This window comes from Hypomesus nipponensis, chromosome 16, assembly GCF_054491055.1.
Source record: "Hypomesus nipponensis isolate SF chromosome 16, ASM5449105v1, whole genome shotgun sequence".
Lineage (NCBI taxonomy): Eukaryota > Metazoa > Chordata > Actinopteri > Osmeriformes > Osmeridae > Hypomesus > Hypomesus nipponensis.
Window position 1 is genome coordinate 10,025,997 of NC_140376.1, and position 55,317 is coordinate 10,081,313.

General features: G+C 40.3%; 3 protein-coding genes across 9 annotated transcripts; 1 reads left to right on the plus strand and 2 right to left on the minus strand.

Annotated features, from left to right (window-relative positions):
- The first annotated feature begins 4,180 nt into the window (after positions 1-4,180).
- On the plus strand, positions 4,181-12,634 carry LOC146254842 (vitellogenin-like). Its single transcript, XM_084675498.1, has 34 exons — positions 4,181-4,237; positions 4,379-4,399; positions 4,578-4,729; positions 4,822-5,073; positions 5,154-5,315; positions 5,402-5,550; positions 5,639-5,789; positions 5,886-6,043; positions 6,123-6,288; positions 6,368-6,493; positions 6,575-6,793; positions 6,879-7,096; positions 7,185-7,282; positions 7,382-7,506; positions 7,616-7,717; positions 7,802-7,921; positions 8,020-8,206; positions 8,286-8,379; positions 8,473-8,658; positions 8,740-8,881; positions 8,971-9,178; positions 9,267-9,760; positions 9,862-9,900; positions 10,000-10,062; positions 10,170-10,376; positions 10,476-10,618; positions 10,701-10,839; positions 10,942-11,065; positions 11,140-11,323; positions 11,406-11,500; positions 11,633-11,727; positions 11,841-12,006; positions 12,138-12,299; positions 12,404-12,634. The coding sequence occupies exons 1-34, from the start codon at positions 4,198-4,200 to the stop codon at positions 12,505-12,507; spliced, it is 5,091 nt and encodes a 1,696-aa protein (XP_084531624.1). The 5' UTR covers positions 4,181-4,197; the 3' UTR covers positions 12,508-12,634.
- On the minus strand, positions 11,610-27,408 carry LOC146254843 (afadin- and alpha-actinin-binding protein-like). 6 transcript variants are annotated; one of them, XM_084675502.1, is made up of 16 exons: positions 27,291-27,392; positions 27,103-27,188; positions 25,654-25,797; positions 25,138-25,215; positions 24,884-25,047; positions 24,066-24,269; positions 23,794-23,904; positions 23,320-23,455; positions 23,125-23,200; positions 22,772-22,952; positions 22,406-22,550; positions 20,697-20,827; positions 15,498-15,671; positions 15,138-15,255; positions 14,784-14,934; positions 11,610-14,535 (listed from the first exon to the last, which is right to left on the minus strand). In XM_084675502.1, the coding sequence occupies exons 5-16, from the start codon at positions 25,010-25,012 to the stop codon at positions 14,400-14,402; spliced, it is 1,692 nt and encodes a 563-aa protein (XP_084531628.1). In that variant the 5' UTR covers positions 25,013-25,047; positions 25,138-25,215; positions 25,654-25,797; positions 27,103-27,188; positions 27,291-27,392; the 3' UTR covers positions 11,610-14,399. The 6 variants fall into 6 exon arrangements, with proteins under 6 accessions (XP_084531628.1, XP_084531629.1, XP_084531626.1 ...); XM_084675503.1 differs by having other exon boundaries at positions 25,138-25,234; XM_084675500.1 differs by lacking the exon at positions 25,138-25,215.
- Positions 27,409-27,889: 481 nt separating this feature from the next.
- LOC146254844 (atrial natriuretic peptide receptor 2-like) lies at positions 27,890-49,322 on the minus strand. 2 transcript variants are annotated; one of them, XM_084675926.1, is made up of 24 exons: positions 49,278-49,322; positions 48,507-48,597; positions 47,849-47,981; positions 46,976-47,099; positions 46,665-46,769; positions 46,399-46,501; positions 45,950-46,095; positions 45,743-45,815; positions 45,467-45,611; positions 45,267-45,353; positions 45,005-45,148; positions 44,778-44,899; positions 44,461-44,605; positions 44,265-44,313; positions 44,067-44,174; positions 43,299-43,418; positions 42,971-43,064; positions 42,741-42,828; positions 42,484-42,623; positions 42,234-42,386; positions 41,993-42,091; positions 30,482-30,573; positions 29,369-29,501; positions 27,890-28,343 (listed from the first exon to the last, which is right to left on the minus strand). In XM_084675926.1, exons 1-23 carry the CDS (start codon positions 49,320-49,322, stop codon positions 29,391-29,393), a joined length of 2,517 nt encoding a protein of 838 aa, XP_084532052.1. In that variant the 3' UTR covers positions 27,890-28,343; positions 29,369-29,390. The 2 variants fall into 2 exon arrangements, with proteins under 2 accessions (XP_084532052.1, XP_084532051.1); XM_084675925.1 differs by lacking the exon at positions 27,890-28,343 and having other exon boundaries at positions 28,867-29,501.
- Positions 49,323-55,317: the final 5,995 nt, after the last annotated feature.

Consider the following 55,317-nt stretch of genomic DNA (forward strand, 5'->3'; position numbering starts at 1 on the left):
GAACTCCTCCTAGGCCGCTGCTCCGATTTTCATAAAAATCTTAACAGATCATCTTCAGACCATGCCGACTAAAAGTAATCAAAAATTCTGAACAGTTTGACCTAGAAGCACAAGATCTGACTCTTCCAATTCTTTTCGGCACACCGAGTCGTAAAATATTATGCCTTCCCACGTCGGCCATTTACGTCGGCCACTTCAAACGTTGTCTCAAAATTACATATTTACTGAACGCGTCGGCTCATCGTAATTTTTTTTGGTATATGTCTTTGGCACAATGCCGTGAAGGTAATCAGAAGTTTCGGGGTAACCAAAAAGTATAATGCAATTTTTAAAAAGCTAATATTTTATTAAACGTTAACTTTGCTTCTTTAGCCATTGAATTTCCATATTGAATGCTGCTTGGCCCCTTCATTGCTGCTTGCAGCTATATTTATTATCATTTTTATTTTATTTAAGCTTATCATAGATGTAATCTATGTTCTTTTTACTTACAGGCCTATGTTATGTTATGCTAGGTTGCTTGCATGGTCTTGTCCCCAAGTCATGAGACGTGACAAGAAAGGAATAGACTATACCAGGGGTCTCCAACCCTGCTCCTGAAGCTACCTGCCTGTAGGTTTTAGCGCCAACACTAAACTAGCATGCCTGCGATTCTAGGCAGGGCATGAAGAGAAGGTCGACATTTTCCAACATTTTTGTGTTTAGCGCCCTCTGCTGGCATAAGAAAAGGTATTGCGTTTGTGTGTTCACACCCATTGTCGCGCCGTTTATGTGGGTTTGGGGGGCGGGCGGCAGGGGTAAACATCTAAAAAAAACATCTGAAAATTGTTCCCTCTTATTTCTCTGGTGTCCTACTGAATTGTATGAGGACCAGAGTCCTCATGACTACCTGGCCTGACAACACCAAGCTGTCCAAAGCCACTGTCCATAGCCCACATTGTTGACCTTGTCCAGCTGGTTGGACAGCTCGTCTGAATTCAGCCTGAAGAAAGGACACAGCCCACCTATGTTTATTGAGCTGCTGGTCTTACATTTACAATTACTCATTTAGCAGACACTTTTATCCAGAGTGACTTACAGTAAGTACAGGGACATTCTACCCAAGGCAAGTAGGGTGAAGTGCCTTGCCCAAGGACACAACGTCATTTCACATGGCCGGGAATCAAACTGGCAAAATTCTGATTAATTACCCGATTCCCTAACTGCTTAGCCATCTGACTTTTTCTGAACATGCAAAAATACAAAAAAGGTAATTCACTCTGATCTCACCCAGCAAAAGAAGAAGACAACCCCTAGTCGTCCAACTACTCTCTAGCGTATTCCTAGGTTTCAACCCATCAAAACCATTTGATTGATATTTGATGTCAGCAATGTTAGAGCAGAGGAATGTGCCCACATTGTGTACAAGCAAGTATGCTTTACCTTTACATCTCATGTGCTAGAGATACTGTAAGTGGAGTTATTAGTGGGCGCAGGTATCAATGTAATGTTGAGTTATTAAATGAATCCAAAGTCACATTTATATTGTATGAATTATAATTGCTTTCTTTTAATAAAGTTAGTTTGCAATTCACTATCTCAATTGTGTTTATGTCATTTTATTCATGAAATTGATAATATCTTCATTTATCTTACAAGCTAATGGATTATACTGTGCCCTCTAATCAATTTGGTTGTCTATTCTGTGGCCGCGGGGTTCTCCATTGCATTATCACTATGGGGATAAGATGGGTTGTCCATGATGGCCATCGGCATCTCTCAGCCTCCTCCTCAGAGCTGTCCAGTATGATCCCCAGCAGAGAACTTGCCTCTGGTGAAGACAGTAAATTGTCAGTCTTTACATTAACAGAGTGACTAAGTTCAGTTCTGTATTTTTATCAATCTGAAGATTCGGAGAGAAAACCTCTGACAATAAATGACAGCATAACACCAGGCTTGGGTCTCAATCATGTCTCCTAGCTTCAATGGCCAGAGGACCATGTTTTATAGGGCCAAATTAAATCAACATAGATTTTGACAGTCACAGAGAAAGATTCACAGCTCCCAATCCATGGCCACTCTCGGGGCAGAGAGAGATCATAGTTGGAGCTTTCCTCGTAGTCATCACAAGGGACATTTAACCAGTCCTTTCTCCTGACCCTGAACATCTATTCAACTTGACACATACACAATCTACTCTTATCAATAGCAAACTCACATGAGAACATTTTAACGAGTATCCAATGACTAGTTCTATTGATTTGTGAAAGTTCTATTGATTAGTGAATAACGTAAGTACACAGTAAATCCCATAAATGCATGTATAGTGAGCCAGACACAGTGATGCAATGCGTTTCCAAGTTAGGACTGTGATTAGAATGCTTAATAACACCCATTGGAATGTCCTAGGAATTAATCACTGCATCTTTTGTTGTTTCAAACCGCATCATTTCAACATATTTGTCAAATAATACAACATAATGCCTGCTTTTTCTCACCCATATGAAAAACATAAGCCTACTTATGTAATATGAGTTGGTTTTGTATTGTGTTGGATGGTTTTAGTTTAATGACTGCCTGTAGTTCTACAAAGTATTGGGTGGTAAAGTCACATCATACATTTTTGTGATTACAATACATGAATAAACACTAAGACAATGATTACGTTTTTGTGTCATTTCATAAAATAGATATATTTTGAATAAATGCATTTGAAAACATCCATTTTAAAAATCCATGATGATGTAAAATCATAAAAACTAGGATATTACTAATGGGATCAGTGTAATAACTCCTACACTGTTTCCTTGAAAAGGTTTTTTGTAAAAAATAATAATATATATTAACAAAAAACAGTTGATGACTGTAAACAGAATTTACCGAGGCGTTTCTGTTTCTATACAGCTCTGGAATAAATTGAGAAACCACTGCACCTTTTTTTTTTTTTTAAGATGAGAAGGACAATTTTGAGTAAGGAACAGAAGGGTAAAATTTGCAGTGGCCAAATGCAGAAAATCTGTTCCTCACTCAAAATTGTCCGTCTCAACTTTTCTTTATGAAAGAAAAAGGTGCAGTGGTCACAATTTATTTTCCAGAGATGTACATTTAGGTTTAGTTTGTGGGTCAAGTGAACAGCCATCTATCGAATAGTGCCATATCATGACATATACTATTAAAACACCAGGCCGAGGCCATGTCTAGAATCTTATTTGTGAAAGATTGTTTGGGCAGCTGAAAGCAAATGTACACTTCTGTTATAAGTAACTTAACTTGGGCATGACACACAAGGTTGCCTAATCCCGCACATATTTAGAGCCAGACTTTTATGTGAGCACCAGATTTATATATACATTATATCTGCACTAATTATGAGTGCATTCTTTTCTTTCTATTATATGTAAAAACAGGAATTGGCTTTCAAGTTTATAATGTAAACTGTAAGTGAATGCACTATACTGCAACTATTTCTACTTCATACAGTAGTTCTGTGAACTAAGACACACTTCTCCAGGTCAAGCCAACCATTATTGATTCTTTGGTGGTTCATCTTATCTATTATGTGGCAGTATTTCCCATTCTCTGTAACTTACCAAGGTTTGAATGACCATTAAATGACTGACAATGTTCCTGAGCACAAGCTTTTTGAGTTGTTGCTTAGACAAATGAAATTAAACAGTGCTAAAGGTAAACCAGTCAGCTGGTTTACGTAATTTATCTTTTGTTTTCACAATGTTTGGGAGTAGTTTCACTGCATGTACTTATTCATATACACAACATTTTGCATTTAAATTCTATTTTACAGTAGCTTGATGGGTGTAAAACATAAAAAAGCTCTCATGTAATGTTATAAGTAACCATAGTCAAACAACCCAGAATCTTTTGATTTTACCTCTTTTTAAATTCTGTTATATGATGAATTCATATTATATGTCATATGGGACCTAATTTTAGACATGACAATATACAAATAGTTGCATTAAATTACTTTTCAAAGCAATTCAGATGAACCAGCGAACATTGATCTTTGGCATGCTAAGTTGCTTTAGGGCAGGTTGACCTAACCTGCAGGGATGGAGCCAGGCAAGTCATCAAACCAATCAGCCGCCTACATACCGAGTGTGAAATCTGACATAAGTTAATAATTCAACATTGTCAACAAAGATTTTGTTTGAAATGGCTTTCTGAGGAGTTGTCCATCTCATCTCACCTCATCCCACCATGAGAACGGTCGTGCTTGCCCTGACTCTAGCCCTTGTGGGTAAGTACATTAGTTTTTTCCTGTTCGCGGTATATCGAAGATTTTTCCTGTTTTTCATGTTTTACGCAATGCATATACTATTTTAACACTAACAATTTCAAGAGAATTGCTAATAACTGTTACAAAAATTGAATCTTTTAGCGAGTCAAGATCTTAACTTTGGTGAGTTCCACATTTTCACACTTTTTCAATACAACATCACACAAATTGTACCATTTAGGTCAGCAATAGTTTATTGCTAAACAAAATATTTGCATGCAAAATATAATAATATTACATACAGTATTTACACATTAGCAGATTAAAGGCACTATAATTATGTCTTAAATTGTTTCTACAGCACCTGAGTTTGCTGCCAAAAATACCTATGTGTACAAGTATGAGGCAGTACACCTGAGCGGTCTGCCTGAGGAAGGGCTGGCAAGCGCAGGATCAAAACTCATCAGCAAAGTTTTAATTGGCGCAGTTGCCCAAGATATCTATGTTCTGAAGGTATGCACATTGTATCCTAAATCTAGTTGAACATTTGTATTTCAATAGCAAAAGCACAATGTTCTTAATACTGAGTTTGCTTTTCCTTGTAGCTTGTGGACCCAGAGATCTTTGAGTACAGTGGTGTCTGGCCCAAAGATCGTTTTGTTCCAGCTGCAAAGCTCACTTCAGCTCTGGCTGCTCAGCTCCAGAAACCCATCAAGTTTGAGTATGCCAATGGAGTTGTGGGAAAAATATTCTCCCCATCTGATGTATCTACAAAGGTGTTGAATATCCACAGAGGCATCTTGAACATCCTTCAGCTGAACATCAAGAAGACACAGAACGTCTATGAGCTGCAAGAGGTCTGACTTCTACCTTCTAAGGGAAAATACAAATCCTTGCACATGATGTTCCTTTCTCATTTTCCATTTACGTTCTGCAGGCTGGAGTTCAAGGAGTGTGCAAGACCCACTATGTCATCAATGAGGACACTAAGGCTGAGCGCATCCATTTGACAAAGACCAAGGATCTGAATAACTGCCAGGAGAGACTCATGAAGGACTTTGGTTTGACTTACACTGAAAAATGTGTAACTTGTCAGCAGGTAGGATTTCCCCCCCAAAAAATCCTTATAAAAAGCCTGTAGACATTTCCCACATTGTAGTGCAATGTTGCTTTCTACCTTTTCAGGCTGGAAAGAACCTGAGGGGAGCTGCAGCCTACAACTACATCATGAAGCCAACTGCCAATGGTGCTCTGATCATGGAAGCCACTGTTACTGAGGTCCATCAGTTCTCTCCATTCAACGAGATGACCGGAGCTGCCCAGATGGAGGCAAAGTAAATAGACTCGATGAAGACATTTTCAGATATTTATCATTTTATAATGCTACAAATGTTTAATGTATATTATTTGTTCATTTTAAAGACAAGTCTGGACATTTGTTGAGATTCAGAAGACTCCACTTAAGCCTGCTGAAGAAGAATATAGCCACCGTGGATGGCTGCAGTATGAGTTTGCTTCTGAGCTTCTTCAGACACCCATTCATCTTCTTAAGATACACAACCCACAGGCACAGGTAAAGTGAATACATTTACTGTGTTAAGTTTCAAATGTCATTTGACATTTACTGATAATGTGATTGATTATTGACAATGTTTCTCATTCTCTACAGGCTGTGGAGGTTCTGAATCATTTGGTCAAATACAACATTGCTGAGGTTCATGAAGATGCTCCTTTGAAGTTTGTGGAGCTAATCCAGCTGTTACGTGCAGCCCGCCTGGAGAATATTGAAGCCATCTGGTCTCAGTTCAAGGCCCAACCAGCTTTCAGGTAGGTTCTCAGAAAATGCAGTTGCTTGGACCACACTTTGACTTCTGGTGAAACAGAAAATATCAACACTTATTTTCAGACACTGGATCCTGAATGCTATTCCATCTATCGGATCTCCTGTTGCAATCCGGTTTATCAAGGAGAAGTTTATCGCTGGTGACATTTCCGTTGCTGAGGCAGCTCAAGCTCTTGTGGCTGGTGTACACATGGTGACAGCTAATATGGAGAGTGTCAAGCTTGTTCAGGTAGGTACATCTTCATGTGAACATGATGTCAATTTGATAAATACAACATCATGTAAATGAATCACTTTCCCTCAACCAGGAACTGGCTTTTCACCACAAAATTCAAGCACAACCAGCTCTGCGTGAGATTGCAATGCTTGGTTATGGTACCATGGTTTTCAAATACTGTAACGCAAAACCCAATTGCCCTTCTGAACTTGTAAAGGTAAAGCAAATATTTCTACACTCATCACTTGAAAGTTATTGCACATAATGAGCCACCTAATGTGTCTTTCAACCTTTACAGCCCATTCAAGATCTTGCCACTGAAGCTGCTTCTCAGGACAAAATTGATGAACTTTCCCTGCTTCTGAAAGTCCTTGGTAATGCTGGTCATCCTGCTAGTCTTAAGCCAATCACCAAGCTCCTGCCCATGCTCGGAACTGCAGCATCTGCTCTGCCTTTGAGAGTCCAGGTTGATGCTATCTTGGCCTTGAGAAATATTGCAAAAAGGGAGCCCAAATTGGTGAGCTTAATGAGTATATCAGAAGGTTTGCGGTATGTTTCCATCTATGTAGTTTCTAAAGCTAACATTTGTCCTTTTGAATTAGATTCAGGAAGTGGCTGTGCAGCTCTTCACGGACAGGGCTCTCCACCCAGAACTACGCATGGTTGCTTGCGTTGTGCTGTTTGAGACTAGGCCTTCGATGGGTCTTGTGACTACCCTTGCAAACATCCTGAAGACAGAGGAAAATCTGCAGGTGGCCAGCTTCACCTACTCTCACATGAAGTCCCTGACCAGGAGCACCGCCCCTGACTTTGCTCCAGTGTAAGACCTTTTTTCCCCACAATTTTTCACAACATATATCTCTGTCTTTCTTCACGGCTGATTAAACGGTTTGATTATGCATTTGTAGTGCCGCAGCATGCAATGTTGCAATGAAGATTCTCAGCTCCAGGTTGAACAGGCTGAGCAGTCGCTTCAGCAGAGCTATTCATCTGGATGCCTATCACCGTAAGGACATTTACTCATGCAAGACCTATGATTGTATTTGCCAGTGAACTTAATTAAGAAATTATAAATGGAACTACTCTGGCCTTTCTCCTATTTAAGATCCTCTGATGATTGGTGCTGCTGCCAGTGCTTTCTACATCAATGATGCTGCCACCTTATTGCCCAGAGCTGTGGTAGCCAAGTCACGCATTTACATTGCTGGAGTAGCTGCTGATGTTCTGGAGGTAAAATATATATCATGATCATGTATACAACATATATATACTTTTTTTTTTCAATTTACAATTGTTTTTTGTTTTCTGTATTTCATACTAAGAAATCACTTTCTCTTAGGCTGGAGTGGCAACTGAAGGACTCCAGGAGGCTCTTCTGAAAATGCCCCAGGCTGATGAAAATGCTGACAGGATCACAAAGATGAGACGCGTCATTAAGTCTGTATGTTTCAAGATTCTTAACAAATATTTCTCCTGATGAAACACAGCTTTGCGAGATAGGTTTGATTATTTCTTCTTTCCACAGTTGATGGATTGGAGATCCTTGCCATTGAACAAACCTTTGGCCTCCATACATGTGAAATTCTTTGGACAGGAAATTGCCTTTGCCAACCTTGACAGGACCATCATTGATCAGGCCATTGAGGTATGGCAAAGGACAATTAAGACTTACAGCATTCATTAGGCTGAGATAAAGAATTATATCAATTTACATCCCTGAAATATTTCATCTATTTTCTACAGCTGGCTTCCAGTCCCTCTGCTAAATCACTGGGAGCACATGCTCTAAAAGCACTGCTGTCTGGAACCTCCTTCCAGTACGCTAAGCCCGTGCTGGCTGCAGAGGTGCGTCACATCTTCCCCACAGCTGCTGGTCTGCCCATGGAACTTGGTCTCTATACTGCTGCTGTGGCTGCTGCAGATATCAATGGTATGTACTACAAACACTCTAGAGAGCTCATAATTTTTTTCTCTTTTATGAGCATTTTGTTTATATGTTTTGTCAATAGTTAAAGCCACCTTCACACCAGCATTGCCAGAGCCAATCCACGTTGCTCACTTGTTACAAACAGACATTCAGCTTCATGCTGAGGTCAAACCAAGGTAGGGCTAAAATGTGTATTGATTACAAATATATTGTCTGACTTCACTGATGTCACACTGACAGGTTTATTAAATAACTGTTTTTTCTTGAAGCCTTTCTCTGCATACCTTTGCTGTGATGGGGTTGAACACTGGTTTGATGCAGGCTGCTGTGATGACAAGAGCAAAGGTCTACTCAATTTTACCTGCTAAACTAGCAGCTAGACTTGACATCGCAAATGGCAACTTTAAGATTGAGGCCTTGCCTGTACCTGCTCCTGCTCACATTGTAGCAGCACGGTAAGTCCAACCTCTTCCTTGATCAAATGTTTGAAAAAACTTACATTTAGTTATTTAGCAACTTTGGTCTTCCTTCAACAGAGTTGAGACCTTTGCTATTGCAAGAAATGTGGAGGATCTCCCTACTGAAAGAATTACCCCTATGATTCCTGCTAAAGCCTTAGCATCGATTTCCAGGGAGAAGTTGTCGTCTAAGATTTCCTCCTCTCTTGCTGATAGTTGGGTGAGTTTGTTTGCAGTATTTCATTTTTTTTTTATCAATAGTCATTTAAATGCAATAGTAATGTTGTACAATTTTGTTTTCTTTTACAGTCAAGATCTTCTGAAATCAATAATTCTGATCTGTCCTCCAACATCAAATCTTACATTAAAGTATTAAAGAGGACTCTTTGTGCTAAAACCACTGCCTTTGGTCTCAAAGCATGTCTTGAGGTTGCCTCTCAGAATGTGGCCTTCATCAAAAACTCTCCACTTTATAAACTGATTGGAAAGCATTCAGCCCTTGCAACCATTGTGCCAGGCAAGAATTTTGACAAAACATGACATGCAAAAACTCTTTATGCGTTGTTTTTGTTAAATTTATAATTTTTTAAAATGTATTTTGGCAGCTTCTGGACCCGCCATTGAGAAACTGGAGATGGAGGTACAAATTGGCTTGAAGGCAGCTGAGAAGATCATTAAAGTGATCACTCTGAACGAAGATGATGAATCTCCCAATGCAAAAAATGTCCTGTTGAAACTGAAGAAAGTCTTGCTTGGCAAGAATGGTACCAGATCTTCCTCCAGCTCCAGTAGTTCTCGTTCCAGCAGCTCTCGGTCTTCCTCTTCCTCCTCATCCTCTTCTTCCTCCAGCTCATCCAGCTCATCCTCCCAGGCCAAAAGAAAGATCCTTGATATAAATGCTGTCGCACTTAACAAGAGAGTTCACAACAGCAGCAGCAGCAGCAGCAGCAGCAGCAGCAGCAGCAGCAGCAGCAGCAGCAGCAGCAGGAGAAAAAGCAAACTAAGCTCAAGCAGCCGTTCCTCAAGCTCCAGTTCCTCCAGTTCTTCCAGTTCCTCTAGTTCCTCCAGCTCCAGCTCTTCCAGCGGTCGCCAGACCAGAGTAATTATGCTAGAAGTATTTTCTTTGTGAAAAAAAAGCTTGTTTGATTAAAATTGACTATCAAGAATATGACAATGTGCAAATGACCCGTTTCCTAACAGGTAAAGATTCCAACATTCAATACGAACCATCAGAAACGGGTGAGTTATGCTTTCACTGTAACATATACTTCAAATTGGTTTATAATTAAAATGCAAAAAGACACAGAAAATCATTGTAATTTCTGTTAACTCTTTCAGTCTCAACTCATTTCTCAATCCAGCAGAAGCAGTGCTTCCAGCTTTGAGGCAATCAACCAACAGGTAACAATTATCTACAGTATATAAGAAACATCCTCACCAGGATGTTTCTCATGGAAAAAGGATAAATCCGGGAGGAATTGTATCACCATGTCCGTTTGTGTTTTCAGAATAAGTTCCTTGGAAATGCTGTTTCTCCTACTATGGCCATCCTCATCCGTGCTGTAAGAGTTGACCGTAAAATGCAGGGATACCAGGTTGCTGCTTACATGGACCAAGCTACATCCAGAGCACAGATCATCATCGCTGCTCTGGCTGAGGGTGACAACTGGATGATGTGTGCTGATGGTATTCTGCTCAGCCAACATAAAGTCACAGTAAGAACCAATCTCTCATGGGCAATCCTTTAGTTACGGTCTGACACAATGTTTTGGTATGTCTTTTTGGTAGTAAACTGTACAAACCTCTCTCACTAGGCCAAGATTGCCTGGGGTCTTGAATGCAAAGAATATGAAACCTTTATCACTGCGGAGACAGGTCTTGTTGCCCAGAGAGAAGCAGGTCGTTTGAGGGTTTCTTGGAACAAACTTCCCAGTGTTCTTAGACGTTATGCTAAAAGGTAGGATGTTCTCGTTATTTCTCCATAACATGGTGCTAGCCAGATAATTTACAAGTGTAACCAGCTTTTTTATTTTTTACAGTGTATCTGCACATATTCCTGATGCAGCCTCCCTAGCAGGAATGGTGCAGACTAAAGCCAAAAATAGTAACAAACAGATTTCTCTGACTATGGTTGCAACATCCAAAAAGACTCTTGATATCATTCTGAAATTCGCAAAGGTGAGTGGAAAATGATTCAATTTAAAATAAATACAATTTTGTGGTTGTTTTTCAAACTCAAAATCACTTTTATCTTCTCACAAAATTATTTCTAAATTACAGATGACACTGTACAAACAGGCTGTGGTCCTTCCCATGTCTTTACCTTTCGATAACAGTGGGCTTGATCCCTTAGACGACAACATTGTTAATAGAGTCCATTACTTGTTCGCCCAGGCCAATGCAGGTGATATGAAACACTTTAATGAATGAAAATATCAAAATATCAAAATACATATCCTAACCAATTTCTTTCTATAGCTAAATGTAGCATGGATGGAAACACACTGACTACATTCAACAACAAGAGGTACCAGAGTGAAATGCCACTCTCCTGCTACCAAGTTGTGGCTCAGGATTGCACACAAGAGCTCAAATTTATGGTTCTACTGAAGAAAGATCACGCCCATGAAAAGAACCACCTCAATGTGAAAGTAGCTAACATGTGAGTTCCATCTAAGAACTGGATGTAAAAATTAAAAAATGTATAACATAATATTAAGTTTCACCATTTGTGTCTATTTCAGTGATATTGACCTGTCTATCAAGGACAACAATGTAATGGTGAAGGTTAATGGAATGGAAATTCCAACCAAAAACCTCCCATACCAACATCCAACCGGTTAGTTGTGCTACTTAAGCTGTAAAATCTTACTCTTGATTCATTTACTACAGCTATGATCTCATGAGAGTACAATCCACAACCATACACCACAAAACTAACAAGGACACAAAATGACCACTTTTTATTAAGGTTCCATCCAGATCAAACAAAATGGTGATGGGGTTTCTCTCTTGGCTTCAAGCCATGGTCTTCATGAAGTGTACTTCGATAATAACTCATGGAGGGTAAGAAACCAATACAACCAACACAAAAGGCAGCATAAAGCAAAGAAACACTTGATTACAATTCTCCTAACATTTAAATAACCTAATAAGAGATGTCCTTATTGTTGTACTAGGTCCAAGTTGTGGACTGGATGAAGGGTCAGACCTGTGGTATCTGTGGTAAAGCTGATGGGGAAGTCAGACAGGAGTTCCGCATGCCCAGTGGACGCCTGAGCAAGAGCCCAGTCAGCTTTGCCCATTCCTGGGTGCTTCCAGCTGAGAGCTGCCGTGACACCACCGGTAAAACAATGTTCCGTATTTTACTAAACTGACGTTTTTTGTGTGAAAAGTTCAGCGTAGGTTATTATTATTCCAAACCATGAAAAGTGTATGTTGTCTATACAGAACTTAACCATACTTTAATATTCTAGAATGTCGTATGAAGCTTGAATCTGTAAAGCTGGAGAAGCAGATCTTTGTCAATGGCCAGGAGTCCAAATGCTACTCTGTGGAGCCTGTGCTGCGCTGTCTGGACGGTTGCGACCCAGTGAAGACCACCCCTGTTACCATTGGCTTCCACTGCCAGCCAAATGGTGAGTCTCGAATGATTGTTTTAATAAACTGCAGGGAATGTAATACATTCAAAGCACAAATCACTATGCAGTTGTTTCTGCAATTCCTTTCTTGTCATTTTTAGATTCTATCCTGAGTCAGCTGACCAGCATCTATGAGAAGAGTGTGGACCTGAGGGAGACTGTGGATGCCCATGTGGCCTGTCGCTGTACTGCTGAGTGTGCTTAGTGCCCTGGCGGAGCAGAAACATAAAAGCTCTTAACAGCAGAGTTGTAATTTAAAGGTGTTGGGATGTATCCTTACCTGTTTCATGCTTGATCAGTTAAGTTGAAATACATTTTGAAAAAACTTGAAAGTCTCTGAAGTTACTATGTTTCTTTTCCTCTATCGACTAAATGCAAAATTAAGGAAAACCACAAAGAAACCATAAACATTCATGAGTTTGAGTAGAACATAATCATTCTACCATGCCTACTCACTTTTAGAAAGTTCTGTCCTTTACCACACAACACCTCAAGTTCATTTTTCACTATTCGGTTTCAACACAATCCAATCTGAAAAAATACATTTTAACATTAATTTCAAGAACTACACTGTATGTTATTGTATTCAGTGTAACAGCAGCATATTCTAAAAGTACATTCTACAACAATGTCATGTTTCAAGAAAGAAAATAATTTACATTACTCTGTCTGACTTTCTCAGCTCTTACACAAGACATTCATCATTAAAAAACTAGACTACACCGCAAGAAGCAGTGCAATACTACATAAAATGACAATAAACACGATTCCTAAACATATAAATGAAATCTAGCAACAAAACATTACAATCCATAATCTTTTTCTCTCTCATTCATTTACACAATCACACAGCAGCAAACAAATGCTGCTCAACCAATACCCCTCTACGGTACCAAAAACCTAATTGACCAGGTCTCAATGAATATTGAGAAGACATCAAATACATTAAGACATAAAAACTGTTTCAGAAATTCTACAGACAAACAATTTTTGTTTGGCATTTCCATATAGGTGTCTCTCAAGATGTCAAACAAAATATCCATGATGCTAATTTGTGGCTTTATATGAATCTGTCTACCCTTCGTTCCTTCATTTTTCCGTTTCAAAACCAAATCGGAAAAAACGAAAAACAAACTTGTTTTAAAACACCCCATTTCTGCTTTGTAGAACATTTGAGCCCTCCTTACCTGTCCATACATAACATGATTCAGCGCTGCAGAGATTCTCACCTCTTCCCCTTTCTCTTCCATGTCACTATATCTAAACTCACATTACCCTTTGTCCACAGGGGGTGTCTGCGGACATCACTTAAGTACCCCTCTCCGCAATCAGTAGGCACCCCTTTAGGCATTGGCCAGCTACCAAGCCAGACATGCTTATTATAAACATGCTTTTTAGCGCTCCCTATCAAGAACTGAATTAGTGAATTTGAAATTGTGTTTTGCAAGTCTTATTATAAAATTAAAGGTATCTTCAGTATGCCTGGTCTATGCATTGTATATCATTGAGTCTAATGCATTTAATGGATTTGTGGATGTCTTTTGCACTAACTGGACATGTTATATAAACAAATACAATCGTTCCAGATGTGCAGTAGTCAACAATGGGATGTGGGACCAGGTGATGGTCGACCATGGGAAGGAGCTTAACCTGTGCCTGTACATGCAGGATATCCCCCGAAAAACTATCAAGATTGCAGCCATCTTGAACTGTGCACTGAATGTGCCTGCACCTCCACATTTCCACCAGAATTCCACAATCAAAATATTACAATAACGAAACAATCAAAAACTTCATTTTCCCGTTTTGGTTTTGAAACACAAAAACAGCTACAGAACTAGTGATTTCTGTTGTTCTTTTTCCCTGTTTTTCCGTTCTGGTTTTAAAACAGAAAACATAAAATAAGTTTGTTTTTCGGTTTTTCCAATTTGGTTTTGAAACTGAAAAATGAAAGAACGAAGGGTACACGGATTGAATCCTGACGTTCTTTCTCCCCGTTTTTCCATTCTGGTTTTAGAACAGAAAAACCAAAAAACAAGTTTGTTTTTCAGATTTGTTTTTGAAACTGAAAAATGAAAGAACGAAGGGTACACAGATTTAAATGGAACAGTTTTTCTCTCCTCTGAGCGTATCTTGTCCTCCATTCAGATTCGTGTGCTGGAAGGTAACATCCCCATTTAAGACAATGCCCAATTCCTGCAGGCTTCCTCTCTTTGGTTGGACTGTGCTTGGACTGGCGATACAATTTCAACAGCATTAGATTAAAGACTTTATGACTTAAGATGTATATATCACATATTTATGATGTTTGACACAACAGTATCTAGGCGAATGAAAGGAAGGCACAGTACTTATTCAGCACTTTTCTTCATATCCGTTTGTTGTTTTGTGTAGTTTTGGATTAGTTTTTTCGGCCAATGAGTATTATTCTGTTCTGTTATGAGAAGTCTGTGACACAGACTGTGACAATGGTAAAAGTACCTGTTTTCTGGAATAAGGCGTAGTGTACTTTGCAGGTCGGCTGTGGATGTCGTTTTCATTTGAGAAGCTCTAGGTGTTGAGGAAGTTGTGTGGGATAGTGACTTATCCAGTTGAACTGTTGACACAGTTTTAACCTCTGGCTCAGTACCTGCTAGAAGATGATGGTCAGGAATATTACACTGAACTGCACAATATTACGTATTGATACACATTCTGAAGCTTCCTACTTTTAGTGACAGTAGACATGTCTAAAGTACATTATTTGTAGATCAATTTCTTTTCAATGTTGTTTATAATGAACAGCTAAGTATTGTTAAATATACTGATGATGGTTTTCATGTGATCAGTACTTACAGACTGACAAGACACTCTGAGACTTTGACATCTGAGATTTCTTTTGGTCAGCAAAGGGAGTCAAGTTCAAAAACTGGTGTTTGAGCCACGAGGCACGATCCCCCTCAAAGGTTTGTCTCTGCAGAACAAATAGGGTAAAATAAGTCTCACTTGCACAAAATAACCCCTTTCCATCTTAATATACCTTGTCAACATTAAACCGAACTGGGATTATAAAACTGAAAGCTTTTCTTTGACGTATCCTGTAAAAAGTCCATTGTCATCTTCAATCAGTTACTCTTTAACAGCAATTCCATGTTATTTGACCTAATAACTGAAACAAACCCGAGGTCAAACATATCAAAGGTAGGCTCAATGCACCTCATGGCCAAGTCTAATTGCTGCCTCCGTGAAGTTCCTCCTCTCAGTCTCAAAGTTCCTCCTCTGTTCTTCGAAGGCCCTCCACTCCTGTTTGAGGCGCTCCTTTTCCTCCAGCATGTAGCAGTCGTTGAGCAGGGCTGATGTCTCCTCGTCACACGGCGTGCTCAACTGTTGCTGCAAGGGTGGACGACGAGCAGAGCAGGAAATATGAGTGACGCACAGCATACCGTATTATTCGGAAATGCAACCGCGGTTTTACCCCGAGTTAAAATGTTTCTTGTGGTGGTGCGGTTTATATTTCGGAGGGCGTTTTTTGTAACAAAACAACAGTAGAAACACTTTTTTTGTGAATGCTATTTAGCGTTAACCCGTTAAAGGGGAGTAGTGTCGCACCTATGTGATAGTTTGAATGCGGGTCTCACAGCGAAACGTTCAGGGGCGTTTGTACACGGGGGCCTACAGGGGCCAGTGCCCCTGTCAGAATGTCCCTGGCCCCCCCTGTGGCCCCCCCGGGTTTTTTTTTTACACGTTTTTCTTCTTCTAGTAGTCATCATGAACCGAGGAAGGGACATTGCAGCCTTTTTTGCCCCAGTAAATAAAGTTAGAGAAACATATCAAGGTATTGAGAGAGCTGAGGAGCTGGAAGAGGGAGAGCCAGAGCATTTAGTATGATTTTAATGTAAAGCAAATTTAAGTATTTAATGTTTAAATACAATTTGTTTCCGTTTTTTAATATACCCTTCCGATTAAACACTGGCCCCCCCTTGGCCCCCCAGGTAAAATTAGTCTAGAACCGCCACTGGTAACGTTGCGTATGGGATTTCGAACATTCCAACTGAATATTTTCCGATGGACAAAAACTATGCCACAAACGCTTTTGTATGGCTTCAAAATTTACTAATGAGAAGGCTAACAAGTAGCACTTGCAGGTAGTAGCATTGCTACAAGTATTATGCTAGTTAACTTAGCCCGGAAGCTTACTAAAGCTAGCTAGCTAGCGTTTCGGAAAAATAACTTGCGCTTTGGGGACCGTCAGAAATATTTTGAAATCACGCGTCTAAAAGTAAATATTAGTTAAACGTCACTTGAAATGCTGTTTTTGGATGCTTTTATATAGGCCTTAGTGGTCCCCTAATACTGTATCTGAAGTCTCTTTCCCGAAATTCAGCCTTGGTGCAGAATTATAGCCACTACGAGTAGTCCCACAATGAGCTTTCCTCAGAACGCGTTTCTGTGTCTGTAGCTTTAAATGCTAATAAGGAGGAGAGAGGCAGCACCATGCGCTAAGGTTTACAGTGGATGTATCGCAATGGTTCATAGACCTGTTGCTGTAAAATGCCTCGAAATTGACCATTCTCATCTGATAACCCAGGTTTTCAGAGCTGCACACTCAGTCATTTCAATGTGGGGAAAGGCGGATATCGCGCGTGCCATAACACCAACAGCAGAACGGTTATCCACATAACAACGAAGTGTACAAAACTGCGTTACAGAATGTATATTCACACACATACTTGATGCTATCTACCTTTACATTAGCGACAGTACCTCAGCTGTTAGCTGCAGAGCTAATGTTACAGCCAGATGTTAAGGGTAGCAAGCTAGGTAACCATATAGTAAGCAACAAACTGATATAGCGTAAGTTGACTTACTTGTCCGAGGTTTGTAGCTGGACCAAGAAGAGTTAGTACTGATCAAGAATTTAGTTTCAGATGGTCAGCAAACTTTGTACTGGCTCAAGTTAAGGAAACAGTGGTGGCTTAAATGTTTGGCGCAGACATGCAAACCTTTGGGAAGTTGTGTTGGCGCATTTCTAGCAAAAATAAAATTAAGATACTGGTTGTGCAGAGGCTCGGATGAAGGAACTAAAAAAAGAATTGTTTTCATTTGTACATCCAAGCACTGAGCAACTGTTATGCTTTGTTCGTTTGCTCGCCATGACGTCTCTCCAGGAAAAACCGATATCGCTCTCGCCCTTGCACGGTCAGAGCTCAGTTTCTCAAGTGCGGGCCAGACTATCTGGACGGGCAAAGCAGAGAGAGGGGAGACCTTGCTCCTTGTGACGTCACAAGGAGGAGATTTTCAAACAGAGCAATTGAGCCTTCATTTTTCTCAAAGGCGGAGAAGGACACCCAGGGCTTGGTTTACATCACCTATCAAAAATTCTAGCCACTGGGGGACCAAAGGCAGGCTAGGGAACTCATATTAATGTTAAAGCTAAAGCGAAGTTTTTCATATGACCTTTAATTCCCGGGCAATAGAAAACATACATTACGCACCAACTTACTTTAGTTTTCGAAGTCTGTTACACAATGGCATGCTGTAAGATCGCCTATACTCGTGCATTGCTTGCAGGGGTACAAACTCGTCACCTTTCGTCAAAAATCGCAGTTCGGTCATTTGTGTGATTTGTGTAGATCTGCAATAAAAAAAAGGGGGGGGGGGGGTAGCCTAATCTGCGAACGCAAGCTGTCATGAATATTTTTTTCAAGCTTGTTGTTTGGCCAACCAATGTCACCATGACACGCACACTTTTTATTTAGAGTCTTCGGGTCTGTAACCTCAGAGCGCCAGACATGACATCCAAAATTTGTGATCACAAAATGCTAATTAGTGGCCACAAAATGCTATTTTGGGGATAACAACGTAGCCTAACTAGCCTGACGTTGCCATACTCATAATTCTAGTCAGAATATGAGTCTGAAACCGCTCCGTTGGGCTGTATGGGGCGTGTTTCAACCGAACTCGTAAAAAAAATGCCTCTTCGCTCAATTGGATATACCTACAACCAATCAGAGCAACATAGTTTGTTGTTTGTTGAAAACAAATTCAACCCAAGCTCTCTTTGGTGACGTGGTTGATTACGTTACTGTTGATCATCTGTCCATCATCGTATAAAGCCCACCCTGACAATTTGATTGGTCCGAACAGCTCCTGTTTGGACATACTTCTTCCGCAACCGAGTTACCCCAGACCCAACTTCCCAATCAAATGTTTTTGTGGGCGGGGCTGAGTTGGGCTGGCAGCCAGGCTATAGCCTAACTATATTGCGGGCAGTTCTGCTATACCTGTGTGGGGCACATAGGCTACCCAGAGCAAGCTAAAGGTGCAGTCATGGACAGAGATGATTTGATTGTATTGTATTTTAGGCTGGTGAATGACCGTGGTAATGTTGATATTCAACAGATATTCGGACGCCCAGTATTGTGTTATTTTAACCCGTGTTAGCACCACTACGACCGGCAGCTTAGCAAATGCTTTCGGCTGCCTAAACAACGCGTATGTTTAGTGACCATCAACATCAAAAGTCAATAGCTTCTCAACAACATGAACTAGGAGCGTCAAAATAATGTTTAACTGTTGAAGATGTATGCATTCATACTGCAAAGCCTTTATTTTGTTTATTTTCATCTCAAGTTATCAACAATTAATTCTTTATTCAAAATAAATCATAAAACTTTAATAGCTTTTTGGTCATGTGACCTTTAATCCTCAAATTCATTTCAGAGTGTTCACTGACTATGCATATATATATATATATATATATATATATATATATATATATATATATATATATATATATATATATAAAAATATATATCCCCGAGGAGCATGCCCCGGACCCCCGAGGGGTTCGGATCCTTGTCACCTTTTTCATCCCCGATGAGTACCACACCCCTGTGGTATCATTGTTCTCGTATCAAGTGTGCAGGGCTCAACATTAACTTTTTGAGGCACTTTGGACAAGTACATTAATGTTTCACTTGTCCATACACAAAAGTCACTTGTCCGGGTAAAGATTTATCATTTTATATATAAAAAAAATTTGTGTTGACGTTTCTAGTTTACTAGCGTCAGCAGTGGTGTAGCAAGCTTAAGCAGCATTTGTATCGGTTAAATGTATGTAGTTAAATATCAGCAAATATTTGACTGTAAAGTAGGCTATACACCAGTGGTGATTTTAGACCCTTTTTAGGGGTCCTAAAAAAAAATAATAATAAAAAAAAAGTATCATTCTTTATTGTCATTTGATGCTGGTAGTTCATGAAGAAAGGGACATCCTTAGTTTTCATTCATTCAATATTTTGCATAATAATACATACATTTATTAATTGTTATCAAGTGAAATTAGGGATTTATATTAGCAAGGGGGTTTAGCACTTTGGCAAGGCACTGTATTCATGTCACATTCTAATTGGGGGCTGAGCACCCCTAGAGGTCTGATCCTAGAATCGCCCCTGCTCAGATGCTCTCACACCAAACCTTGTACTTCTTACGCTGAGAAGCCAACGCCAACCAAGTAGTCCTGCTAACGTTGTAAACAGTAATGGACGAGGTGCAGGCCCACGGAGTGAAGCAACATAGACACACAAACACGTGCAAGCTCGTCTCGCGGCCATTTCTCATATTTTAGATATAGTATAAGTTTAGATAACTTGCAAATACTGAGGATAGCCTACCAAAGTAGAGTTAGCCAATGTCGTAGCGATGCTAGCTAACGTTAGTTTGCTAGCTGTATAACATTTCACTGGGTCTTACAGCGTTGCTTGATTTACTAAATTTACTATGAAATGTTCTACTAGCCATTTGCCTGCTTGAGCAAGTCACAGTTTTTTTAAGCCCTGATAGTGTAATTGCAATGACACAGTAAATAATTCCTCTTTCAAGTAATAAGCCCCCGTTGAAGTGTTTAGCATTAAATTAGCTGCACGGTCTGTAGAGATCTTGGGACAAAGTCACTTATTTTGTGTTTTGCTAATGCAGAATTCGGTCAAATAAATTTGGTAAAATATACGTAATAATTGGAACATAACGTGAAGTAATATAGCATTTTATTTAGTTTGAGGTCCAGTGGGACAAGTAAAGTTCTCATCCACTTGCCCTACAAAAATCCACTTGTCCCAGACAAGCGGACAAGCCTTGATGTCGAGCCCTGAGTGTGGCATATATTCCAGTGCGGTTTATACTCAGATTTACAAATACAAAGCTCCCATTCTGGTGGGGTGTGGTTTATAGAAAATGCAATTTATCCGAAAAATACGGCAGTTAACATTCATTGATGGGAAATGTAGTTATTTTACCAGAAAAATGCCTTTCAATCCCATTTTGACAACATAGAGGGTGAAAATAGGTTGGCAGAGGTAGACTGAGTAGAAATAATTACAGCTTTTGCAACCTATCCAAGTAACCTGCCCATACCTGCAAGAGCTGCTGCTGTGTGCGGATGAAGTCTTTGCACTGCTGAACCTCCAGTTTCAAACTGTGTATCTCCTCCTCGTGAGCCTCTCTGGGGATGGTGTCCATGATGGCTCTATCTCCGACCAAGGACGCTAAACAGCAACCACGGCAAACCCGTAGCATTAATCCTTGCGACAAATACTTTTCGATTTGTGATTGAGTTTGTATTAAATAACCATAACTAAAACCCCCAAATTAAATGTTACCTCACTGAAAAAAGGGAATGGAAACTAAAAACCTGTCCAGGGGGACACTGTGATTTACATTATAGGGACCAGATTTAGATGAATGGAGAACAAGTCAGTGGATAACTACCATATATTCAATATTAATAGTAAAAAGCACTGTTTTACTCTTGCTTGTTGTGGTCATTAAAGGAAATGCCGTATAGTTATTAATGTTATATTAGATGGAAACAAGAAAGATCATTGTGCATAAAAACATTGCACCTACAGAAGGCCAGTCATAAGTAAAGTCTCAGTATGGCTGGCCCTCTGTAGGTACTGTGATGTTATTGTATACAATTACACTGTTATGCATAATACACTGAACAGTATTCAGTCCGTCAAACTCCTGAAGTTTGCGGACGACACCACCCTTATTGCGCTCATCTCTGGTGGAGACGAGTCTGATTATAGGTGGGAAGCGGCCAACCTGGTGACCTGGTGCAGCCAGAACAACCTAGAGTTCAATGCTCTTAAAACAGTGGAGATGGTTGTGGACTTCAGGAAGAACACAGCCCCACTCACCCCCATCACCCTGTGTGACTCCCCAGTCAACATTGTGGAGTCCTTCCGCTTCCTGGGCACTATCCTCTTCCAGGACCTCAAGTGGGAACTGAAAATCGTCTCCCTCATCAAGAAAGCACAACAGAGGATGTACTTCCTTCTGCAGCTGAAGAAATTCAACCTGCCAACAACAATGATGGTGCACTTCTACTCAGCCATCATTGAGTCCATCCTCACCTCCTCCATCACCGTCTGATACGCTGCTGCCACTGCCAAGGACAAGAGCAGGCTGCAGCGTATCATCTGCACTGCCGAAAAGGTGATTGGCTGCAATCTGCCTACCCTCGAGGACCTGCACAACTCGAGGACCCTGAGGCAAGCGAGGAAGTTTGTGGCCAACTCCTCCCACCCTGGACACTCCCTCAGTCACTCCCCTCCGGCAGAAGACTGCGGTCCATCAGGACCAATACCTCACGCCACAAAAACAGTTTCTTCCCTTCCGCTGTTGGCCTCTTCAACAAGGCTAAGGGTCCACATTGACTCTAATGACGTCCTGCTTAAAACACACTGTATTTTGCACTGCATTAAAAAATGGTATCTTGTACATTGTATTTTTTGTAATATTTGTATTTTTTGAATTTTTATATTGTAAATTACGGCAACTTATATTTTATTTTATTGTAAATTTTATTGAATTCAAATTCCACTTAGTACTGCTAGTTTATGTACCCTTAGTATAGATAGTCCACATATTAAAATTTTAGGTTCCTATATGTTTATTGCATGCACCTTCCTGCCAAAGCAAATTCCAAACTTTCATGACGAATAAATCCCATTCTGATTCTGATTATAGTAATATAATGTGCACCTCACATTATGAAGTCAGTGACTAACTAATGGACATCTGGCTGGTCTTGTATTTGCTACTACCACAGAGACTACCTTGGCTGTCGAGTCTCTCCATGTGGCTCTTGAGTCTCCTCCACTGCAGACGGATGCTGTTGGTGAGTTTCTCCCGTGCAAGCTCACACGACAGCTCCAGGTTTTCCCTGCTAGAGTCGAATACCTCCTCCTCCTCTGAGCCAGCCTGCGACATGAGGTGACGTTGAGCATCCACTCTTATTATTTGGAAGCGGTTTAGGTTCAATTGTTGCCGGGCAGTTTGTTATTCTCAAGCCATCTACAGTTTTGTGTTTGATGAAACCCAAGGGGACTGATAATGCTATTGTGAAAACTGAAACACTAAGCTTCCTATTGACACGGCACCCCAAAAAAACGTGGAAAGATATAAGCCACTACTGGACCAACCTGTTCATGATCGTCATCAAGTTTCTCGTCTCTGAGGGTCTGTTTCCTCTGGCTTAAAATGGACACCATCTCCCTCTTCATCTGTTGTAAGACTTTCTTCAGCTCTGCATTCTCCCCCACCAGATCCTTCTGGCGGCTGTCGTAGTCGTTCAGAAGGGTCTTGTACATCTCACCCTCGTGCCTGAGAAAAACGAGTCAACCTAATTTCATTTCTGACAGTCTTTCAGTGGTAAGGTCAAAACAAGGGTGTGTATTTTACCAGTGCAACAAGAACATCATCTTAACTACATAAGCCCCATTTAATTTAATTTAAATGCAACTTAAAGAAGTCTGAATTTGTGCACTGTAGTTACCTTCCCTCGGTTTTACCCGTTTTCCAAAGGCTTCTTTTCCCATCAGATCGCCCTATGTAGTTTAATACTTCAATGGCTGCGAATAATAAAGAATGATTAACAATGTATTCTAATGAGAATAGCAGGATGTGTAAAATGTATCTATCTACAATTTGGTGTGTTTTAAATTCTCACAATATAGCCTAGTGTTATTACCTTGCTTCTTCTCTTTTTTGTCGATCAGAAGTTGATTCAGGCGCTCTTTCAGTTTACTGAACTCTCTCTCTTTCCTCTTCATGTCATGATTGTACTGAGTGGCTCGACTAGCGATTATGTTCTGATGTTTCTGCACCTGGTAAGGCAACAATGGACGTTAATATTACATTTAGTCATTTAGCAGATGCTCTTAACCAGAGCGACTTACAGTAAGTACAGGGACACTCCCCTAGGCAAGTAGGGTGAAGCGCCTTGCCCAAGGACACAACGTCACATGGCACGGCCGGGAATCAAATCAACAACCTTCTGATTAATAGCCTGACTCCCTAACCGCTCAGCCATCTGACCTCTCCATATTACAGTTAGCATGCTGTTTTTCTCTCGTGGGAGTAGGTATTTGATTACGTTCAAAGTTGGAAAAGGAGAGGTGCAAACCTGTTCCACATCTCAGCTGAACTCTGAACTCATACCTACCTCTTCTTTTTCATTCTTCAGGCAGTTCTGCAAGCTCTTCACCTTCAACTGTAGCTGGCGCTCTCTCTCAAGCAGTCCAGTGTTCTCCCTTCTAGACAGTTCGAGTTGATCCTGCAAGGACACAAAACAGACACTGAAGCCAAGTTTGGTTCGATAACCAAGGAAAAGCTTCCGGAAGAATTCCTCCGAACGTTCAAAACAAACATGCACGCCGACGAGGATCGCCCAGGCGTTGACGGGAGTGAGCGGTTCATGACAGACAAGTAGTCTACCTTCAACCTGGTATAGCTGTGCTGTAGATAGTCCATGTTGCTGCTGGCCTTGAGCTGCTCCACTTCCAAGTCCTCCACAGCTCGCAGGCTCTGCCGGTGCAGCCGAAGCAGGTCATACATGCTGTTCAGCACAGCCACGTTGTTCAGCTTCCAGATCCCCTTCGACTCAACGCCCACACACGGCAGTCCCAGCAAGGACATCTCCTACATTGGGACAGCAATTTTTATTTAATTGTATTTATATTCTTATGATATATTTGGTTTGTATGTTCATATGTGTTAATGTGATGTGTGGCACCTGTGTTAACCAAATTTCCTAAGGGATGAATGAACCACTGATGAGCTAACTTAAATGCACTGATTGCATGTGTGGCTCACAGATTGGATGTGTGGCTTAGCTCATAGCTCAGGGTTTCCCACAGCAGTTTACAGTTAAGCCGGCCGCCTAAGCAACACACACCTGCCGCCTTTAACTACAATGTAAAGAAAAATGATACCCGCCGTGTTACTCTGTCCTGTTTTCTCTCTTCCATTCCAAAACGCCAGTCTCCCCCCCCCCCCGCCGAAATTTGACGGCGGCACCCCACCCTACCACCCTACTAACAGATTTTCTGCGGAAAACCCTGTAGCTGTTTTTAATGCCACACATCAAAAAAAGGCTTAATGTGCGTACATATTAATGTGATGTGAAGGTGATTTATGAGACTCTGCCACTGCTCAACATTAAACAACACACTCATCAGATCAAAACTATCACTGAATTTATTCCTCTTAATGTCATTAGAATAAAATTTACAGTGACAATAGGTGCAGTTTACCTGATTGATGTAGCAGAGGCATTCTGATATGTTCTCCTCAGTGCAAAAGGCACTTGGCTCGTTGTAGGGGTGTTTGGACGTTGGCAAAGTGAGCACAGATTGTTGGCAGAGCTGCCTTAAAGGAGACATTCTGTATCTTGAAGAACTGCAGATGTCCTTGATTTCTGAAGAGGACAAATGACATGGAATGTTGACATTTTGTTCATGTTTTAGTACATTTACATTTAGTTTACTTCTTATCCAGAGCGACTTACAGTAAGTACAGGGACATTCCCCCCGAGGCTAGTAGGGTGAAGTGCCTTGCCCAAGGACACAATGTCATTTGTCACGGCCTGGAATCAAACCGGCAACCTTCTGATTAATAGCCCGATTCCCTAATCGCTCAGCCATCTGACCCCCGCAAAAAGTATCCCTTTTCATTACCAGAATAACATACAGAGCCTCCAAAGATTGAGATGATGTGTAGATGTATTTGGTAGGCCTATAAACAAGATTGCGTCATGGAGTAAAAACCAAGGCAATATTCCTTTAGCATGTGTGTGGTCTGGAATTGAGGTTAGATTCACACACACTCTTTAAATAGCATTAATCGGTTACTTGTGACAATTTAATCTTCTCCTTCACACTAGAGGCCTGATTTATGTCGAGCACCGATGAAGAGACAAGACGAGAGTAAATTGTGTTATTCATGTAAGCAACTCATCAACTTAACAATATCTACTGTGTACTACAGAACAAATGTGTGTGTTGTTTTATAAGACCTTACTCACCTACTGAAGACTCAGGCATTGTTGCAATGTGTTCCTCACCCTCTAGACAACAAACAGCCTACAGAGCTCACCAAATGTGTCTGGATCATCAGCTTTGCGCAAGCAGACACATGCAGCTCACCAATTCACCTACGCAGACAGCTCCTAAAATAGAGGGTTCAGATTAGCAGCACCAAACAGTGCACATGGCACATGGGATTACACAGGGCAGTGGATGATCACAGAGAATGAAAACAAGATAGTTGAGAGATGAGACCGAAGGAGGGGATTAGGATGGTCACAGCCAAATCATTTATCAGTGGCAATGAACTGTGTTGCACAGTGAGGCAAATGTGGGCTGTAAATTTAAAGACATTAAATTAAATGTAATTAAATCAACAGATTGAGCTATAAAATGGAGCTTGACTACCATTAATGATGCTCATTCAATACAATATGGCATATGGGACAAGAACTAGGCTGGATAACAAAAAAGGTAAAGATCTGGCCATTGTGCTAAAGTTCTAGGCTAATCATATCATAGTTGCATTTATTTGTGTTTGAAGTACAACAGCTTTACGTGAAATAAAGCACACATTTAAGAATGAAACATTTAACATCTTGCCTTGCCTATTTTTCGCAGCCTAATAAAAAACATATTGTGTAGGCCTACCTTTCTACAGAAAAAGACAAATACTTGAGACTGTCAATCCACTAAACATTGCTGTCTTTGCAAATTTCAGTTCGATCAGAAAATGTTTTTTGAGGTTTTAGACTTTCTAAACTAGTTAGCCTAACAGTAGCTGGCTACCTTATTCATTTACCATTTAAACTAAGATGTTCAGAACTAGCTAACATTTAGAGGTAAAACAAAAACACACTTTAAGATTAAATCACATGTTGAAATGAAATAGCAAATGTTTAAGAGCTGAAATTGTGTTTTATAGTCAGCCCATTAGTGCCTTATGGTGATACTTGTAATAATGTAATGGAATCACAGGACAGATGGCCAGCCTACAAGGCTTAGCTACTCAGACATTTAATTAACTGGCCATTATTTCACTTCCTAAACCAGATTACATTTTTGCTTCTGTAAATTACAGTCAAGTCTTCCATTTAAGGAAAGCATGCCATTTTTGTTAGACGTTTGAGGTGTTACTGTATGCAACGTAGCTAACGAGGCCAGTACATGGTATGAAGGTAAAAAGGAGGCACAACACAACTTTCAGGACAGCAGCAGCCAAGAACGAGACTAGAACAAGACGGTGTGTGCCTACTACTGTAAAGTTCGAAACAAATAACGCTACTGTAGTACTGTAGTCCTCTTTTTGAAACGCGACATAGTTAGCTGTAATAAATTAACTAACGTTAGCATAAAATGAAACGTGCAGGCAGCTAATGTTGTTCCAACACAACCATTTTTCACAATCACAAGTACTAGGTAGCCCCTACTACTAGCATTAACCTTACCCTAGTGGCCTTGCCTTGTGTTCTGACAGAGCCTGAGGACTGAGAGCTCGAACTGAGCTGTCAAACCAAAAAGCGTCTAACATTTGCTGGAAAAAATTATATCCCGCCAATCAATCCAACGTAATTGGGTTATCAAAAACATACAATCAGATTTGTAACCCAAGTATGCGTCAAATAATTTCACTTACGGTTTTCATTATAAGAATTTGAAATGATTGTCCGCCTTTCTAAAAGTATGCTTTGGTGACCTGCCTCTAGCACGAGTTAGCTTGTCCACTTGCTACCCGGACTCGGAGAGAAACTGACAAGCCAAACAGTACTATGATTGGTTAAGGCGTTGTTAGGCAACCAACTCCTGCTTTCTTGATTGGCTGTAATCCCAGTCTGTTGACCTTAACAGGAAAGTTTGGGTCAGCGGTAGTACCTTCAGAACATCCATGCCATGGGGATGCAGTCCTGTAATGCAGTTATTTTTTTGTCCTCAAATTTATCTTGATGTATTCCATGGAATCACTGTTTACAGGCTGACGCTGCATGTCGCAAAGTTACCTTAATTTTTAATATCCAGTATTTTGCATATCGCATTATATTAATGAAACACACTCATCAAGATCTACTAATTTCAATTTCGGTGCTTTATTCACAGTTTGTCACGATTGCTAAAACACATTTCTTGAAACAGTCAACCATTTTCTCAAAACTGTAAACAAAAAAACAAATATTCAAACTCAATTTCCAAAACCTCTGACTCTTCCGGCAAAATCAAACACTCGCCACTAATTCATGTAACCTGTGCTCAAAATCAATGCTGTTAGATCATAAACATAGCAAATCAATATATAAACACAATGAAGCAATCATTAGACACAACACATAAAAATGGAGAACACAACCAGGAAATGTAGTTCCATGTAAAGACAAATTTGTGTTTGTATACACAGTAAATGCATTTACGTAGTAATAAAGATAATTGATTTGGGATTTTGAAACACTGGATTTTGGTGTTTCGACACCCATTGACACTGTCCTGATGTATGACTATGTTTAGCCTGTGTTCTGCACCTCTGTTTTGCCTACCGTCTCTGAAGGAGGGGATCCCTCACTGAATTGCTACTCCCAAGGTTTCTTCAATTTTCTCTCCTCCTTTTCCGAGAGTTTTTCCTTGTCTTCTTTGAGGGTTGAGGTTGTCTGGGTGGCAGTTCTATCAGAATTACCCTGGTATATGGGTTTCAGTCGTAGACCTTTCACCGCCACACAGAGGAAAACTCTTCAATTAGGTTGAGAAAAGGGCTGTATGGTGGAAGGTAAACATTTACAGTAAAAATGCTGGTTGATGTTGAACTATTCTTGTATATAGACACCACGGTGAAAGCTAACATTGTCCCAAACCACCATTAGAAGTGTGAACAATTTAGAGTCTTTTACAAATGACAACTGTGTTGTAGTTGTGTTTACTGTTTGCCCCCTGTGTTTACCATTTTGCATCACAAGTGCATTACAGTGCAAAATGTGTTTAGTGAATGAGACTGTGTTTAGAGTTTTGCCAAAAGAGTGTCTGATTTGACAAATTGGTTTAGTTCACTGAACATTTGGTGTTTAGTGTTTTAGCAATTGTGAAAAATATGAAATAGACTACTTTACTAGTAGGCCTACTTGACAGTAAATGCAAATGAACAGAAGTGGAGCAATTCTACTTCATTTACATATTTTACTTATTTTTGGTAGCTCTTTAATCATGAGATGTGTGAAAATACAAAATGCTAAATGACTACTACTTTCACTCCACCACCAAAGTAATGCATTGTAATAACATGGAAACACAGCAATTATCAGTTGGTAACTGTATTTACATCTTCAAATGCTAATGACACAATTAAATGCATTTTATTCACTTGTTCTGCCACATGATATAAATTTCAACTCACTGTACAGTATGCCCGTATACAGTGCCTATTATTTTGAGTTATTTTAGAGGTGCTTACTTTGTGTAACCTAAAATATTATTTTACTTTTCTTAAGACAATCAGATGGGTACTCATGTAAAGGTACAATGTGAGAATGACTGATTATAATACCTTGTTGTTTGCATCTCTTCATATATTTTCCAGTTAGAATACATAAACAAATACTAACACAATACCAATGAATGTACTTTCCACAGATCAGATTCTCAACATACTGTAGCTCTATGAGTCTTAAAGCTCTGGAAACTGTATATGTCAGGTTTTAATTGAACAATACTCTAATTGAACTGGCTAAAACCTACTGTGGTACATATGGCTAGTTGACTAGTTGCTAACGGGTACAGGGACACTTCTGAAGTCAGTTGCTTTAAGCACAGGGTCTGTATCCTCTTCTCTCTTTGATTCCAGCCACCATGTTGTCATATCACCTTTACCCTGGAAGAACAAAACACAAAGTATGTTTGTCTCGCAGTCTCTTCTATCCAGAGCATTTCTACCAGTTGAGTGTGTCTCTTAATAAAGAGGGACAGTGTTTGGAGAGCATGTGCATCCTCATGAATACAGAATGATAGGGGATATGTGCACTCAGCTGCTGAGGCAAGACCCTAATTGAGACATACAGTCTTCCAATGAGAAAGAAGTATGGGGTCCCATCTCATTGGACCAATGTCTCCCCTACCCCCCACCCAACCTTTTGTTCCAACCTGTATTTCATAAGTCAGTATCAACCCTGTGCTATAACGAAATCCTTCTATTCAAATGGGGTGTATGGTCATTGCATTCAGAAATACTTTGGAAACCAATAAAGGGAATATCAGAAAGTAAAAATAAATACAAAAAAAGTAAAAAATAATTACAAATAGAATCAAATCTCCCTGAAATATACACATGCAAAATCCTCAAATGTTTATAGATTATTAGTGAGTTTAGTGAACAATCCTACATTAATTTAGATCTAGAGCCTGTACACATAAGCAAATACACAGAGAAATCAATGGAATCTCACATGAAAATGGCTAAAACATAGTGCTCAGCTGTATCTTGACTAATTCCCATTGTTGTAAAGAATAGTGAACAGTCTGTCACATATACAGTGGCGGTTCTAGCACATTGTGCGCCCAGGGCAAGTTTATTACTTGCTCCCACAAACTGAAATGATAGATAAGAGAAAACCGCGCAGAGATTTCTTTTTTTTTATGCTTGTGCGCCCCCCACATGTCATGAAAAAATGCCGCCCCGGGCGGCTGCCCGGTCTGCCCGTGCCTAAAACCGCCCCTGCACATATGTATCTAAACTAAGAGGCATGGATTGCTTATTTATAGTATGTCACTTACCCCTCATCTTTAATTGGATAATAATATTTAAATATACATACTAAAGACATATTTTATTTTGTTTAGTTATTGTTAGCTTACCTTGACATTAAGTGATCCCCTGCAAGTCAGGACATACCCTCCTAGAGTGTGAAGCAGCTCAGCTGTATCTCCACTTACCTGTATTTTAAGGGCTGGGGACATAACAAAGAAGTATGCATAGGAGTAATGGGACAAATTGCCATTTGAATGTAATCCCAATCAGTAGATCAAGTATCATCAAATTCTTCCTTTACATTATTGGTGGCCAAGCCGCGAAGCGGCGAAGCACCTATTGTTATTGTTAGTATTATTGTTAGTATATAACTGTTGAAATGTTTACCTTAATAAAGTAATTTCTTTGTCTGTTGATGTCCTGTGAGGTTTCAAGCTTGACCATCGATAATATTTCATAACAACCGAATTGACGCGGCCGCCATTTTGGATTTCATGGAAAAGTGTAAAAACCTTTTACACGCCCCAAATTTTGTCCAATGTTTACTAAATTTGGCATAGATGATCTTCAGACCAAGCTTCACAAAGGTGTCACATGGACTTTCCATTTTCAAAACCGTTTGTTCGGTAGAGCCGATCAAAGGCGGCGGCGAAGCCGCAAAAGACACGTGAGAGCGTAAGTCAGCAACCATTTGTGCGATTGTCACCAAACTTGGGTTCCATCGTTCCCACGAGGAGCAGAGGAGGCGTGTGGTGTTATACCAGAAAAAAACACTTCGAACACTCAGTACTCTTGAACGCAAACAGATATTTCAACCAAACTTGGTGTGTTGCATGAGTGCAACAGGTTAATGTGACTTTATTGTTGCGCAGGTGCTATGGAGGCCATGTCCTGCTCTGGACTGCTTGGCCCCTCCATTGCTGCTTGCAGCTATATTTAGGGGCCAAGCAGCGAAGCTGCTGTTATTGTTAGTATTATTATTATTATTATTATTATTATTATTAGGGGCCAAGCAGCGAAGCTGCGAGGCACCTATTGTTATTGTTAGTATTATTGGTGGCCAAGCCGCGAAGCGGCGAAGCCACATAAGTGATTCTACCTTTTCTTATTAGGGGCCAAGCAGCGAAGCTGCGAGGCACCTATTGTTATTGTTAGTATTATTATTCTTCTTCTTATTATTATTATTATTATTAGGGGCCAAGCAGCGAAGCGAAACGGTTATAGAGTGTCCGCTATTTCCGGTTTTATCAAAAACCTTTGAAAGACTACTCCTCCTACAATTTTTGTCAAATCTTCTTAAAATTACCAGAGATAATCTTCAGACTAAGACGCACAAAAGTTATGGTAGAGCATTTTGATCCCCACAACCGTTTGTCCGTGACAGCCAATCAAAGTCATCAGGAAAGCCACCAAACAAGAAATGAAGTAATATCTCAGCAGTTCTTTGAGACAGTGACACCAAATTTGGTATGCCTACTCGGAACCTTATTCTGAGGATGTCCTCCAAATATTGTGTCATGTGACTAAAAGGGGGCGTGGCCGGAAGCATAAACGTGTTTTGGCTAATAACTATTTAAGTGTTTACCTTAATAAAGTAATTTCTTCGTCTGTTGATGTCTTGTGAGTTATCAAGCTTGACCATCGATAATATTTCATAACAACCGAATTGACGCGGCCGCCATTTTGGATTTTATGGAAAAGTGTAAAAACCTTTTACACGCCCCAAATTTTGTCCAATGTTTACAAAATTTGGCACAGATGATCTTCAGACCAAGCTTCAAAAAGGTGTCAGATGGATTTTCCATTTTCTAAACCGTTTGTTCGGTAGAGCCGATCAAAGGCGGCAGCGAAGCCGCAAAAGACTCTTGAGCGCATAACTCAGCAACCATTTGTGCGATTGTCACCAAACTTGGGTTCCATCGTTCCCACGAGGAGCAGAGGAGGCCTGTGGTGTTATACCAGTAAAAAAACAGTTTGAACACTCAGTACTTTGGAACGCAAACAGATATTTCAACCAAACTTGGTGTGTTGCAATGAGTGCAACAGGTTATTGTGACTTAATTGTTGTGCAAGAGCTATGGAGGCCATGTCCTGCTCTGGACTGCTTGGCCCCTCCATTGCTGCTTGCAGCTATATTTATTATTATTATTATTCTTAGGACTGGGTGTCTATGGCAGCCCCCATAAGCGCATGGTCGAAAGTTTTGAAATTTGGCACACTCATTGGGGACAGTCCCCTGGTCCAATTCACAAAGTTTCATGTCCCATACTCGGGCACTCTAGCGCCACCAACGGGTCAAAGTTGGACTTGTGTTTACACACGCAACTTTTGAACCGTATGACCCATTTCCAAAAATGAGATACCGTTGGATTCCCTGGATCAAGCCGAGTTCAATAAACACCATGGCGTCAAGAGGAGGCCTGTGGTGTTATACCAGTAAAAAAACAGTTTGAACACTCAGTACTTTGGAACGCAAACAGATATTTCAACCAAACTTGGTGTGTTGCAATGAGTGCAACAGGTTATTGTGACTTAATTGTTGCGCAAGAGCTATGGAGGCCATGTCCTGCTCTGGACTGCTTGGCCCCACCATTGCTGCTTGCAGCTATATTTAGGATTCCTCCGTAAGGAAGAAACCTATTGTTATTGTTAGTTTTATTGGGTGTGCTTTGCCTTCGGCAAGGGCACAACCATTGTTATCTCACATATATATTATTATTTATTTATTTTCCCACCCCTAAAACTTTGTCAATATTTGGACTACATAGGCAACTTAGGTGTCAAAAGTTTCGTCTTGGTAGCGATTGAGTTGCTTGTATCGGGATTTACGTTCCGTTGCACGGTTTAGTAGAAATTACGTTTTTGTGACGAAAAGTGAAGCTAACGGTGGCTAACTTGCTAGCCACAGTCACTGACGCCACTAACGTCACTAACGTCCCAGTCACTGACGCCACTAACGTCACTAACGTCACGAAAACTCGCGTGACTATCTCTAGCAGAACATTAGTTTAGCAGCTCGTTAACTTCTGGGAGATGGCTAGGCTTAGGCTAACTTCTTTACAGCAAGGCAGCTGCAGAAACGCCACAAACAAAGAGGCCTGGGTGATAACTATTTGCTCATTTTACTTTGTGATATGACACACAATTGTGATGTGTAATGTACAATATAAGGTAATATTATTAAGGAAGTACATCTACTTTCGGAAACGGTAGTCTACAATTTCACTGAAGCATTAGCATCATGACATTAGCCTCTGTTGCCCGGGCAACACATACTACTGCGGTCTATGATGCATCTGTTTTCAATCGTTAAAATAAACATTCCTCACAAATACATTTTCGTTGTAGGATTTATTATGACATTAGATTACAACTAAACGATTTGTTGGTGAAATGACCATTACCTGTGGTTTCAAATCAGTGTGGCTCACTGCAACGCTGTAGCCTACCCGAGACACTAATGAGTAGCTAACAAAAACATCTCCCGCTGTTTAGGAAGTCAAACGGCGACGGAACGTGTTCGGCTTTCCCCTTACTCAAAAGTTTTTCAATAGGTGAAAGTATCTGACTACTAACCTGAACTTCTTTGCCACAGCCTAAACTTTGTCAATGTCAAAACTTTGTCTGTTCATTAAAATAATTCATGTCAGCCTGCTTCAGCCTTGCTTAGCTGTAGGATATACATTTCACTGGGTCTTGCAGCGCTGCTTGATTTACTGAAATTATTATGAAATGTTATGTTTTACTAGCCATTTGCCTTCTTCACAGTATTTCCCACCCCTCATAGTGTAACTGAGACAACCGTAAATAGCCTAATTCATCTTTCAAGTAATAAGCCCCCGTTGAAGTGTTGAGCAGGAAATTAGTCTTTAGAGATCTTGGGTTGGTGGTTTTACCGAAGCAGAATTCGCTCAAATAAAATCGATAGACGTAATGAGTGGCACATAACGTGAAGTAGGCCTAACATTGCATTTTATTTTGTTTGAGTTTTAATAACTTGTCCAGTGCATTGGGGCAAGTAGCACTAGCCTAAATTGATCTTCCAGACTTGCCATACAAAAAAAAATCCACTCTTCCCGGACAAGCCTTATTATAGCTACAAGGCTAGACTGTTGATACAGATCAGAATCCATCATATCTTGGACACTCAAAATCAGCGAATCTTGCAGCCAAATCAAGTAGCCTATATATAAGCCTTTATATGGCTACAAACTTCTGCTCGGTTTCTAGCTGGCTACTTGTTACCAAGTTAGAACTTTGTTGCAGGAGCATTCATTGTCTACATTGCGAGCTAACAGTGTCCGGTAATGATGTCGCTATAAATAATGATGTTAAACCGAGACCACTAAGCCCTCAAAGAAAATGTAAGGTCATAGAAACAAGAGAAAGGTTTGAGGTTACTCTGAAAATTATTAATAAAATAGGCTTGTAATAATAAAACTGCTAAATCCTCATGCATAATGAAACTTAACGTTTTTTAAGTAATCAATAAGCCTGCGCTTGCCCTCATTACTCAAATGATGCCGTTCAGGGCGTTAAAATTACATAATAGGACGAGTGTCTCAGAAATAATATAGAGCTATATTTGTCTTCAAGGCCAACCAATGAGAATATTGTGAATAAAAACAACACAGACACAGGCGGCAAATAAACAGGCAGATGTTAGCCTTGCATTGTTTGAAAAAGAAGAAGCGGGAAGCCAGCTAGTATATAAGAGGCAGATGTTGGATGTTGGATCATATCACACCATGGAAAACCAAAGTCGTCCCCACGTCTGGATCGTTGGCAGCTCGTTGGTCTACTGGCTTGCGCTGCACGCAGAGGAAGTCGGACTGTACCCCAACCTTGCACTGGAGTGCCATATTGAATGGGTAGGGGTGAGGGGCATGAGGTGGGCAGACCTTGTGCCTAAGCTCCGTGAGAAGCGTGACATGCTTCCCAGCCCGGACATAATGGTGCTCCACGTCGGGGGAAACGACCTCGGCCAAGTGACCGGGCTAGAACTGACGAGGCGGATGAAGCGAGACCTGGGGGCCATCATGGAGATGTTCCCTAACACTCTGCTGGTGTTTTCGGACATCCTGGAACGCTGCGTCTGGAGGTATCAGAGGAGCACCAGCGTTTCTGGTATCGACAGGGCAAGACGTCGAGTCAACGCAGCGGTGTCTAGCTTCCTGGCCGACCGTGGGATGGGGAGCATTCAACACCCCCAAATAAGACACGGTTTCGTGTGGATGTACCGACCCGACGGTGTCCACCTTGATCACGTTGGAAACAATGTGTTCTTGGGAAACATCCAAGACGGTCTCCGACGACTCCTGTGCTAGCCACAGCACACACAACAACGGCTCTTTTAAGAGCCACCCAAAATGTAAAAAAAAGAGCAATTAGACCGTTCAAAGTGCCGTTGTAATTTTACAACCATGGGGTCTTACAGGGTTAAATCGCACCATCTTTGAAGTGTGTCATAAAAAGCGGCGTCACGTAGGCTAGGTCCGGTAGGCTACTCTAGGCCTATATAGCGAGCAACTCTACATTCATACGTCTCTGAGCTTGCTTTAAAATAACAGAAAACATTAATATATTGACGTTGATAGGCTACATTTAGATGCTTTTATGAATCAATATGTCCGAGGCTACACCAGCTTGCGATCCACTTTTGGGTCGGGAATCGTTGACCCACCACTTGAGAAACATGGTCCTACACATTATTAGACAAACTGGAGTATTAAACGTCCCATAGCCTACGATTGACCCTTTAACCCTATAGCAAAGACGGCTATAGGGTTAAAATCCACTCGTCTCGGACAATCCTTAATGTCGAGCTCTGTAGCTACTATTGATACAGATCAGAATCCATCATATCTTGGACACCCAAAATCAGCTAATCTTGCAGCCAAATCAAGTAGCCTATATAGGCCTTTATATAGCTACAAACTTCTGTTCGGCGTCTGGCTGGCTACTTGTTACAACTTTGTTTCACGAGCATTCTTTGTTGGCTACAAACTTCTGCTGGGCGTCTAGCATATGGTCTAGCTGGCTATTTGTTACTAAGTAACAACTTTGTTGCAGGAGCATTCTTTGTCTACATTGTGAGCTAACAGTGTCCGGTAATGATGTCGCTATAAATAATGATGTTAAACCGAGACCACTATAAGCCCTCAAAGAAAATGTAAGGTCAAAGAAACAAAAGAAGGGTTTGAGGTTACTCTGAAAATTATTAATAAAATAGGCTTGTAATAATAAAACTGCTAAATCCTTCTCTAACTAGGCTCCTCTATCATGCATAATGAAACTTTTCTTAAGTAATCAATAAGCCTGCGCTTGCCCTCATTACTCAAATGATGCCGTTCAGGGCGTTAAAATTACATAATAGGAGGATAATAGGACATAATAGGGCACCCAACAAGTTGTTTATATCTGATTACAATTTAATAAGTTACCTAGCGCTGCACCTTTATGAGCTACATTTGGCCTCCTTCTCTTCCAACCAACCAGTATCACCTCTCCTCCATCTGAGTGATGCATGTCATTTTTACAAACTTATTATCAAGGGAACACAATGGTCAGAACTGTAGTCATACACTTAAATGCTTTTTGAAATATGTAAACACCAGGAGAGTATGGGCAGCTGGGGCAGCCGCAAGCACACCCTCACAATTTCCCCAGAAATTGTATGCTCTCTAGTTCTTTTTTTTATTCTTGTACCATGGAAGTCAATGGCAGCCCCTAGAACCATATGGTAACTTTTTGTGAAATTTGGCACACTCATTAAGGACAGTCACTTCTACAGTTACACCAAGTTTCATGTCTCCCATTAGACCTATCTAGCGCCACCAACGGGTCAAAGTTGGACTTGTGTTTACACATGTAACTTTTGAACCGTATGACCGATTTTCACAAATGAGGTACCATTGGATTCCCTGGATCAAGCCGAGTTCAACGCACCCTATGACGTCAATTTCCGGTTATATAGATTTTCCGCTATTTCCGGTTTTATCAAAAACCTTTGAAAGCCTACTCCTCCTACAATTTTGTCAAAACTTCTTCAAAATGACCAGAGATGATCTTCAGACCAAGCCGCACAAAAGTTATCGATTAGAATTGTGATCCTCACAACCGTTGGGGACAGTCCCCTGGTCCAATTCACAAAGTTTCATGTCCCTTACTCAGGCACTCTAGCGCCACCAACGGGTCAAAGTTGGACTTGTGTTTACACACGCAACTTTTGAACCGCATGACCCATTTTCAAAAATGAGATACCGTTGGATTCACTGGATCAAGCCGAGTTCAATGCACACCATGGCGTCAATTTCCGGTTATATAGAGTTTCCGCTATTTCCGGTTTTATCAAAAACCTTTGAAAGCCTACTCCTCCTACAATTCTTGTCAAGTCTTCTTAAAAATTACCAGAGATGATCTTCAGACTAAGCCGCACAAAAGCCGCACAAAAGTGACAAAAGTCACGGAACCTTATTCTGAGTATGTCCTCCAAAAATGGTGTCATGTGAGTAAAAGGGGGCGTGGCCGGAAGCATTAACGTGTTTTGGCTAATAACTGTTGAAGTTTTTACCTTAATAAAGTAATTTCTTTGTCTGTTGATGTCTTGTGAGATATCAAGCTTCACCATCGATAATATTTCATAACAACCGAATTGACGCGGCCGCCATTTTGGATTTCATGGAAAAGTGTAAAAACCTTTTACACGCCCAAAATTTTGTCCAATGTTTACTAAATTTGGCATAGATGATCTTCAGACCAAGCTTCAAAAAGGTGTCAGATGGATTTTCCATTTTCAAAACCGTTTGTTCGGTAGAGCCGATCAAAGGCGGCGGCAAAGCCGCAAAAGACACGTGAGAGCGTAACTCAGCAACCATTTGTGCGATTGTCACCAAACTTGGGTTCCATCGTTCCCACGAGGAGCAGAGGAGGCCTGTGGTGTTATACCAGAAAAAAAACACTTTGAACACTCAGTACTCTTGAACGCAAACAGATATTTCAACCAAACTTGGTGTGTTGCATGAGTTCAACAGGTTATTGTGACTTAATTGTTGCGCAAGTGCTATAGAGGCCATGTCCTGCTCTGGACTGCTTGGCCCCTCCATTGCTGCTTGCAGCTATATTTATTATTATTACACATCTTCTTCTGCCATGGGAGTCTATGGCAGCCCCTAGAACCGTATCGTCAGAAGTTGTGAAATTTGGCACATTCTTTGGGATCAGTCCCCTCATCAATTTCACCAAGTCACCATGTCTCCCATTCCAACCATCTAGCGCCACCAATGGGTCAAATTTGAAGGTGTGTTTACACATGTTACTTTTGAACCATATGCCCCATTGTCCAAAATGAGGTATCGTTGGATTCCCTGGATCAAGACGAGTTCAACGCACTCTATGACATCATACCCAGTTCCATAGATTTTCCGCCATTTTGAATGTAAAGAAAAAGCGTTTTTTCGCTACTCCTCCTACAATTCTTGTCGAATCTTCTTCAAAATTGCCACAGATGATCTTCAGACCAAGCCTCACAAAAAATTTGCAACCGTTTGTTAGTTACAGCCACATCAAATTTATGTGGCTGAATTGATGTGGCCGCCATTTTGAATATAACGTTTTTTCGCTACCTCTCCTATAAGGTTTGTCCAATCTTCACCAAATTTGGCACAGATCATCTTCAGACCAAGCTACATTAAAGACATCACATGTTTTTTTGATCATCTAAACGTTTTGACCGGAACAGCCAAACAAAGTCGTCAACTAAGCCACCATAAAATAAGTGAGGTCATATCTCAGCACCTCTTTACTGCATTGACACCAAATTTGGTATAGGGACTAGGGACACTGTTCTAAAGAGGTCCAAAATAGGTCATGCCATTTCACCTCTAGGTGGCGCTGCAATCAGCAACAATTTGGCACAATTTATCTTCAGATCAAGCCTCACAAAAGACATCACATGTTTTTTTGATTTTCTACACTTTTTGACTCGAACAGCCAATCAAAGTCATCAGCCAATCAAAGTTGTCAACCAAGCCACCATAAAAGAAGTGAGGTCATATCTCAGCACCTCTTTACTGCATTGACACCAAATTTGATATAGGGACTAGGGACACTGTTCTAAAGAGGTCCAAAATAGATTATGCCATTTCACCTCTAGGTGGCGCTGCAATAGGCAAAAATTTGCACCATTTAACTTCAGACCAAGCCTCACAAAAGACATCACATGGCGTTTTGATTTTTGCAACCGTTTGTTAGTTACAGCCAATCAAATTGAGCAACTGATCCGGAAAAAGGGAAGTGAGGTAATATCTTAGCCAATCTTTGATGCATTGACTCCAAACTTGGTGTATGGACTCAAGGCCCTCTTATTAAGAGGTTTGAGACAGGTAGTGTCATTTAACCTCTAGGGGGCACTACAATAGGTAGGATTGTGTGTTGACCAATAACTTTTGATTTGTTTGTCTTATTTAAGTGATTCCTTTGTCTCCTGATATCTTAGTAGATCCCGTTTCTGACACATGTTAACTTGTGATACCAGCTGAATTGATGTGGCCGCCATTTTGAATGAATGTAACGTTTTTTCGCTACCTCTAGTTGTCCAATCTTCACCAAATTTGGCACAGATCATCCTCAGACCAAGCCTCACAAAAGACATCAAGTTTTTTTGATTTTCTAAACCTTTTGACTGGAACAGTCAATCAAAGTCGTCAACCAAGCCACCCTAAAAGAAGTGAAGTCATATCTCAGCACCTCCTTACTGCATTGACACCAAATTTGGTAAAAAGACTAGGGACCCTGTTCTAAAGAGGTCCAATAGGTCATGCCATTTCACCTCTAGGTGGCGCTGCAATAAGCAAAAAAGTATCTTCAGATCAAGCCTCACAAACGTTTTCAGATGGTTTTTGATTTTCAAAACTGTTTTTCCGGTAAAGCTGATCAAAGTCGGCGATGAAACCGCCAAAACAGGAACTGAGATCATATCTCAGGAAATATTTGCTGAGTGCCATCAAACTTGGTACAGGTGCTCGGGACCCTGTTCCAAAGAGGTCCACAAAAGGTTGTGTCATCTAACCGCTAGGGGGCGATCATGTGTCTGACACATGTTAAATTGTGATACCAGCTGAATTGATGTGGCCGCCATTTTGAATGAATGATTGAAACGTTTTTGGTGAATATCAAAAATTCACCTAATTTGGCACAAATTATCTTCAAACCACAACCACCTTGACATGTCAAAATAAAACTGAATTACAGCTGTTTAAACTTGGGCCAAATCTGACCACGCTTGCCACAGGAAAAACTGCTAATATTTTTACCCAGTAACTGAAATCTGTGATTTCCAGCATTGAGAATAGCTCACTAGGATAAATTGGTGTCCTGGAAACTTCAACGTTAGAGGTTCGAATCCAGCCAAAGCTGACAAGCTTGTCCTGCCTCTGATTCTCTGTTTAACGAGACTGTAAGCCACTGCAAAGGAAGCCAGGTACACCGCAGTCACTAGATGTCGAAAGTTTCTTCTGTGTCATCTGAACTGCTTGGCCACCACATTGCTGATTGCAGCTATATTCTTATTATGTTATAGTATATAATCTATTGTTATCTTCACGTTTGTCATTTTGTTGTCTTCATAATACTACTGTATGTTGATTGATTCTTGGATTACAGTCTGTATTTTGTACTCTTTGTTTTGTAATTTTGTTGTTGTCGTCGGTCACCTCATTTTGAGCATGTCATTGTCTAGATGTCTCCATATATTTAGAAATTAATGAACAATAAATAATTGTTACATTTGTATTTGTCACCTTTTTTCTTTTTTCTTCCCATGGCCTGTTCTTGACCAGAAAGAAAGCTGTCAGGGCCCCATTTGATATGATACTAGAACTGTCTTTCTGTATTCATTAATATGCTTTTCCATCACCAGCTGTTGATGAACTCGCTGACTCAGAGAGTCAGAGAGACTTTTAAACAAACCATTACTGCTTCTTCTACTTGGTCTCTATTCTTGTCAGGTTTTTGGTCTTTCTCCTCTCCGTTGACTGACAAAGTTGTATAAATCCCAAAACCTTAATCAATATCCCACTATTGGTGGAGACGGATCCTTTTCTTTTACATAGGTGCCACATTACAAGAATTCAGACCTACAAACTGCAGAGAAAAAACTCAAAAAATGTGTGATGTATCAACTTGTTTATTTGCTGAATGTATGTAAGAAATATCTCCATATTGTATCAACATTATCTATTGCTATTGTATTTCACTTTTCCAATCTGGGATAGTCTCTAGAGCACCTTTGCCACCATTAACCTGTTGTCTTGGATCAGAGGATTAGGAGCTCAGTGTACATAAATACCCCCCCCCCCTCTTCCTAGTGATGTAACTGCTCTGCAGGGTGCAGGAAGGCAGAGAAAGAAGAAATCAAGCTTCGCACAGGGACTCATTCTGTGGCCCTTTCAAAGTCAACGTCATTAGCTGCTCTATGAACAATGCGCTTAACCTTGGCTTGAACAAAACAAACAGGAGATTTTATTTTTAGCGTGTCTCACACGCTCTTTTAAACTATTCAACCTGGATACAGGTATAAATTAAAGTAATGTACCCTAATCTCATTTTTGCCTGAGTACCTTCACTTGTTGATTCCATCCGTGAAGACGTGTTCACCGTGTCACCAAATAAACAGTACCGAGGCATTTTGGTCCCTACAACACCTGCTACAACAGGTCCTATGAAAAAACAAATGTACACATCATGATTGTAAATGGGTCTCAGATCATAAATGAAAAAAAGCATACCAGTCATACATTTTATTCTAATTTCATTCAGGCAATGAGATTATAACATAGAAAGGTTTCAGGCAGAGAGTACCTGAGTGGATGCCTGCTCGTATCTTTAGCTGGGTGGTGGGTTTGTGGGGGATTTTGAAGGCATGGCAAACATTGACCAGGTCCAAGGCCATGCTGGCAATTTCACCTGCATGGTTTATGCCGTTTTCATTGGGAACACCAGAAACAACCATGTCTGGAAAGACAGAAATTACACAAAGGGAAGAAGAGAAAGAGATGAGTGAGACAGACAGACAGACAAACGATGCATGCTTTATGCAAAAAATACTCACAAGCATCCCCAATTGTCTCCACTTTGTACACGTCGTAATTGTCAATTATGTCATCAAAGGTTGTGTAGAGCTGGTTGAGAAAGTTTACCACTTGGTGGGGAGTACTGGCACCAGACAGCTGTGTGAAACCCACTATGTCACTGTTCCCAATGAGGAAAATAAAAAGTGTATTTTTCAAAACAAATATTTTTTTTGTCATAAAAAGCTAAACTATTGGGTTGGTAGGCTATTAATGAAGACCCTTCAGTATCACTTACCTAAAGTAGACTGTTGCGTTGGAGTAGCTCTGTGCCTCTGCAGTACGACCCTGCCGGAGGTCATCAGCCACTGGCTTTGGTAGCATACCTGAGAGCCGTTAAAATCTTACAAAACTGCTGGCATCATGTTTTTACCACTAGATAGCAGCAATTATTTAAAAAAATAAAATTACTGTAAGCATGGAAGAATTATACACAGCAAGTCCTCTTGATGTAGCCTACTGACTTACTGTAAAGCAAGCGATCTGTCTTCTGTTTCTCTTGAAGAAGATCTTGTGTTCTTTCAGCCACAATGGCCTCCAAATGCTTGCTGTATTTCTCCATCTAGAAAGGAAGGATTTTCAAAATATTTAGTTTGTGTTACGTAACAATCACATTGGATTTGAAACATACATTGAACATATCTGATAATGCGTCAAATTACAAGCCAAAGATTGTGATGTTTTTTTAATATGTTTTAAAAAAACCATATATATATATTTTGAAGAAATATTTGTACTTATTAATTTTGTTGTATTTTATAACAAACAATTATGTCACACCCCTACAGTAAATTACCAGGTTCATCATCATGTCGACAGGGCTAACTTTGTGTGGGTTCATCTTATCCAGTATCTTCTTCACCTGGTCAAACGTTGGCCTCAAAGTGAGGTTATGGGACCAGCACTTCTTGATTAGCTGTCAATATGAAAGGAGTTTGGCTGTATTGTAGTCAATTGGCTAACACATTGGACATCAAAGTAGAGTCAAAGGCCATAAAGCCTAGTTTATACTTATGTCGCCGACACTTTTGAAATGGTCGCAGACGAAGATAAAAAAGTGTCGCTGAAGCTGCTGCATTTATACTTCGGCAAACACATAGCTATGGTTACATTGTTTACGCTTTGTAGCCTAGGTGATCGATCGGAGAAAAATGGCTGTAGCTAATTTTGACAGGCATTATAAAGGTGTGGATATGTTCTAACTTGCTCTGCCAATCTCTCCTCTTTTCCTTCCATCTTAAACAGCTGTTGAGCGTTCACTGAAAATTCAAAACAATGCAGTCAACGACGCGTGCCGTCTATCTAGCCAATCACACTTGCGCGACACTATGTGACGACATCAGCGCCAGTAGAAATTTCTCCTGGTAGGCGACACTTTCAAGCGACAGTTAAAAGTGTCGACCGTGACGCCATTTATGTCGGCGACCTTTTCAAAAGTGTCGGCGACCTAAGTATAAATTGGGCTTAAGAGTATGATAGTGTTGATCTGTATTTTTTTTTCTAAAAGAGCTGAACAAACAAACACCTAAAACTGTCTACCCAAATTCAAAATCCTGTAACAGACCTCACAGTAGTCTCCTCGATTAGGACAGTCGGTGTCCGCTTTCCCAGCTTTCATTTCAGGCAGTGGAGGCCGCCACATGATATCCATTTTGACCCCTTCATTTTGGTCCTGGTCAGTGGGCATAAGAAGACACTGTTTACAACAACAGGTTTACAAACACCAAGTCCACTAGCCTAAAAGTGGGTATTTCATACTCACTGAGATAAGGTCAGAGCGAGTAGCAATCTCAACTAGGATGATAGAGTAACTAGGGAGTGGAGCAAACAATGTTCATTCAAGAACGCTGTATACATATACTTATACACAATTCATTACAGATTCTATTTTAAATCATGAATCCAGATAAATGAAAAATATTTTCAACCGGTGCCAATAATTCTTGTAATAGTAATACCTGTAAATGTCAGCAGCTGGAGTAATACTGGAGCTGCTTCCCAGAAGGACCTCGGGGGCGCAGTATATACGGTAAATATCCACACAGTGGAACCCATTGCTGACTGCCTCAAAGTCCTCCTTTCTGTATGCAGTAAGCCCATAGTCTAGGAAAAGAAATTGCCTTCACTTCTCTTTTTCCATATCAGCCATAGTAGTCACAACCAAGTGAAACCACAGAATCCTCCTTAATGTTTTGTAAAAGATGTCAAGTGATACATCAACCTACCTTTATGAACAATCCTGCCATGATAAAGTAGATTAAATAATTTTAATCACCTGAGATCTTGCAGACCCAGCGGTCATCAATGATGCAGTTCCTTGAGTGGAGTCTCCCATGAAACATTTTGTGTTGGTGAAGATAAGTCATGCCCCGTGCTATGTCAGTGGCGAAGGACAACCTAATTATCAGTACACAAAGCAGGCAGAATGAGCTTTTACTGTAGAATATCTCAAGATTATCTGTAGAACATTTTAAACTGATCTAATCAGATTCATTTATTCACCTGAATCCCCAGTTGATTGGGATGTCCTCATTGAGTAGGACATCAGCAAGACTTCCTTTAGGACAGTACTCAGTTATAATACTGACATAGGGAACTTCAGTCGATCCACCAATGAATTTAGAGAGGTTAGGGTGATCCAATTCCCTAGTAAGAAATATTTTACAGAGGAAATTGCATTATTCCGGTTCAGAATACATTTAGTAAGTACAGTATTTGACAAAAGAGTTGCCCATTGTATTGGCTCAATAAGAACTTAACTTACCTTACTTCTTTCACTTCCTTCCTAATGGTTTTTGTGAGAGTGAAATGTTTCTTTTGGATGTGTTTCACTGCTACAGTTCTCCCATCACTGTCAGTCAATAGATTGTATGACATTCACTAAACAGATAAATACTTGGATAAACATTTGAAAAAGACTAGAATGAATAAAATGGAGAGAAATATAAAAGAAGGACTTCTCACTAGATGCCAGGTTGAATGAAACCCTGTTTGAAGGTATTGTTGACCACAGTACATACAGTCACATCAGTCGTTCGGCTGACACTGGAGTGACTCTTTACCGGTTGTAGACTGGTGGTGCTGCAGAAGCCCATGTAACATGCTTTTCCTGGGGAGGATACAGAGGGAGATGAATGGGGACTAGTTAACATATCAGCAACACATTTAGTATTTGTATTCTTGAAATAAATTATTTGTATATACAACCAAATCTAACCGAATTTGTCTGAAACAACGTACCAAACATTATGTTCTTATAACTGATGATCCAACTTTCATCCCAAAACATCTTTTGTTTCTGATACTGGAGCCACTACAGAAAAAAACAACTATGTTTTATGAAAAATGAAATATTGAAAATGTGTCATATTGACACAAAGTGACATATTGACTGAGAATGACATTTTTCAAAGATATTGAGTGTCTGCATTTGCCCTGGTGCCGTACCACCATGGTTAAGATGAAACCACAACAGAAGAGGGCGACTGGCAGTCCGATGGCCACCTTTATGGTAATGGACATTGGACAGACGCCACAGTCTGCTGGGCAGTTGAGACAGCTCTCCTCCAACTCACACACATCATCCCCACACACTGGTATACACACACACACACACACACACACACACAGACTGTCAAACACTCAAATGGATGTATATGCAACTGTTATTAAAGTACCTATGAGTGTTATGAAAGAACAGAACACAGCTGATCCATCATGTATAGTGAATGGCAGAGGTGGTCCTAAAATGGGAGACTAGATCTCAAGGATGACATCACAAAACAACAATTTGGGATGTTGGGCATTGAGTACAAAAGTGGCTACAAAGAGCTTGCAGATGAGCAGCCTTGAGGGATTCCAATGTTGTACAGAACAATAAATGTTGACACACTGACCTTGGGCACTGACAACCAGCACTTTGGACTCCAGCGCTGCATGCATTTGTCCTATTTTGATATGAGCGATAACCGAGGTCACTCCCACATGGACCAGAACCACCTAGAGGAGACCATTAATCAATACTTGAGTAAGGAATAGTGTGTGCAATGAACAGCACACCCAGCTATGACTATGCACTCATTTGATTCGATTTCAGTAGCCGCTGGACTTTTTTTAAACTTTCTGTACCAATCACAGGAGAACCACATTCATGAGTCAGCACCTTTGAAGTCCAGAGCTGCTGACTCATCTTTCCTGCTTTGGACACTGTGTGTGTCACTATCTTGCCGTCATCAGGGATCCATGGTCCACAGATTCCTCCTTGCCTCTGTTAACATTCATAGACCAACGTTAAAAGGAGCACAAATAAATTCCACTTGGACTGCTTTTGGTAATTAAGAACAATGATTAATAATTTGTATTTTTATTTGTGTGTGTGTTGGATGAGCTTGAGGTGTGTTAACACTAATCTGGATGCATTCACACATTAAAATGAGCCACTTCTCCTCAAGTGTCTGGTGGTTCTGTTCTAACCATGAGGGCAAGAGGGCAGGAGTGGATGTTGGCATGGTAAACACAGCAGTTGATCTCGTTGGCATTGTTCCAGTTGGCAGGGCAGTCATGTTCATGGCAGAACCTTTTGGCTTCTGAAGCATTGCTGAGGAAAGATGTGGGTATGTTATTGTGCTTTCATGTGAGTGTGTGTGTGTGTAAACATTATATGACTATATATTTGGACCCCACTCAGTTTACGAATACCTGCTTGTTGAACATCTCATTTTAAAACTGTGTGCCTTAACATGGAGTTGGTTCCCACTTTGTTTATATACCTGCTTTCAATTTTCCAGGAAGGCTTTTCAAGAAATGCTGGAACTTGATGCAGAATTTGCTTCCATTTAACCAAATAAAGCATTAAGGAGGCTAGAAACTGATGTTGGGTGATCATACCTGGCTTGCAGATAGCATTAGAAAGTTTCCCAAACGCATTTAATTTTGTTTGGGTCAGACAAACACCATCAAACAAAACATTTTCTGTATGGATCTCAATTGTGGGGATAATATGGGCATTATCAAGGTGAAACCAAAAAGCTTTTGCATTAATATTCCACCAGTTGAACTAAGGGCTCTTGCCCAAAACCATAAAAACAGCCCCCATTGGTAATTGGCTTTAAGATGATCCCTGACCTGAACACATTTTAACGTACTTTTGGTCTTGTAGTATATATAGTGTATATAGACAGAGAGAAATAGTGAGAGACAGTTACTCTTTCTACATTTTTTACTGTAACACTTCATCAAATTGTTCTAATACTTTCTAAAATAAACAGGAAGCAATGGATTTCATCCATTGTAGTGATATTGCGGTGCATCCGACACAGAAACAATTCCAGACACAAGCTTAATCACCTGAACTGGAAGATCTTGTTCTTGACTGCATACTCATAAAAGGAATCCGGTGCTGTCACAGTGTACGTCACATTGAATTCCTCTCCGTCAGTCACCTTCTCTGGAGGTCGCTGCACCCAGGCCATCTCCAGTCCTGCAAACGCACAAACACACAGAATTGCATGTGTGTACACACATACTGTACGCACATCAACACTCATGCAAGTATGTAGAACATACATTCACAGCAACTCTTTTTACAAACGTGACAACATTATTATCATGACAATGCATCAGTTCTGTGTGACCATCAAACGCATCTGTTCTTAATGACTGCTTGCCGGATGGTGAATTATGACCATCAAAAAAAGACCAAAACAAAACATTTAAATAAATGTATGACAAATTTAAGTAAAACGTAACTTCACAGCAACACTGTACACAGAGCTACAATATTGTAGCTACAGTTAATTTCACAACAATAGAGTAAGGTTGACAAAAGATAGAATAATTTACAAAAAAGCAGCTGAGTTTGTATTAACAAAAGAAGATAAATATTAACATCCACTGATCCTTTTAAAGTTTTCATATCCCTCACAAGCTTTAATGACAAACAAAATGGTAAGTGAAATATACAATTGGGAACAAAGACAACATTTTTACAATTTTCACAACGTACCTCCACAGTTGATCATGTTGTAGTCATTAGGGTTATCTATTGGCCAACAGTCATACTCTGTGTTATCCAGATCATGCCAACCATCCACCACCTTACGGATTAGGACATAGTAGAATTAGCACATCCAAACACCTTTTGGATTATAATGATGATCATGTTCTGATGATAGACTGTAAGTATCAATAAGGGCATCTCTAAACCATGAACAGGATAGTGACCAAATTATTTATGGCGCAAACTGCTTCAACCCAAGCAAATTGCTGTTATGGTTAACACATAAATGAGCCCTTTCACAAAACCAACTGTAGAAGTTGATGTCTCATAAAACCTGAGAAGGAAATCTCAGTAGTTTGTCATTTCATTCAGCCTAAAAAGTGGATTCATAAAAAAACTAAATACAGCAAAAAAGCAAAAATTAAGCAACCTTACAAATCTATTTGGCAAAATGAAATGACGCAGGTCATGTCCGCAGCCACAAATGTTTCTGACATGGCAACAAAAGCACCGGGAGTTTCCTCAACAGCAGGGAAAACCAGGTTATATATCCAACCAGTTTGATTATCACACTCAATTGGATGAATGAACTGTATATTTACTTACACAAACTGGCAAGGTATTGACACAGACATCGTGCTATTGAAAACACAAAGCTTACATCTACCACACCTCCAATAACCTTATAGGCAAGCATAATGTCTTATGACAACCCAATGGTAACAGCCTCTTTACATGGACGTACAGCAGGATTCCACAACTGTGTTATGTACTCACCAAGAACAGAGAAAGGTAGAGGACTGAGGTACTCCATAGAGCCATGAGAACTGTTACTGTGTGAGAGGCAGCTCCAGGCTGACAGACCAACTGACCTGTTAGTATGAACGTTTATGTCTGTGTGTGAGTGTTGGTGCGTGTGCGTTCCACTTGCCCTCTACTCTAAGCTAGGAGGGGTACTGAAGCCCCTAATTGTTCAATCAGGCAAAGAGACTCTCCAATCAAGGTCCGGACCTCATTCTCGGAGCCTTGATTAACCTTCATCTCTTCACCTTAGCACAGCCTAAAAACAATGTTGGATCATGCTGTTCTGATCGCAAATGTTGATTGTGTTCTTGTGATACATGCTCTGCTTCATTTATAATTACATTTTAAAGTTTTTTTTAAAGGTACTTAAAGAAAAATATATAATCTAGATTGTGTTTAGAGCCTACAACACTGCATGTGCTGGGTGTCTTACAGTTCTTCACAATTGTTAAAACACGTTTCTCAACTGCGGATTGTATTTTGTTGAGTTACATTCTTCTTTTATTTGTATTATTATTATTATTATTATATCTTGTTCTTTTTGTTTTTATTATTATTTTACTTTATTATATGGCAACGACAGTACAAGCTTTCTGATCCGTATTGCCCTCTGACGTCAGCTTCAAAATGAGCGATATTGACGAGTCAGCTGCTGAGTTTTACTATCCAGATGATGCTGAAAAGATTTGTCATCGAAAGTGAGGATGAAGACTAGACTCTTTGAATCACTTGTGTCGTTATTTTGTGTTGAAATTAACCATTTTAGCAGAACCATGTTGTCCGCTTTCTATCAAAAGTAATGAGTTGCTGGGCAACACATGAAACACACCGTGAGAAGACTTGAGAGCTAGCTACAATTAGCCTAGAGGTACCATTTATTTTTGTTTACAAAATGAAAAGAAGCGAAAAATGCCATACAATGAACTACTTACTAACCTCGACCGTTCGGTCATGCCGGGAAATATCAAACCTCGGCTTTGCCGTATCAACCTCGCTATCGCTCGGTCAATACGTTCCAGCCTCAGTTTGATATTTCCCGGCATGACCTCACTCTCGGTTAGTAAGTAGTTATTATTTTTTCTTTATTTTTTCTTTTATTGGGAAACCAAAGACTGTGTATTGAGATACCGCAAAGACTGCGACTTCTGGTTTGTGGAGTGTGTTTTGTTGTGTTACATGTTTTGGAAACTGCACTAGGCAGCTTGGATCTAAGACGGATTCGATAGACCAGAGGCCTGTTCCATAAAGCGAGTTTATCGAATAAGCCAGACTTATGTCAGTTAGTCGGACTCAGTTCTTGTTCATTCGGTTCCATAAAGATAGCTCAACGTAGTTCGAACTTGGTTACTATGGAAACTTAGGCTACGAAACTAGTCTGGTCAGGGTCAGACTAACTGTCAGGCTTAGCGTGACTTGGTGCGTAACCAGACGTCCCTGTAACACTGACCCAACGGGAAGACGATGATTTACCACGTATATTCTCATTTTCTTATTCTCATCAGTTCAACATTGATAGAAAATCAACGTAAATAGCCTACATAGGCTACAACATTTAGCCTAATGCATTAAACAATGATGAATAATGCTTTGATAGGCTACGCACCATAGCCATTAAATGTATGGATGTAACTGTTAGTTTGTGATTTCAAATGTTTAGGCATCAGGCATAGGCCTACATCTCAACCTAAATTATCCGAGTATAATTATCATAGCAATATCATTGTTAACAGTAGCCTACAATTGCAAAACAAACTTAAATCCGCCCCCCATTTCCCCGACACAAAACCCATGTTAAAAAGTTAGCACTAGGCTACTGGATAATGTTTTAATTAATAGTAGGCTATTTATTTTAAACAATGTCAAAGAAAGTCAATTTAGATTAGTTTAGAGGGTATTTTTTAATCAACGAAGGTCTACGTTCACGACGTCAATCATGGCGTGTCATTTTACTTCGATTGAAGCGGTGGATGAGGGAGCTGTCATTGTACACGATTTAAAGGGGACGTTCTTTCTGGAAGAAGTCATGTGGCCGTGTGCATTGCTTTTGCAGTGGTGGATTATATGATCCATGTTTTACCTCTCGGGCTGCTTAAGAATAGGGTGCACGGGCAATTAGCTGGACTACGTAAATATGACTTGAATTAGCAGGACTGCGTGAGCTGAAATTGGCCTTTATGGAACCGCTGAAGCCCCGCTTGACTAATTAAACTTATTCAAGTCTGGTTTAGGACTTTAAGTCTAGCTTTTTTGAGCGGCCTCTCATTTTCGAATTTTACATTTCAAATCGAATTTTGGTATCTATTTGCTGGGGCATATTTTGAAAATTAAATTTCAAATGTCTTTTTCGTTTTCATTTTAATTAAGTGAAAGAATGAGCAGTCTTAAAGAAGAAAATTTAAATGCAAATAGAATGATTGATTACTCATTTTATTTATGAGTCAAATAATGCAGCCACATTCCAAAAATGAAAAAGCATTTCTGGAAATGCATTTTCATTTGAATTTTGGTCATGATTTGCTTCCATAATTCTTAAGCAGCCCGAGAGGTAAAACATGGATCATATAATCCACCACGGCAAAAGTAATGCACACGGCCACGTGACTTCTTCCAGAAAGAACGTTCCCTTTAAATCGTGTACTATGACAGCTCCCTCATCCACCGCTTCGATCAAAATAAAATGACACGCCTTGATTGACGTCGTGAACGACAGGCTAAGTAGGTTGAGGACCTTTTTAGACATTTACTTCCGTTGAATAAAAGAAACCCTCTAAACCATCTAAATTGGCTTTTTTGACATTGTTTAAAAAAAATCCTACTATTAATCAATACATCCAGTAGCCTAACTTTTTTACATGGTTTTTGTGTCGGGGAAATTTAGGGCGGATTTAGGTTTGTTTTGCAATTGTCAGCTACTGTTAACAATTATATTGCTATGATAATTATACTCTGATAATTTAGACTGAGAGGCCTATGCCTGATGCCTAAACATTTGAAATCACAAACTAACATCCATACATTGACGGCTATGGTGTGTAGCCTATCAAAGCATTGTTCATCATTGTTTAATGCATTAGGCTAAGTGTTGTAGGCTATTTAAGTTGATTTTCTATCAATGTTGAACAGATTGAATGGATGAGAATAAGAAAATGAGAATATACGTGGTAAATTATTGTTTTCCCGTTGGGTCAGTGTTACAGGAACGTCTGGTTATCACCAAGTCACGCTAAGCCTGACAGTTAGTCTGACCCTGACCAGACTAGTTTCGCAGCCTAAGTTGCCATAGTAACCAAGTTCAAACTACGTTGAGCTAGCTTTATGGAACCGAATGAACTAGAAATGAGTCCGACTAACTGACATAAATCTGGCTCATTCGGTAAACTCGCTTTATGGAACAGGCCTCAGAGCTCCACAATGACATTTTATAACAATAATAATAACATAAATAACTATGTTTTGCGCCAGTAACTTAAAAAGTTAGTAGCGCAAGTTTCACCAGTGGAAAAGGTTAGTGTAGAGACCTGTAAGCTTCAAAGGGGGTTCTTTATTAATAAATGAATGCAATATGAGTAGGCTAAATGCCTGAAAATATCACGAGAAGGGAAAAACATAAAATGACATTTAAGTCATAGAGATTAGGTCAATTTTTACACCGGTCTGCCAAATGTATTCGTTTTTAATCAACAATGAGGCTGCTGATCACCATTCCCTCTTGCAGGGGAAATGAGAAGACAACTATTTCATTCTACTCTTCGCTCTTAGTATTTTGAGTTGTAAATGAGCAGAAAAAAATATGCTTTAAAATCTATGTGATCTTTATAAATAATAAGTAGGCTATGCATTTTCTATATAAAATATACAGAAATATCAGTTGTAAAAATGTCATTAAAAAACAGACCCCTCTGCAACCAAGCAAACCCTACAATTTCCCCAGAAATTGTACCCTCTCTAGTTAGTTGTGTCATGCTCCTGGATCCGCTGGAACAGACAGCAGGATAATGCAAGTTATAGTATGGACACAGATGGGTCAACACAGTGGGGTACAGTGAGACACTGTAGAAAAGGAACAATATTGGATTACAGGTACAGTACATGCATGTGTCAGTGCTGAATGTATGGGACTTACAAGCACAAACTCTGTAACTCCTTGATGTGGTCTGTGTTCCGGTCGAATAGGACCCTGTACACTTGTTTCATCATGGCATTCCTGTGGAGAACACGGTCTATAGAGAGGTTGACGGTCTGGATGTTTCTGAATGTGGCATGGTCAGCCACCAGGATCCTGGTTTGTATTTGTCGGAGTGTGATCATGTTGTTTTCACAAACCATTTTCACAATGTCAGTCTCCTGTTCGGCTGTGAAAGTGCATGTTCTTCCTCCACGGTGTGGTTCTCTTTCAGTCCTGCAAAATACAATTATAGTGAGCACACTGTAATATATTGATAGGCAGTATTTCAGTACACAAGGCAAATATAAATCATACCTGTTCTCCATTCTAAATGTTCTAATGATGGCAGCAACTGTGAAGCGGCTGAGATTTTGGTTGGACCCTCTGGCCAGCCTCCCTCATGTTCAAACCATGGTGGAGCACATGGTCAACCACGGTGGCCCAAATCTCATTAGAGATTAGAGTTCTCCTTCTTCTTTCTTCTCCTCCTTCTTCTCCTCCTCCTCCTCCTCCTTCTTGTCATTGTCCTCCTCCTTATCCTCCTCCTCCTCCTTGTCATCCTCTCCTTCCTCTTCCTTGTCCTCTACCTTGTCTTCCTCTTCCTCCTTTCACTCTTATCCCTCTCCTTCTCTGGTTGTTGATATGTTCTAAGTTCTCCATTGTTCATCAGAAAAGGCTCAAGGCTCTTTTAATGCTGCAGTCCTGATCACAAATTGCTCACCAGACCTGAGTGTTTAGAGATTTGAATATTTGTGTGTTGTAGGTTGATGCTTTGAGACTTTACTTGAGAATTGTGTGCAACAACTGAACATTGTGTGTAGTGTTTTGACAACAAGGTGATGTGTAATTGACATCAGAGTTTAAGAAAGGAAAGTCAGAGTCTAATGCAGATGAGAGTTTAAAGTTGTGCCAAATTGGGTCGAGCGATTGGTACATGAAGTGAAGGTTGTGCAAATTGTGCAGAATATTCGCTTTTTGTATGTCAACAACTGAGAAAAACTGTAAGTATACTGGGCCTACTCAGAGGAGCTATTGTACCTTCCCAGTATAGTGGAACAGTTTTCTGGAAGACCTAAACAAATAGATTGATTATGTCCTGGAAACCAGAGGTCAGTCATTAGGTCATTAACTGAAGAGCAAATCCCACTTGAGAAAATCCTATTCCCATTCGAGCTCATGAAATATGGTCACTGTTCAGCCCCAAGTCCACCACGGACTACATGTCAATTTCTTATGTTCAATCTGCTTAAACTGCAAGAAATGCAATGGACAGGGCTGTGACACTTTTAGCCAGAAAGTTGGTGATACGTCGGTGAATAGTCAGAAAGCTAAACCCTAACCATGATCCAAATTTATCGTTACACACCCTCCCCAGATATTGTGTGCCTAGCGCGGAGAAGGAGAATGCAACACAGCTGACCCAAACGCGTACAGCAAGATGGTTGACAGGACTGTATCTGCATGATGGGAGGTGTAGACCCTTGGTTAGCTTGCCTATCCCCTTGTTTTTTGCAGGGGGAAACAAAGCACTGCACTCAGTGTAGCGGCAAAAAAGAACAAACATATTCTATGACAAAAGGATAAATCGTGTATGAACTCACTTCAGAAGACTCTAACAAAGGTACAGTTCTCTCTCAGAACTCAAACACACAGTCGCGGACCACACACACAGTTCTTGGGGTGACAGCTCTCTTTGGGCGTTGAAGCGAGCAGCCTTTGTATGCATGGGTGGGGGTTGCTGATTGGTTGTTATGGGGAGGACTGATGAGTGGTTAGCTGAGGGAACCAGCATAGACCAATCAGGAAGCGTCTGGTAGAAATATCGAATGGGAGACAAAAATACGGCGA

Excerpts from the sequence above, each read along its gene's own strand:
- LOC146254844 (XM_084675926.1), bottom strand. The coding sequence starts at position 49,322 with ATGGCTCTATGGAGTACCTCAGTCCTCTACCTTTCTCTGTTCTTG. Across the intron at positions 44,900-45,004 it reads CCAATCAACTGGGGATTCAG|GTTGTCCTTCGCCACTGACA; the intron begins GTGAATAAATGA and ends ACTGATAATTAG. Across the intron at positions 42,624-42,740 it reads AACGCAACAGTCTACTTTAG|TGACATAGTGGGTTTCACAC; the intron begins GTAAGTGATACT and ends CATTGGGAACAG.
- LOC146254842 (XM_084675498.1), top strand. The coding sequence starts at position 4,198 with ATGAGAACGGTCGTGCTTGCCCTGACTCTAGCCCTTGTGG. Across the intron at positions 4,400-4,577 it reads GAGTCAAGATCTTAACTTTG|CACCTGAGTTTGCTGCCAAA; the intron begins GTGAGTTCCACA and ends TTGTTTCTACAG. Across the intron at positions 8,882-8,970 it reads CCTCTCTTGCTGATAGTTGG|TCAAGATCTTCTGAAATCAA; the intron begins GTGAGTTTGTTT and ends TTTCTTTTACAG.
- LOC146254843 (XM_084675499.1), bottom strand. Across the intron at positions 23,201-23,319 it reads CAAAAAAGAGAAGAAGCAAG|CCATTGAAGTATTAAACTAC; the intron begins GTAATAACACTA and ends TATTATTCGCAG. Across the intron at positions 15,672-20,696 it reads CACAGCAGCAGCTCTTGCAG|CAACAGTTGAGCACGCCGTG; the intron begins GTATGGGCAGGT and ends CCACCCTTGCAG.